Here is a 72,089-nt window from a genome sequence, read left to right on the forward strand (position 1 = left end):
GTTTCACCGTGTTAGCCAGGATGATCTTGATCTCCTGACCTCGTGATCCGCCCGCCTCAGCCTCCCAAAGTGCTGGGATTACAGACGTGAGCCACTGCGCCCAGCCTATTATATATTAAATAATAATTTATATCTGGCACATATATAATTTTATATATAATATAATATATGTAATTTGATATATATATGCCTAAAAATAGTGTCCAAAATCTTTTTAGTAACTTCCAATCTTAAAGTTATGCTAAACTAAGCTAAACAATAAATATCTATAATACATCCAGATTATTTCTAAGTAAGAAAAAATACTGACATAGTTATAAATTTAAGTTTACATATTTTTTACTTTTTTTCTTCCGGAGACTAAGAATATTTGGATCCGTTGATAAGCATGGTCATTTGCAGATGGAAAAAAATTTACTATAAAGAAAAATATATCTTTAAAAGTTGTATGATGGTATATTCATAAAATTTGATTACTACAAAGTGCTGCTATGTGACAAGCAATTGATAATTGTTTATTTCCTAGTTTTCCCTGTAAAATAAATGTTATTAATGGTTAATCATTATAGTCTATGTATGTAAATAAAACTACCAGAAACAATAAGAATGAAGGGAAACTTTTATATGTAAGGTATGCAAGGAATATAGAATGTGCTTTGTTAAGAGAAAAAGAGTAACTTGATTGTATAATAAAATGACTGGTTTTGTGTGGAGAGAGAGAGAGGAAAAAATGTAGGAAAAAACCTGAATGGCTCTAGAAAGCTGTAAAAGGTTTGTGGAGAAGAGAGCTCCTGATCACCATGAGCTCCTCAGGTTAGTTCATCTACAGACAATTGGGTTGCCTCCAAAAATTGGGCAAGAAAGAATCAAGAGAGTGCCTGGGTTCCACATGTGCCTCACCTTGTCTGCACTGTGGGACAGCAGCCTACTTTCTCCTGATTATCGGAGTCGATTTCCCCTCATCAGGAAAGCTTACCCTTTTAATCCTCATTTCTGGAAGCAAGAAATCCAAAATACCTGGGCAAGAGACATAGCTGAAAGTTAAATGTGGGAATCTTCCGTTTCCCTGGTGAAATCTGTCTTGCTTTAGGAACCAGAACTTTTAAACCTGCAAAGCCCAGAACTGTGGGGATGGGGAGCACAAATTTCTCCTGAGTGGGTCACCGAGAATGACGGTGCATGAGGCCATTCTTTAAAAATAATAATAATAATAAATATTATTGTGTATACTCTAGATATGTAACATGATATTATGGGATACATCTAGACAATAAAATGATTAGTGAAGAAAATTAACATATCCATTATCTAACAGTTACTCATTTTTTTTGTTTCTGTGGCAAGAGCAGCTAAAATCTAGTCATTTAGCAGAAATCCCAGATACAGTACATTTTTATTACCTAGAATCTTTACATTAGATCTCTAGACTTAGTTCATCCTATGTATCTGCTATTTTGTATGCTTTGACCTACATCTCCTTATTATTTCCCCTCCACCACCTCGCCCCTAGATACTTCTCTGAGATGCTATCTCAGCTGTGCCCTCAACAGCCATTTGATCACTTCGGCCATTTCTGGAAGATGCAGTATTTGATCACACCAGTAACATAATTCAAACTCAATAGGATATATGAGTAAACAAAAGAAAAGGAAGTATGCCCTGTCTTTACACATCTTACATTCTATGGTGGAAGATAACATCTTTTAACCAGAAACCTGTAAACAATCTAAACTTGAATCTTTCTAACAACACAGCATTACAAATAAAAACAAAACAAAAAACAGTAAGAGAAGTACAAAGAGAAACAGACAAATTTACTATCATAGATCACAGTGGGAGATGTTAATATCCACTACTATCTGAGTAATGGATGGACCTAATAACAGCAGCAGCAACAACAAAACAGTAAAAGTATAGAATATTTCAACAACATAAATAATAGCCTGATATGTAGCCATTATAAAGAACATCACTGTAAACAACTATGGAATATATCATCTTTTCTTGCTAACCCAGAACATTTCTTTATTATTATTATTATTATTATTATTATACTTTAAGTTTTAGCGTACATGTGCACAACGTGCAGGTTTGTTACATATGTATACATGTGCCATGTTGGTGTGCTGCACCCATTAACTCATCATTTAGCATTAGGTATATCTCCTAATGCTGTCCCTACCCCCTCACCCACCCCACAACAGGCCCCAGTGTGTGATGTTCCCCTTCCTGTGTCCATGTGTTCTCACTGTTCAATTCCCACCTATGACTGAGAACATGCGGTGTTTGGTTTTTTGTCCTTGCGATAGTTTGCTGAGAATGATGGTTCCAGCTTCATCCATGTCCCTACAAAGGACATGAACTCATCATTTTTTATCACTGCATCGTATTCCATGGTGTATATGTGCCACATTTTCTTAATCCAGTCTATCATTATTGGACTTTTGGGTTGGTTCCAAGTCTTTGCTATTGTGAATAGTGCCGCAATAAACATATTTGTGCATGTGTCTTTATAGCAGCATGATTTACGATCCTTTGGGTAAATAAATCCCCAGTAATGGGATGGCTGGGCCAAATGGTATTTCTAGTTCTAGATCCCTGAGGAATCGCCACACTGACTTCCACAATCGTTGAACTAGTTTACAGTCCCACCAACAGTGTAAAAGTGTTCCTATTTCTCCACATCCTCTCCAGCACCTGTTGTTTCCTGACTTTTTAATGATTGCCATTGTAACTGGGATGAGATGGTATCTCATTGTGGTTTTGATTTGCATTTCTCTGATGGCCAGTGATGATGAGCATTTTGTCATGTGTTTTTTGGCTGCATAAATGTCTTCTTTTGAGAAGTGTCTGTTCATATCCTTCGCACACTTTTTGATGGAGTTGTTTGTTTTTTTCTTGTAAATTTGTTTGAGTTCATTGTAGATTCTGGATATTAGCCCTTTGTCAAATGAGTAGGTTGCAAAAATTTTCTCCCATTCTGTAGGTTGCCTATTCACTCTGATGGTAGTTTCTTTTGCTGTGCAGAAGCTCTTTAGTTTAATTAGATCCCATTTGTCAATTTTGGCTTTTGTTGCCATTGCTTTTGGTGTTTTAGACATGAAGTCCTTGCCCTTGCCTATGTCCTCAATGGTATTGCCTAGATTTTCTTCTAGGGTTTTTATGGTTTTAGGTCTAACATGTAAGTCTTTAATCCATCTTGAATTGATTTTTGTATAAGGTGTAAGGAAGGGATCCAGTTTCAGCTTTCTACATATGGCTAGCCAGTTTTCCCAGCACCATTTATTAAATAGGGAATCCTTTCCCCATTGCTTGTTTTTGTAAGGTTTGTCAAAGATCAGATAGTTGTAGATATGCGGCATTATTTCTGAGGGCTCTGTTCTGTTCCATTGGTCTGTATCTCTGTTTGGTACCAGTACCATGCTGTTTTGGTTATGGCCTTGTAGTTTAGTTTGAATCAGGTAGCATGGTGCCTCCAGCTTTGTTCTTTTGGCTTAGGATTGACTTGGCAATGCGGGCTCTTTTTTGGTTCCATATGAACTTTAAAGTAGTTTTTTCCAATTCTGTGAAGAAAGTCATTGGTAGCTTGATGGGGATGGCATTGAATCTATAAATTACCTTGGGCAGTATGGCCATTTTCACGATATTGATTCTTCCTACCCATGAGAATGGAATGTTCTTCCATTTGTTTGTATCCTCTTTTGTTGAGCAGTGATTTGTAGTTCTCCTTGAAGAGATCCTTCACATCCCTTGTAAGTTGGATTCCTAGGTATTTTATTCTCTTTGAAGCAATTGTGAATGGGAGTTCACTCATGATTTGGCTCTCTGTTTGTCTGTTATTGATGTATAAGAATGCTTGTGATTTTTGTACATTGATTTTGTATCCTGAGACTTTGCTGAAGTTGCTTATCAGCTTAAGGTGATTTTGGGCTGAGACGATGGGGTTTTCTAGATATAAAATCATGTCATCTGCAAACAGGGACAATTTGACCTCTTCTTTTCCTAATTGAATACCCTTCATTTCCTTCCCTTGCCTGATTGCCCTGACCAGAACTTCCAACACTATGTTGAATAGGAGTGGTGAGAGAGGGCATCCCTGTCTTGTGCCAGTTTTCAAAGGGAATGCTTCCGGTTTTTGTCCATTCAGTATGATATTGGCTGTGGGTTTGTCATAGATAGCTCTTATTATTTTGAGATACGTCCCATCAATACCTAATTTTTTGAGAGTTTTTAGCATGAAGTGTTGTTCAGTTTTGTCAAAGTCCTTTTCTGCATCTATTGGGATAATCATGTGGTTTTTGTCTTTGGTTCTGTTTATATGCTGCATTACATTTATTGATTTTCATATGTTGAACAAGGCTTGCATCCCAGGGATGAAGCCCACTTGATCATGGTGGATAAGGTTTTTGATGTGTTGCTGTATTCGGTTTGCCAGTATTTTATTGAGGATTTTTGCATCAATGTTCATCAAGGATATTGGTCTAAAATTCTCTTTTTTTGTTGTGTCTCTTCCAGGCTTTGGTATCAGGATGATGCTGGCCTCATAAAATGAGTTAGGGAGGATTCCTTTTTTTATTGATTGGAATAGTTTCAGAAGGAATGGTACCAGCTCCTCCTTGTACCTCTGGTAGAATTCGGCTGTGAATGCATCTGGTCCTGGACTTTTTTTGGTTGGTAAGATATTAATTATTGCCTCAATTTCAGAGCCTGTTATTGGTCTATTCAGAGATTCAACTTCTTCCTGGTTTAGTCTTGGGAGGGTGTATGTGTCGAGGAATTTATCCATTTCTTCTAGATTTTCTAGTTTATTTGCATAGAGGTGTTTATAGTATTCTCTGATGGTAGTTTCTATTTCTGTGGGATTGGTGGTGATATCCCCTTTGTCATTTTTTATTGTATCTATTTGATTCTTCTCTCTTTCTTCTTTATTAGTCTTGATAGCAGTCTATCAATTTTGTTGATCTTTTCAAAAAACCAGCTCCTGGATTCATTGATTTTTTAAACTAACCCAGAAGATTTCTAAATATTTTCCACATACTGGCCCATAAAGCTTACCTTAACGAATGTCGAAAGATTGGAATCAAAGGAACTATTCTGTTTCTGCAAATGCAATTATCTCAGAAATCAACATCCAAAGACTGATTAGAAAAATCACATGTGTTTGGAAATTAGACATTCCTGAATAACTGAGGGACCCAAGGAAGAACACAATGAAAATGAGAAAATATACAGAACTGACTGATAATGGCAAGGAAATCACCACTTCCTAAATATACCTGCACTAGCATGTTCATTGCAACATTATTTACAGTAGCCAAGATACAGAAATAAGTGTCTGTCGACGAACAAATGGATATATATATATAATGAAATAGTATTCAGCTTTTTATATATAAACAGTGGAATGGTATATATATATATACACACACACTATATATCCTATAGTGTGTGTGTGTGTATATATATATATATACACACACTACATATCCTATAGTTCATATACATATACACTACATATGCTATAGTGTATATACATATACACCACATATGCTATAGTGCATATACATATACACCACATATGCTATAGTGCATATACATATACACCACATATGCTATAGTGCATATACATATACACCACATATGCTATAGTGCATATACATATACACCACATATGCTATGGTGCATATACATATACACTACATATCCTATGGTGCATATACATATACACTATATATCCTATATATACTATATATAGTGTGTGTGTGTATATATCCTATATATATACATATATACTATAGTATATATATCCTATATATATACATATATACTATAGTATATATATCCTATATATATACATATATACTATAGTGTATATAGGATATATATACTATAGTGTATATAGGATATATATACTATAGTGTATATAGGATATATATACTATAGTGTATATAGGATATATATACTATAGTGTATATAGGATATATATACTATAGGATATATAGGATATATATACTATAGGATATATAGTATATATGTATATAAACAATGGAATCATTTATATATATATACACGGTGGAATATACACATTATATATATATATTGTTTCTCTTTACTTTGTTGTTTTTGTTATATATATAAACAGTGGAATAGTATTCAGCCTTACAAAAGGAGATCTTGCCATGTCTGGACCTGGAGGACATTAAGTTAAATGAAACAGAAGTGTTGCATGATCTCACTTATATGTGGAATCTAAAAAAAAGTTAAATATATAGAGCTAGAAAATAAAACAGTAGTTATCAAGGGCAAAGGGTGGAGGGGAGATCATGAGGAGATATAGGTCAAAGCATACAAAATAGCAGATATGTATGATGAAGAAGTCTAGAGATCTACTGTGAGGATTATAAGTAATAAAATTATACTATATTTGGGATTTCTGCAAAATGACTAGATTTTAGCTGCTCCTGCCATAAAAACTAATGTAACTATGTTAGATGATGAATATGTTAATTTTCTTCATGACAGAAACCATTTTATTATCTAGGTGTATCGCATAATATCATGTTACATACCTGAATATACACAATAACATTTATTATTATTATTTTTCAAAGAACGGCCTCATGCACCATCATTCCCAGTGACTCACTCAGGAGAAATCTGTGCTTCCCATCCCCATAGTTCTGGGCTTTGCAGGTTTAAAAGTCGTGGTTCCCAAAGCCAGACAGATTTCACCAGGGGGAAATAACAAAATTCAAATTAACTTTCAGCTATGCCTCCTGCCCAGGCATTTTGGATTTCTTGTTTCAAGATATTAGAAGATAAAAAGAATAAACTTTCTCAATGAGGGCAATGGACTCTCATAATCAGGAGAAAGTAGACTGCTGTCCCACAGTGCAGGCAACAGATACTCCAGCACTCCCATGGGGTATCTTTTGATTCTTCCTTGCCCAATTTTTGGAAACAATACAGGTGTCTGTGGAGGAACCAACCTGAGAAGGGCATGGTCATCAGGACTTCAGATTCCTCAGAGATGAGGGTCTGGATCACACCACTAGGTAAGCCACCAAGACCAGCAGAAGTGTTAGCTGTGAGTGAGAGGAATCCCAAATCAATAATATAGGGAGAGATGAGTACCAGCTGCAGGGGTAAGGACTTCCTCTTGCAGGTTTTCCCAACAAATAGACCCATCAGAATTCTGGAGGAGTGTTCCAGAATTTTTATATATAAATGTAGACCCAAACAGTGCATAGATGGACTGACTGTAGGAGACACTATGCTGTGCCACCCAACTCCTACCTTCAGGATGAAGGATCTAGTTCCTTTGGTGCTGACAGTGCCTCTGAATGACAGTCCTCAATTTCAGCAGTTTCTAGGAATTGCCCTTGACTGTAGAGAGCTGTCTTCCTCTACATCATGCAGCTTTTCAATTCACATACCTCTTCTCTATAAATTTTACATAGGTCACATTTTATTTTTTCTTCTATTTCTTGCTTATCTTTTACTTGGCAGAGTTTACATCTGAGACTTCTAAAATAGAATATGTAATAATTCTAAAATAGAATATATAATAATAGAATATACTCTCTTTGCCCCTTCAACTTGTTTTAGGGTTTGTATTAGATTTTTTTTTTCACAACACAAATTTAGGGGATTGGTGTTTAGAGCTTACTATCCCGCCAATTATTTAGCTCCAGATGTTAGGATAGGGGCAGGGTCCTGAGCAACTATCATTTGGATGACTATTTTCATTCTATTTTTTTTTCCAAAATGATAAACCAAGTCAGAGTTTGAAAATGTAAAGTTCTTACCCAGTACCTTCACTTCTAGTCATCATGTTATCAAATTTGTGGATATTAGCCAGGTCCACTTTTTAGAATCTTGTCTATGTTTTTCCTTTCCCACTGTACACTACTTTCTCTGGAGGAAAAGTTCCATGTCAGTTTCCCACATCTTTCAGATGTATCTGGAATCCAGACATGTTTTTCAAAATGTTTGTTTGGAATCATGCTATCATGTGCTGGTGTCAGTGTTGATGTAACTTTTTCATTATTGTAATAGGACCAGTCATTGATAAACTAATGTTACTCTTTCAAGCAAATGAACCAAACTTGTTATTCAGAAAATAACTAATAATTGACTGGTTCTTGTGTTTCACTGATGGAATAGAAGAGCTGGGAGTGGAGTTAATCCCTAGTGTGAGCTACTTTTTTTTTCTAGCACTGTTAAATTATGTTCACAGAATTTGTTTAAATTAAGTCCTATTTACAGCATACATATTCCTCTGTTATCTATAGTAATGAAAAACAACATTTAATAAGCAAATAAGTGTGTTGTGTTAGAGTTCTCTGGAGAAATGGAACTAATAAGATATGTAGATAGATAGGTAGGTAGATAGATAGATGATAGATAGATAGATAGATAGATAGATAGATAGATAGATAGATAGACAGATAGACAGACAGATAGATGAGAGGGGATTTATTAGGGAAATTGGCTCATGCAGTTAGAGAAGCTGAGAAATCCCACAATAGGTCATCAGCAAGCTGGATGACTAAGGAGGCTGGTACATGGCTCAGTCCAAGTCTGAAGTCCTCACAACCAGGGAAGCAGAGAAGGCAATGGTATAACTTTTGGTCTGAGGCCAAAAACCTGACAATCCTTGGGAACTCCTAGTGCAAGTCCTGAAGTCCAAAGGCTGGAGAACCTGGAGTTCTGATGTCCAAGGACAGAAGAAGAAGGTGTTCCAGCTCCACCATATGGGGCAAATTCACCCTTCCTCTGCCTTTTTGTTCTATCTGAGCTGTTAGCCCATTAGATGGTATCCACCCACATTGGGAATAGATCTTCCTTACTCAGTCTACTGATTCAAATGTCAGTATCTTCTGGAAACATCCTTACAGATATACCCAGAAATAATGCTTTAATGGGTATCTACACATCCCTTGATCCAGTCACATTGACACCTAAAAATTAACCACTACAGCATATAATGTTATGTCAAGACCAATAAGTAAAGGCATATGGCTTTACATAAATTTGATTTATCTCTTCTAGTAGAGTTTAATTATTTCTGCATATTCTGACATCTGAGTTGAAAATTCTGCTATTTATATTGGTTTTTCTTACTTCTAAAGAAATCCTTGACAAATAGCATATTTCTGAAGCATGATCTAGTGGGATATGGCTACACATTATTTCCAGCATATTTAAATGAAAACCTCTTGACTTTCAAAATAAGATTATGGAGAGGCTACTTCTTAAAACATTTAGTAGGCTGAGTGAGTTTGCAGTGTTAAACACAGTATTGATGGATGGGGGGTTATTTGTAGAAATAATGGGATGTGGTTGTGCACAAGGGGAATAGTTAGAATCAATAAATTTCTGTTTTATTTAGAATATATAATCTTATTTACAACTGAAAAAAAAGTACATAGATTTGTATTCTATACTTTTACTTATGGCATTCAATACTCTAGTATCTTCATTTAATGAAATCCTACCCAGCCTTCAGGGGTAGGAGTTTTACCTAACACTCATTTTTATTGTGCATGCAAAAGAAATGTTAACTTAATTGATAAATAGAAATGTATTAGTTAAAATTAAGTTTAGCTGTGAGTGACTGAAAGCTCAAAATAACCATGTTTTAAACAAGACAAAAGTTGATTATCCCTCCTACAAAAGTCTAGGTACTTGATCAAGAGTCAATATAATATCTTCACAATTATCAGGAATTCTATCTTCTTGTCTATTTTTGCTCTGCTATCCTCAACATGAACCTCCATCTTGTGATCAAAGTTGGTTGCTCTAGCTTTATTCATCATGTCTTAATTATAACCAGCATAAAAGAAAAAGGAGAGATGAAAGAAAGGCCTATTTTCTTTAAGGATACTTTGCAGAAATTGGGTGTACCTTCCTTTATCTCTCACAGAGAGAATAAAAAAAAAACCTTATTGACCATTCCAGCAGCAAATAAATTTGAGAAAGTCACTCCTTATTTTAAATCTTTTCAGCCAAAGGCCAAGAAAGGAGAGAACAAATATTGGGGACAAATAGCATTCTGTGACATAACAAATCATCTTCACAATAACATATCTGTATTAGTTCTCTATTTCTGCTGTAACAAATTACTATAGTTTAGTGGCTTAAAACAAAGGAAACTTATTATCTGACGGTTCTGGAGGCCAGAAGTCCAAAATGGGTTTCACTGGGCAAAAATCAAGGCATTAGCCGGGCCATGTTTCCTCCAGAAGCTTTAGACGAGACTCCATTTCTTTGCCTTTTCTAGCTTCTAGGAGCCATCCATAATACTTAGCTCGTTGCTCCTTCGAGCCAGCAATCACATCACCTAATCTCAGCTTCTGTCATACAGCTCCATTTCTTCTTCTGCTTCCATCTTCACATCACTTTGTCTCTGTCTCTGATGCTCTGCCTCCCTCTTTTAAGAACCCTGGTAATCACATTAGACTCACGTGGATTATTTGGAATAACTTCCTTATCTTAAGATCCTTAATTTTAATTGCATCTGCAAAGTCTCTTTTGCCATTTAGAGTAACATATGCACTGATTGTGGCAATTAGAACGTGGACATCTTTGGAAAGCATTATTTTGTCTACTTGCCACCTATCAAAATTTAGAGAAAACATCAAATGACATTAGTATTGTAAGGTATTTTATAATTTAATGTTTTCACATATTTTCATATCTCATTTTTGAGAATAGTTGGGAGTTAGACAGGACATGCACAAGACTCCCATTTAAAAGAATCATATTGAGATTCAGAGAGGTTAAATGTTTTTGAGAGTCACATAGTTATTAGTGAAGATAGCATTGAATCTAATCCCCTCCTGATAGATCCTGCTGCACAAATCCCATCATCATCTTAAGATTTCTCATCCTGTGATTTATAAGCCATCTTTCCTTCCTAAATTTTCCTCAGAGCACTCCAGTTAAAATTTCCTTGAGGAAGCAATCACATTCTGTCTGGTGGGATAGCTTATTATTATTATTACTGAATTTCCTGAACAAAAAGAAAGAAGCACAACTTATCATCTTTGCCTTCCCCTAAACAAACTACCACATTACAGTGGACAGATTTATATGTCAACTGGGCTATAGTATAGGTTACAGCTTTTCAATTCAAACTAATGTATATACTTTTGTGAAGATATTTTATAGATGTGATTAAAATCCATATCAGTTTACTTTAACTGAGGGAGATTATCCTAGATAACATGAATAGCTCTGATTCAATTGGTGGAAAAACCTTAAGTAAAGAACTGAGGCTTTCCTGAAAAAGACGAAATTTGCAGATAGCAGTTTTGGCTGGCGATTCAGCCCGCTCTTTGGATTTCAGACTTGTCTTGCCAGCCCACACAATCATGTAAGTCATTTCCTTGTAATAAATCTCTTAATGTATATCTCCTACTAAATTTGTTTTTCTCTGTGAACCTGACTGATACATATAGATAACCTACATTTTCTAGGTCCCCTATTCATGTTTGTTGATTCAAAAAGATCTGAGAATTTTGGTACTACTTAGTCCTACATATTAAGACTAAATTGATCAAACAAACCCACATAACGATGAAATGACTATAACAACTTACTATTAGACTCCTTGACATGTTCATAAAGATCTTAAACTTACTTCTTTAATGAAAATTTACATTAAGATCATATTTATTTTGAATATGGGTCAGTGTTTTATCTTCGAAGACAACAATTTTACTTTGTACATGGCTATCGGCATTCCAGGAGTTGCTATAATCATTGCAGTATCTAAGTACTCGTCCATTCATTCGACAAATATGCATTTATTGTTTGTTTTAAAACTATAGAACTACAATAGTGAGAAGACAGGAAAAGATTATCCTCCCTCACTGCTTATGGCAGTAAGAATACAGAAATAAATAGGCAGATATTTTCCCCGTTCTTTCTAAAGTAGCCCAAGAGCCAAGATTTCTTGCTAAATACAACATTCTGCTTTCTTAGAATTCATAGTTGAACACTGAAAGGGCCTTTATGATGTTTTTATTGCCTTTTCCTGATGGGAGGGACTTAAAAGCTGTAAGATAAGTCATTTTCCTTGTTTCTACTTCCACTGTGGAAGAAATGCTCTGTTTTAGCCAAGAAAATACAGGATCAAAAGAAGATGGAAGACCTCTGCATACTAGGTCAGGAAATTCCTGGAATACCAGGCTGTTTCCAATAACAGCAGGTCATTGCTTGTATCAGCCTGTATTGCTGACACGCAGTCAGCACTGATGGCACCGTAAGTACTAAATGGCAAGCAATGCTCATAAATCTTGGTAGGATCGTGGGCCACAGGACTCATGTCTCAGATTTTCTTTTTGCCTTGGTTCTGATTGAAAGGAAAGGTTTTTTGAGCTTGGGACATCTATCTTTAAGAAGACAATCTCTTAATTCTGTACTTGCAGGCTGCCCAGTGGCTTACAGCAGCCATCATCCTTGCCATTGTCTTCCACATTCTATTCATTCCTCCACTTGTACCTGTGTTCAGTTATTAGCCATGCCATGGAAAATTAGCCACTTAATTAGCCATGCCATGGAAAAAATAATAGTCATGCAATGGAAAAATAATAGTTGGAGGCCAGCTTCATCCCTACAGCAGACATTGATTAAGTTATTGACTTTTATTTTAGAAAAGAGAAATTTAAATGACTTTTTGGTTACATTCATAGCAGCAGATCTAGTGTGATACCCAGTGTAGGTCAAAAGAAACAGCTTAGAATAGCCAAACCATCTTGCTGAACAATTTTTTCTCTTCCTATGAATAAAACCAGAAGATAAACTGATCTTCTTAATTCAAATATTAACCTTTCTCCTTTGCATCCAAGAAATATCTTTGCTTCTCCGTGATAGAAATTTTGGCTTACCTATCTGGATATCTATAGAAGAACACTCACAGAGGATTTTTCTATAGACTACTAACTGGTAATGATCTAGAAACAGCTTCTGTCAAGCCAACAAGACTGTGCCTGAGAGAGAAGCAGTGTTACAAAGATAATCATCAAAATGGCAACCATTTCCAGGCACAGACTAAGATACTACTTTGATCCCTTTAGAAATTTGCAGTCTGCAAGGAAGTGGGTTTTTTAACAAGAAAATGCAGATAAACCATGAAAAGTATACTAAATTCTTAACTTTTCAATTATAAAAGTAAATCACGTTTATAATAAATGAAATCTGAACTGCACATAAAGGTATGACGTCAAAAGGAAAAATGCTCTAGTCCCTCACTGCTTTCTCACTTCCCAGAAGTAACCACTGTTGAAGATTATTTGTGTATCTTTCCGCCAATTTTCTCTGCATACATAAGCATAATGTTTATATATTTTTTCCTCAAAGGTATTATATATGTAGAATTCTGTAAGTTACACTTTTCAATTAGCAATAGATTTTGAACATCTTTCCCTGCAAAATTTACAGCTCTCCTATTTTCTTCTCGAGGCTTGCATGATAGTCCATTGTCCCTCTTGAATGAATAATCACACTATCAATAGCGTTAGCAATAATTTTAATTTGTGTAATATTTTTATAGGAGATCTAGTGTGGGTTCGAGAAGGCAGAAAAATACACGAGGGGCAGAAACACAAGACAGCCTGTCATAAAATCTGTAACTAAGGTATATTTTGTACCTGGAAGACAGGCCTATTTTAACAAGGGAATTTGAAGGAAGCCTTAGAAATGAGGTATCATTTGAAACAGATCTTCAATGAGTAAGATGCTGCCATGAAGCAATGTGGGGAAACATTGTTCCAGTGATGAGGAAAAACATAGGGATGAATAATGAAGACAGACTTGATGTAACTGTTTTATAAGAGGTTGTTGAAGAAAGAGTGGGAATAGAGGGTGATTAGTGAGCAAAGTTGTACAAGATAAAGTTACAAATATGGATTTTAAAACATAAAATTAGAAATATAAGTTGAATTCAGATATTAGAAGATTTTAATTTGGGTTTAAGAGTTTGAAAGTTAAGCTTAGAGACTGGTGGTTTTCAGTGGAAAATGACTTTGCCTTTCAGGGGATAAGTGGTGATGTCTGAAAACATTTTGCATTGTAACTGTATGGTTGGTTGCTACTAGTACCTAGTGCATAGAGAACAGGGATGTTGCTAAACATCCTGCTAGGCACAGAAAAACTCCCTTCCCACAGCAGAGACTTACTGGGTCCAAAAATGTCGATACTGCCAAGATTGTGAAACCCAAATGACACCCCAAGTTATTAAACTTTGTACCCCATCAGTAAAGAAACAAACAAAAATATTAAGCACTCATCTGTGTGTGTGTGTGTGTGTGTGTGTGTGTCTGTGTGTAGTTGACCCTTGAGCACGCCGTTTGAACTGTGCAGGTACACTTATAAATGGATTTTTTTTCAAGTAAATGCAGATAGAAAATATAGTATGCATGGGATGGGAAACCTGTGTATACAGAGGGGTGCCTTTTCACACATGGAGACACAATGGTATATGTGCGTGCATATACATGTATTTATATATGTACCTATCATTATATAACATAAATGAAATATTGTAAATACTTTAATGCATATTTCATTTTATTTATTAGTCATAAGACTGATTTTTCTTTGTCCAGAATATTAATTTTTTTTTATAATTAAACTTTTACTATATCATTTAGACTGAGAACAATATGGGTGAATTTGCTTCATTGTTTATGAAAACTCAGTTTAATTCTATGTTATATGGCAACCCAAAATTCTGTTTCTCTGTTAAGTTTACTCTTTTCTTTTTTTTTTTTTTGAGACGGAGTCTTACTCTATCGCCCAGGCTGGAGTGCAGTGGCGCCATCTGGGCTCACTGCAAGCTCCGCCTCCCGGGTTCACGCCATTCTCCTGCCTCAGCCTCCCGAGTAGCTGGGACTACAGGCACCCGCCACCACGCCCGGCTAATTTTTTTGTATTTTTAGTAGAGACGGGGTTTCACGTGTTAGCCAGGATGGTCTCGATCTCCTGCCCTCGTGATCCGTCCGCCTCGGCCTCCCAAAGTGCTGGGATTACAGGCTTGAGCCACTGTGCCCGGCCTAATTTTGCTCTTGTTTAGTTTTATCCACTGTTGAAGATGAAAATAATGTCACAAAGTAACATAGATACAAATGAAACAAATGCACCATTTTCTAGGCTTAATCAATCATAATATTTACTTTTAAATCCTATCCATTCATCTTACAGAGATTTATGTTGAAATTTGAGTAGCAAATTTCCGTCTGTATTAATGTCAACCATTTATTCTCCCCAGTTCATCAGATGGTGTTGAGTTTTTATTCTATTAATAAGTGGCTTATAAACCTAGTAAAATCTTGGACTTGGAAGGTATTTTAACACATTTGAAAATCTCTTTTTCACCTTTTAAAGTTTGCAAATACGAGAGATTTTAACAATAAAATCACATATGGACAGATATAGTTCCAAATATCCATTTTACAAATGCCTTCTACATAGCATAAGTTCTTTTGAATAGGAGTTACTTTCTCACTCATTGCTAATTTATAATCTTTACCTCGAGGTTAGAGATTAAGTGTACTCATTCTTTCAACATCTGCTGAGCAACATATTTCTGAAAACCATTCATCACTGCAGAAAGGAGTAGCATATTTGCAATCTAGTCTTTTTTATAAAAGAAAACTGCATATTTCTTCATTAAATATTATGCTTATTTTAAATATTCTGCCATGAAATAGCTAGCAAACCTCTGTATTATATATGTAATTTGCATAGTCACCTTACTCTCATTATGAAGTGTTTTAAAAATCCTAATCAGTCATTTAAAAGAGAATGACTATATGCTGCATACACTCTTACACTTTGCCATACTAAAGTAAATGAAGGAGTAAGGGGGTCATGCGTATGGACTCTATCACATCATCTCTCAGGATACCAGCAGTGTCTCTGACCATGGGCAGTGTTGGGAATTGTGAGTAATGGAATTTAATATTTGAAATGCCAACTATTTCTAAATGTTTTAGGATAATCATAAACAGACATTTGAATAGTTTCTTGCCGAATCTCAGTAAATTGCTTTATGCACCCTCTTTGGGTACAATAGAAAACTGAAAGTCATCTAAGGCTTCTGAGGAGGAGAGTGGTAAGATTAGTTCGGTATTTTAGGGAGTCAACACAGGTTTGGTTTGTTAGTCACCAAATATTTCTCAAGACCAATGGGATGGATTTTAGGAAAGGCAGATTAAGGTTAGGAGGCATGTAAGATAACACCGTCTGGAGACATTGAGGAACAGAACCAAGACATGGTTTATTTTGAGAGGCCTTACGGATATTGAATCAATAATTATGTAACAATAGGAGTAAAATGAGAATGAGGCTAGAAAGAGGGCTAGAAAGAGAGACAGAGAGAGAACAGAACACCTTGGAGGAAAATAACACTGTCAATGAAAAAGGAAATGAAGGATAAGGACAAGGGTTTTGGTACATTGGGGGCAGAAAAAGATGGTGAACCTGTTAACTATTTTTTTTTTGCCCTTCCCTCCCTCCCTCCCTTCCTCCCTCCCTCCCTTCCCTCCTTCCCTCCTTCCTTCCTTCCTTCCTTCCTTCCTTCCTTCCTTCCTTCCTTCCTTCCTTCCTTCCTTCTTTCTTCCCTCTCTCTCTCCCTTTCTGTCTGTCCTTCTGACAGGATCTGGTTCTATCACCCAAACTGGAGAACAGTGGTGCAATGATAGCTCACCGCAGCCTCAACCTCCTGGACTCAGGCAATCCTCCTGATAGAGGCAGGAGACAGCCAAATGCCTAGGCAGATAGCAGAAGGTCCCCAGAGAACTTCCAACTCACTCAGCTGGTTGTGCACAGGGGACTTGCCTAAACATGCCCACGGTGAAAAATTCCATCCCTTAACACATGCACAGTAAAAGAAATAAGTCATTATGGAGTGGCTCAGACTGAGGGCCCACATGCTCACTGCAAGGACAGGGTGGAGCCACAAGGAATTCACACCTTATGCAGGGGAGAAGCCTGGCCTCTTCAGCTCCTGTGTGGTGGCCCTGGTATACAGTTGTGAGAGGAAAACCTACTTGAAGAACCCCTCTCTTTGCTGAGAGCCTTCCTTTCACTTAATAAATCCCACCCCACCCCCCAAATCACCCTTCAATGAGTCCACGTGCCTAATTTTTCCTGATTGTGAGATAGGAAACTGGATTTAGCTGAACTAAGGAGCAAAAAATACTACACCACTCCCATGTTAGCCTCCTGAGTAGCTAGGACTACAGGCTCGTGCGACCACACATACCTAATTTTTGTATTATTATTATTATTATTTGTAGGGACAAAGTCTTACTATGTTGGCCAGGCTTGTTTCAAATTCCTGGCCTCATGTAATTCTCCTGCTTTAGCCTCCCAAAGTGCTGGGATTATTGGCGTGAGCCACCATGTTTGGCCCCTGTCAACTCTTGACAATGTTATCACTAGTCGTCTTCATTCCTGCAATAGCAAAAAACTTTTCATTTTGATTTGGACTTAAAATTAGAATTGTTTCAGTATTCTTTCCTAGGTTAAAGAAAAAATCAGTACAGTAACAATGTCTACCAATAAATTCTAGTTGCTCTTCCTTAGTCATTATTGTGCAATGTTATAGGTGATGATATTAATTAATTTTGTGGAAAAGCTTCAAGAGTCTTTTGACAAAAGAAAACAAGTATTTTATTCTAATGATGATAGTAATTTGTGACATCTGTATCCTTCTTTGTAATTAAAGGAATAAACATTAACTCTAATTTCTAGCATCCCTCTTTTAATGGATGATTAGTATTGTAAATCTATCCCACACACAAAAAAACATACACTAGAGTTTCTTCATAGCTCAACGTCAATGATACTTTCTGGAAAATAATCACCCATCAGGGCTCCCTCCCCCAAGCATGCTGTAATATAGATTTTTAATAATGCTGTCTTGACCCAGTTTTGAGGCCCTGGCTAGAGGCCAGTCAGTTCATGTTCTTGAGCAGCTGATTGAGGCAACACTCCTAACCTTCTCTTTTACTGGGCTCTCATACTCTGAGTCACTATATACCCACCCTAATTGCCTCAGGACCATAATGGTTAGTTTTAGGTGTCAACTTGACTTGGATAAAGAATTCCCAGAGAGCTAGTAACACACTAAGTCTGGGTGTGTCTGTGAGTGTTTCTGGAAGAGATTGGCAATTGAATAAATGGAATGAGTAAGGAAGATCCACCCCCTCACCAGTGTGGATGGCCATCCTCTAATCCCTTGAAGGGCCAAATAGAAGAAAAAAGAGAGCAGAGGCTAATTTCATCTCTATTCTGGAGCTAGAGTGCTCATCTTCTTCTACCCTCTGACATGAGAATTCTAGATTCTCCAGCCCTTGGATTCTGGGACTTATACAAGCAGCAAACACCATTTCAGTTCTTAGACCTTCAGCCTTGAGTTGAGAATTATACCATCAACTTCCCTGGTTTTCACACTTTGGGTCTGGGACTGAATTACACCCCTGGCTTCTCTGGTTGTCCAAATTACAGATGGCAGATTCCAAGACTTCTCAGCCTCCATAGTTGTGTGAGACAATTTCCATAATAAAGCCCTTCTTATATATCTATACTTATATATACCCTATTGGTTCTGTTTCTTTGGGTAAGGCTGACTAATACACAAGGACAAACTCAATGTCCCAGAGCCCACTGAACATTTAAAAATAAGCCAATTTTGGCCGGGCATAGTGGCTCACGCCTGTAATCCCAGCACTCTGGCAGGCTGAGGCAGGTGGATCACGAGGTCAGGAGATCGAGACCATCCTGGCTAACACGGTGACACCCCATCTCTACTAAAAATACAAAAATAAATTAGCTGGGCATGGTGGCAGTCACCTGTAGTCCCACCTACTCGGGAGGCTGAGGCAGGAGAAAGCGTGAACCCGGGAGGCGGAGCTTGCGGTGAGCCAAGATAGCTCCACTGGACTCCAGCCTGGGCGGCAGAGTGAGACTCCATCTCAAAAAAAAAAAAAAAAAAAAAAAAATAAGCCGATGCTAATCTTGCTTGCCCTCCTTCCCCTTTTGTTCCTGCAGAAACCACAAAAAAATAAAAGGGACTTGCTTACGATTCCCTCCCACTTTCTGCCTGTTGACTAGCTCTGGCTTCAGCATCTCTCATCCAAGGTAATATGATTAAAACACAGCCTAGTCTAGTCTGTGTGGTCCTCCTCAACCTGAGCACCATAGGACACCTCTATCAAAGCACTTGTCATGTCGGCTTGCAATTTTCTGTTCAATTGTATTTTGTTCCACTAGACAGTGAACTCCAGAAAAAAAAGCTTTTCTTTGTCTCTCTAATTCTCATTTCTAGCATTATTCCTGGCATTCTGTTAAGTGCTCAATAAAGGTAATAGAAATCTTTGAAATCAAACCTTGGCCAAGTAAATAGACAATGCTTTAGGTATAAAAGAGTAGCACAAAGCTATTCTCTGATTCTTATGCTATATAGTTCCCCTATTGATAACATTGAACATTATTTTGGGCAAAAAACAAAAGAAAATACCAATCATATTTCTCTTTAAGTCCATAATTTTAAAGTATATAATCCTTAAAGTACTATCTTTGATATGTTTTGGCTGTGTCCCCACCCAAATCTCATCTTGAATTGTAGCTGTCATAATTCCCATGTATTGCAGGAGAGGGACAATTGAATAACGGGGGCAGTTTCCCCCATACTGTTCTCATGGTAGTGAATAAGTCTCACGAGATCTGATGGTTTTATAAGGGGTTTCCCCTTTCACTTGGCTCTCATTCTCTCTTGCCTGCTGCCATGTAAGCTGTGCTTTTTGCCTTCTACCATGATTGTGAGGCTTCCCCAGCCATGTGGAACTGTGAGTCCATTAAAACTTTTTTCTTTATAAATTACCCAGTCTTGGGTATGTCTTTATCAGCAGCATGAAAACAGACTAATAGAAACTTCCTCATTAGCATCAAAATTTGCTTAGAATTATGGCATTTAGAAAATGAAGCAAATTATCCCACCCCTTATTAGTCATTACCTTTCATTGTAATGGATAGGGGATGGATGGTATAGAGCTTTTCCCCTGAAACCCCTCTCACTGGTGAGCGATTCATTCTCTCAGCAGCCTAGAGTGTTGATTATTGACAGGTAGTTCCCAGCTGAGACCCCTTTTGGAACTGACCTTAGCCAAAAGGAACCATCTCTCATAAGGGGATGTCCACTTTTGGGGACAGCCTGCTTCCAGTGACTGTTTAGTGTGGAAACATCTCTTTCTCACCACTCAGTGAGATTGACTGAAGTCTCTGTGGCAACTCCTCACGGTTCAACTTCTTACTCTGCCTAATCCTGCTTCCCTCACTCCTTGGCAGGTATTGTTCCTGACTCCCCCCGCCATGAACTCCTGCATGCACATGTCTGTCTCAGAGTCTTGATATGTTTCCCAGGAAAACCAACTTAAGGCATTCATTTATGAAATACAGAGATGCACAGTTAATTTTAAATGTGAAATTAACATTGAAATAAACTGCTTGCCCCAATGTATTGATTGACTTCACACTTTTGTGGAAAACTAGATTTTGTAATTTGTATTGACAAAGAATAGACAAATCAGGTATTATAAGGAGATTGATTTTTTTTATTTCCCTTTTTCTCACATTACCCCAATTTTGTTGGCATTTCATAAAAGTTATTTAGAATAATTAATATTATTATTAGAATTATTAGAATTATTAGAATTATAGAATTATTAATATTAGAATAATTTTCAAGAGAAAATTTTTTATATTAGTTACTTTATGCAGCATAAGAAACTTTAAAAAATGTGCCATATTTTCTTTTGAAAAAATTCCAAACATTTTTTAATTTATAGAAAACATTCCAAATAATTGAAAATGTATTTTTTTCTCTTTTGAAACAGGCAGAAAAACAAATATCTAATGATGCTTATAAAACGTTTGCAATCTAAGAGTACTGAATGAAAAAAACATTCCCAGAAATATTTTTAGCTCTTAATGAGAGCCCCATATTACTAAATAGTGATTGTAATAGTATTATCTAATGTTGTTCCAGTTTCCCTGTGACTATTTTAATCATGCTTAAGTATACATCATTTCCTAAGGAAATCACATACATACACGGTTTCTTTTTCATCTGTTTCAACTCAACTCATCCTTACTTCTAAAGTTTGCAATGTCAGTGTGATCAGCAACAACAAAAATTGGAGAATTATTTTGAGTAAACTGAAACTCCATTAACATCAAATGGACTTTTACCCCCCCATCTATCTCTGTTCTTATTTAATATGCCCACAAAATTATTGAAAAATGATCAAGAAAAGACAGTGGTAGGAGGTGGAAGAAGTCTCCCCCTCCTTTTTTTTCTAATAATAGGTAATTAGGGAAAGGATATTCTAGAGTATCTGAGATAAACTAAGCAGGTGGAAAGGAAAGAAGATAAGTAAAATGGCATCACCTTATTTTGAGAACTGAAATAGTTCAAATTTACTATTTCTTGCCAGACACATTTTTGTTTGCTTAAGGTAAAGCTAAGCTAGTGTTGTGTCATTTTTGTAGATGACAGAACAGTACAGGTATTAGGTCATCCTAGTTGGAAATCAGATCTCTTTATCTGATTAGAATACATTTTATAAAAAAAGAAGAATAGGCAAAATAACTTATAGGTGATATAATGTCACTCACCTGACTGCAATGTATTAAAGATAATTTTATTTCTGCTTTCTACCTCCTCTGTGCTTTAGGGCTTACAAAATAGATGACATTTTTGAACTTGCTTGTTTCAAGTCTAGTACAAGCAGCCAGCTTTCTGAATTTTGACCAAGAGGTAGAACAAAATGGTCACCATTATAATCAAAGTAGCTATCAGTCATTCTCCTTGAGCTTCATTCTTTGTTGTGTTGGGCCTCTTTAATAATGCCATCTATTCTTTCATGAATCCTGGCACAGGATGGACTGGTGTGTATTCATTCCCTGGTTCTCCTGAGATTTCAGCTAATTTTATTCTAGTGAGGATTTCAGTATATCCATGTAGCATAGTGGTTAACATTTATGGTCCCAGGATTGGATATGGGTTTAAAGGTCAACTCTCTCACTGCAATCTTGGCAAGTGTGTTAATCTATCTAAACTTGAATTTCTTCTTCTCCAACATTGGAATAATTATTGCATCACCCTTATAGTGCTATTGTGAGGAATAAATGAGGATCACGCATAGAGCACACTTGGCCCAGTGTCTGGCATCAGATTCTCAATCTACTTTGACCCCAGCTGGGGAAGACAGGTGTTTTTTAGCACTGGGCTCAGCAACCTCCTATTTGGTGTCTTGGCTGAGAGAATCAAGTATATAAAAAAGGAATAAAGAGAGAGGTCAAAATAGTACCTATATTAATTATAGAAATCAGGCTGGAAGGCATATGTAAAAGTCAAATAAACATTCTTTTATATATATATATATTTTATTATACTTTAAGTTCTAGGGTACATGTGCACAACATGCAGGTTTGTTACCTATGTATACATGTTCCATGTCAACAAGTGGGTGAACAAACACTTCTCAAAAGAAGACATTTATGCAGTCAACAGACACATGAAAAAATGCTGATCATCACTGGCCATCAGAGAAATGCAAATCAAAACCACAATGAGATACCATCTCACAACAGTTAGAATGGTGATCATTAAAAAGTCAGGAAACAACAGGCGCTGGAGAGGATGTGGAGAAATAGGAACACTTTTACACTGTTGGTGGGACTGTAAACTAGTTCAACCATTGTGGAAGACTGCATGGCGATTCCTCAGGGATCCAGAACTAGAAATACCATTTGACCCAGCCATCGCATTACTGAGGACATACCCAAAGGATTATAAATCATGCTGCTATAAAGACAATGCACACATATGTTTACTGCAGCACTATTCACAATAGCAAAGACTTGGAACCAACTCAAATGTCCATCAATGATAGACTGAATTAAGAAAATGTGGCACATATACACCATGGAATACTATGCAGCCATAAAAAAGGATGAGTTCATGTCCTTTGTAGGGACATGGACGAAGCTGGCAACCATCATTCTCAGCAAACTATCACAAGGACAAAAACCAAGCACTGCATGTTCTCACTCATAGGTGAGAATTGAACAACGAGAACACTTGGACACCGGAAGGGCAACATCACACACCAGGGCCTGTTGTGGGGTGGGGGGAGAGGGGAGGGATAGTATTAGGAGATATACCTAATGTAAATGACAAGTTAATGGGTGCAGCACACCAACAAAGTCAAATAAACATTCTAAGGAAACTCCAGAATGAGGCAGATTTATCTATACGGCCTCAGGCTATCCTAGTGGTCTCAGCAGAGTGGTCACTTGCTGTCTACCTGGAGCTCAGACCTCAGAGAAAGAGGGTGGATCTGGGTGTCTCAATGATTCTTTCCAAGTCAGCAATCTCAGAAGTGACTCTCCCTTCCCAGGCATTACATTCATCAGCTCCCTTCACAGAAAGGAAGCATCAGACTTTGGAGGAAGCAACATGGATGAAGCGCTCAATAGATAACTTCTATTATTATGAACTGATGGTGATGTATTTCTCTCTTTACGTGGCCTAAAACATTAACCATCTATGGGAATTACTTGCCCTCCCATCTTTGTTTTTTCTAAAGTGAATATAATTATGTTTAACAGAAGTCAAATGTAAATTTAAAATACACACACAAATATGCATGAGAGAAAAAAATGACTCAGAAAAATTAAACTGTAAAAAATAAATTTACCTTAATATACCCAAAGTACACATAATATAGGATTAAGAATTCCTGGCTGGGCATGGTGGCTCATGCCTGTAATCCCAGCACTTTGGGAGGCCGACGGGTGGATCACAAGGTCAGGAGATCGAGACCATCCTGGCTAACACGGTGAAACCCCATCTCTACTAAAAGTACAGAAAAATTAGCCAGGCATGGTGGCAGGCGCCTGTAGTCCCAGCTACTCAGGAGGCTGAGGCAGGAGAATGGTGTGAACCCGGGAGGCGAAGCTTGCAGTGAGCCGAGATCCTGCCACTGCACTCCAGCCTGGGTGACAGAGCTAGACTGCGTCTCAAAAAAAAGAAAAAAAAAAAAAAGAAGAAGAGTTCCTTATTCTATTATGGTTAAAATAATAAACTGTAGACATGAATAAAGGACAACACAGTTAAAAAGAATACATTTTACATTTTAAATCTCTGATGATGTATCTAGACAGATAAATTAGAACTTGATTTGAAACAAAGACGCTAATATGTGCTATATATTAATTTGAAAATGTAAATTTCATTCATAAATGTGATATTGCTTGATGCTGTAAATATCTCTATTTGATTATCAACATATAGTCTAGGAGATAAACTGTATGCTTATTAGTTTGTGACATTCATGGATATTTTCTTCACTCCTCTCTATGCCCTATATACCATGTTAATACCTTTCTCTTCCTTATTGTCACTATTCATAGATAAGGAGTACATGCTAATGGGAATAGTATTTTAAAGTATTCTAAAATTTTGTTTCTATAACGGAGGAAGTAGCCTCTGGGAGACAAAAACACATGCAAAGCAGAAAAAATTTACCAAATATCAGCTGATGAAAACGTAACGATTTTCTCAAACTAAAGTTTGTTCAAATTTAACTCATTAGAGACTCATGGAATTCAAGAACAGGATATATGAACAATTGATTTTGAGAATTATATGAAAAGAAACTATGAATTATTTCACCAAATTTTTAAAACTGTAGGTAAACAATATCTGTGATACTATATTCTATTAAGTTGTATACATGAGTCTCTCCCATAGATGAAGCCATCTCAAGGACGAGAGACTATCTTTCACTCTTGCATAGTGTCTGCCACATGGTAATTTCACAGATTTTTGTTGAATGCATATTTGCTGGAGATACTAGGTATTGGTTAAATGAATAACCTCAGGTTGAGAACATTTGTGTCAGTAGAGAGACATTTTTTTTCTGATTTATTAATGGTTATTTATCCATTAGACATTATTGATATATAATAATATATATGTTTGAAGACATGTCCTTCAAGCAGTCTTTTAAATACCATTAAAAAAAATCCTACCTAAGTCCTATAGTCCTATGCGTATGGTACATCAGCTTTGATACCTCAGAAAAGTACATTCATTTTTTTTCATTAATTTTCAAGATAGCCCTCTGGATTTCACTCAAATTCAGGTAATTTGAAGGAGGAGAGATTTGAAAAACCTATCAAATATAATGATGGAGTGCAGTAGTCCTCCCAGTAATGGGATTGGTTCAGTGGCTATTTTTGAAATGTGCCTACATTAATGTACAATGCTTGAGTTCTTCAAGTACTTAAAGATATTTGCTTTTTATGAACATTGTTGAAATTTTTGACACGTTTTATATCAGACGAGTACAAAGTTATTGACTAAAAGCCAGAAAGATGTGAGATTCTAATTATGATCCAAAGTCACTCTATATGCATTTAAATGGATGCCGTGACCCTTCCTCTATTGCTTACTACAGTTGTTTTCCCAAGTTCCCCCTGAAAAATAGTGCTGTCGGACCCAAGCTTTGCCAACTTCTCTTGCAAAATGGGAAAAGGCTTCAGTTGCAAATTGTGATTATTTCATGATGTGTTCACTAATGTTTTAGTGTCATATGATGATGATTTCATGATGTTATAACAATATTTCCAGTTCCAACTTAAGTGTTTATTATCTGACACAAATCTCAGGACATACCGTAACACTAATGGCTTTTGCAATGACAACATGGTGTGCACAATAGTCCATATTGGAAGAGGTATTCGAAAATAGCTTTACATTTTTTCTGTTCTTAAATTTCTGACTTTCCCCTTCTCTTCTCTTTTCTTTGTTTTTATGTTGTGTTTGTTGGCCCAAGTTACAGTTATAAGCTTGAAAGGAAGCTTGCTTCCTGATGGGACCACGCCTAATTCATTTAAATGAGAGACCTACTGATACTATTTTTAAATACCCTTCAGATCCTCAGGAGAGAGTTCATAATTATATATTTTTTAATCACAGAAGCTATTTGACATAAGACACATTATCTTCATATGCCTTTCTTTTCATTCCCATATGGCCTGGAAAATTTGATACAGTATGAGAACTTTTAGCTAATATCAGCATGTATTCCTGATAGAATGCTGCTTTTTTCTATATGGAGCTTATAGCTTTTTAAGTTTTGAAACCAACTTCACTTGTGCAAATATTAAGTTATTAGAATTCAGGGAGAATTAGAAGGAAGTTTTAAATTACTCTAGAAACAAAAGAGGTTCTAGAAACAAATAAGCTCAAGTACCCTATTTCATATTTAATGCTATGGTTGAGTCATTAAACATATAGAGAGAAGAAAAAAACTGGAGAATTCTAAAATCAACAATTGTAAGGAAGTTTTGGTGACTTGTCCAAAAGGTTAATGATTTTCACAAGTAGAATATCTCTTAACATAAAAAGGTATAGATTTGAAGGGTAGTGAAATATCTCCTGGGTGAGAATTGCTCTGCAACGCATCCCGATTCTGGAGTTTCTCATGTTACTCAGCCCATGAGATTAAGGCCCTGGTGATTTCTAATAAAACATACATGAGACAGGAAAGGATACATATCAAGTAGTTATGAGTCATTTATACCATTTTCTTTTATTTATTTATCAGATTAGCTAGTCAGTCTGCACAGAAAGAGCAAAACAGGCAATTTTCCGTGAGGAGAGAAAGAATTCACAGCATAGTTGAGTAGTCAGTTCTTAAGCTCTTTCCATTATGCTCTTTCTATCCAACATATTGGTGGGTAATGTTCAAAACCAAACACACTCCTGTGTGCACAACCATGGTTATGTGCAGTTCCTTGTATTTTAGCAGTGACTCCACCTCTTCCTTGAAAATGTGGCACAATATAGCATTTCTGATCCAGTCTCAGGAATTAGATGACTTAGGCTCAAATCTCAGCTCTGCCATTAACTAGCTTTGAGTTCTTGGATAAATCACTAATCTGTGTAGGTTGTAGATTCCTTATGGATAACTAGGCATAGTACTTGCACCTCCCCCATTCATTTATGGAGAGAATTAAATGAGTTAATCCATGTAACACACATAACACAATTCAGTAAGCACTTCACCAGTAGTTGCTATTATTATTATCCTATTCCATGGAAGAATGAAAATTGGAATGTAGGTCAGAGAGATTAATATTATGTTCATGTCATATCAATATAATATGGTGTCAGCTAAAATGCAATTGCTTTGTAAGTAGTAAATGTGGTGCCAGAATTTAGCAGAAGTAAAGTCTAGTGTAAAATCACTTTCATTGCCCTAAGCATCACTGGGTTTTCTATCGGAATTTCTGAATGAGTATTTCTTGCTCCTAAAATTCTCTTGGTTTTAAAATTTTGCTTTTGGGCATAATGTGTTTATATTCATGACATTAAGTCTTTTGAAAAAGAAAAGATCAAGCAACAGGAAAATGTTCTCCTTTCCCCATCCTGCCCTGAAAAGTCAGTCTCTTTAATTCAAGGTACAGGGTTTGAAGAGGCAGGAGATCTGATTTTTTATATTTGCCCAGTTTGGTGAAATTCTATGAAAGAGTGATAGGAGATCTTTAGCCTATATGAATTCTAGTCCCTCAACCTGCACGTCTAAAACCATTTACTCCCAAATTTTCCAAAATAATAACAACATAAAAAAAGAAAGACTGTTCAAACACTGAATTATCTGTGAGACTCAGCCAAGTTTCACCAGCTGCACTGGCTTGGTTCCTACATCTGGGCTCCAAGGCGGGTAACAAAAAAATCTCCATGAACAGTATTTTAAGAATTTTGGCAGAACACAGGACAGGAGAATTAAAAAGAATTCTTTGCTGAAAACAGAATTGGTGAAAAACAATTCTGTTTGCTCACCACAGTTCACCAAGCAGTCTAATGGGCCAGCCCTTAGGATACAAAAAAGTATGTTCAGAGTTCTGTCCAAAGCAACCATGTACCCCTAGTAAAGGCCAGTGGGATCAGTGAGTGAGTCCCAGGAATACAAAGTGGCAGTGAATTTAAAAACTACAAAGTATAAAATTGATTTCTCTTATTACTATTTGTTTTAACCGAATGGGTGTCATTTTCCAACAGCCAGTGTGAAGTAAGATGTACATGTCTCTGTAGGGAAGTTTTGTCTTGTTTCATTCTTAATTTTCTTGTCCATTCCTTTAAATCATTAAGTATAGATGATTAGTTTTCTTTTGTGGTTCTCTATAGACTCTGATTTATTCCTATATTGCTGCATTAATTTGGTAGGAAAAGCCAAAGGAGGACCAATTTAGCAGAGCTACCATGTCTCATGTAGAAAAGACTCCCTTTAGAAAAAGCGTTATAGGACTCAAAATTAATTGGTGAAATTTAAATACTGAAGAGCGGAGAGATTGTAAAACAGTATGAGAAAGACTTCAATATAGTGATTGAATTTTTTAATTAGAAAGGACAGATAGGCATTATTATTCCCAAATAATTATTATTAAAGCATGATTTTAATAGGGTTTCATATCACTCCATTTCAAGAACAAATTTAACAGACTTTGACCTTGCCATCTAGAGGTTTATAATCTAAAATATATCAAATAACAGAAAATAGAAGCGAAGAAACACATTATGTCATTGCTGCATAGATTTAAGACATTTAGAAAACACAAAACAATAAAATTTAGATGTTGGGTGTAAGTCATCTGAGGAGATAATGATTTATGGTTAATTTTATGTAGCTGGAAAAGGCATGTGGGGGAATATGAGAGGGGAGAGGTCTTTCTGACTCAGAAGGACACATGTGTTAAAAGGCCTGTCAAAAGGTACAGTTACTTTCCAGTTGATAAGAGTGCTGGAGTCTTGTCTAGGATGAGCATGGAAACTATCAGAGAAAGATGTGATTGGTTGTGGAGAGATGGCTTTACTGAAGCCTCTATCTAGTCAGCCCAGTGGTGCAATGAGTAGGGAAACTTTAAAGTATCTTTTTTTTTTTTTTTTTTGCATAAGATGATTTATAAGTGTTATATAATTGGATTATGTAACTGTGGCAAAACAAGAAATCATAAATCTGGCATCCAGTCTTGATTCCAGGCAACATAGCTTAAGTAAAACTTGATCATGATAATAATGAAGTTGCTCAAGTATTAACCTTTTCCTCATTTACTGTTCCCCTGATTAAAGGGGAATGAAAAGCAGCAGCCTGCAGTTATGGGCTCCTGTTACCTGGTGCATTCCTTACTTTCTGAAGGGTGCTTATACTAGTAAACTTAAAGTGTACCATCAGAAAGAGGAAGAGAAGCAAGAAAAACTGTGACTTCTACACTACTGTGTTTCATTGATTGCCAAATACCTTTTCTGTTGTTTGTGGACTTTGGTAGCAAAATGAGATGAAAGAACTATTCTGAGATGCTATCCTTGATAGTCTTCAAACTTGGAATTGACCTTTGGGGTATGACCTATCTCAAAATATTAGTCTTGTGGTTAGGCCAGGAATCTGTTTTCTCAATAAAAAGTCATAGAGGCCATTCAAGTAGCTCTTCTAATCTCGTCTTTTCTATAAACATTTTTTTAGGACAGTCAGAAAGTAACTTTTGCTGTTTGAACCTATTTCTTTGCTGGCAGAATAAACGCACTGTTACCTATTCATTATTCATTAACATGTAACAAACCAACTTAAACTTACTGGCATTAAACAATATTTACAGTCATTGATAGTTCTAGGATTTGACTAGGTTCAGCCAGGTTGTTCTCCCTCACAATTCCCCACATGATTGTCATAAGATAGTAGCTGAGGCTTCCTCTCTCGCATGTCTGGAACATCGTCTGGGTACAATTGTGGTTCCTTGGTTATCTCTCTCTCTTTAGGTGCTCTCCATGTGGTCCCTCCATCATGGCAGCTATAGGATAGACATTTCACATCAGTGTTCAAAGTGTGAGTCCTGAGAAAGCACGACGAGAGAGAGAGAGAGAGAGAGAGAGAGAGAGACTGAGCCAGGCAGAAGCCATATTATCTTTTATGATCTAGTCTTGGAAGTCAAGCAGAGATACTGCCTCTGCAATTTACTAATATCAACCCACATTCAAAGGGAAGGGAATTGGACTCCACCTCTTGAGAGAAGAGTGTTAAAGAATTTGTGACCATTTGTTAAAACCTCTCCTGACTTCATCAATCTGCTCTCCTGCTTATTCTTCATGGAAGAATGCTAATTCTTTCTGTAATTCAGAACTAAACCACCATATTTCTTCACCTTTATTATAGACACTTTATTAAACATCTAATAGAGGGGGTAAACATTCTAGGAATGTATAAGACAGATGCACATGGTGCCATGTCTGCCTTTTAGAGGTGTGCCATCTGTGAAGGAAAACACAAGGCACTTGGGGGTAGGGTGTGAAATAAGTATTGATCAGGACCAATATTCAATGTTCAACAAGTATTTATTGAGGATCTGTTATGTGTCAGACACAGTGCTAAGCTCTAGGAATACAGTGATGAGTAAGATTGATGTTCTATATTCTGTGTATCCATGATCTAATCTGTAGGATGACCATAAGGAAGCAGTTTAATTAAGAGGTGTACATCACCCTCACTGAAAACACTTCCACAAACTCTCCAGCAAATACCTCTTGTCCAATCCAATGATATCCAGTGGTCATGTCTGTGCCCTATTCTTCGTCTACCACACAGCCATCAGTATTTGTCACAGTTAACCTTCTTGATGTATTTTGTTCAACTGATTTTTGGGACAACACTTGCCTGATTATCTTTTTACTTTATAACCACCACTTTCTTGTTCTCTACCGCTGCCTTTTTTTTCTCTTAACGTTGTGTCCTAGGGCTCAATTCTAGATCCTCCTCACTTTCCTTTGTAAACTCTCACCTTGTATGATCTTATCTCATTTCATGGCTTTTAACACTATCTATAGGCAAAGGATTCCCAAATTTATCTTTCTAACCCTGAATATCCCATAAGCACGTTAGTCGTTTATCCAACTGCCTACTAGACATACAAGCCTATTTACCTAACAGGTCAAGTTTAGCAGGTACAAAACAGAACTTTTGTTTTCCCAAACACTCAAGCCCACTCCCTTCTGGTGATATTCTACATTTGAAGTAATGATACTGCTAGCTATCCCTCATGCAAAATGTGTAGAGATCATTCTTGATAACTCTCTTCCCTCTTAATCAGCATGTAAAATCCATTAGCAAATTCTACTAGTATTTTAATCAAAATAAGTCATCATCACTACACTGTTTTATTATTATTCCCATAGCTACAACAACCATCTACTTAATATGCACAGTTCCTGGAACATAGTAGATGCTTAGTAAGACTGGTTGAGTAAATGAGTACATGCATGAAATAGTGGTGTAACATAAGGATAGTGATCATTCCTACCATATAAGGACACAGTATTGTGTAGTAGGGAACACCATAGGACAACAGTTCTAGCTAAAGCAGGATTAAGAAAGACATATAGTCTCCTTTGGTCAATACCTGAGACTTTGTGAGGTATATTGTATTTGGGGAGCTGTCTGAATCCCAAAAGGAAACTCTCTCAGTACAAACCTTCAATTTGAAATAGTAGTAAAGAGACATTCTATGAAATAGGTCTTTTCAAAAACTTATAGGAAGATGAGGGAAGTTGATGTTAACAGCTGAAGTTGGTTGTCTTCCCCCTCTTTGACAAATTCAAAATGACAGGAAGATGTAAATTCTTGCCCTACCCCTCCGTATTGTGAATTTCATTTCTTCTGTGAGGGTAAAACTTATTTGCCTTTCTTCTCGGGTTTTTTTGGGAATATCCTTTTTACTCACTTGTCAGAGAAAGTGCATTTTTTTAAAATCCAAAAAATAAGTATAGCTTTTTTGGTTTAAAATATTTCTTTTTAGAAAACTTCCCTGGAAGCATAGTATACTGATATCAAAAAAGCAAATATCTTGTTGTATCTTGTCAATTTCATAGGAAATAATAAAACTCCCCCAATTCTCAGAAGCATGTGACTTTGTGTCCAATATGCAAAATTTTATTTTGGAAGGAAATTGTGTATCCAGGTTATTTTTATTTTCTATGTTGTGCTATAATTAATTTTCAAGTTGCACTGTTAAGAACTTGTTTTTTTTCTCTGTTTATGTTACTTTTATTTATTTATTTGGTATGATGTGTTTAAGCTGCACTTATCTTCGTTCTGATGAACTGGTTAGAGCTTTTAAGAGCTCTTTACAAAGGTGTATTAAAACTAGCTCGAGAGCAAGGATTGCCTTAGTTAAAAAAGGTTTTTTAAAAATGTGTCTCCCCCGAGGAACCTACTCAAATTACTTTAAGAAATAAAAACGTTCGGGGCATGCCTGGCAACTATCTGATGGGAAACAGTTCATCTATGGGAGTGCCTGTTGGGAAGATTAGTCCTAGGGCAGATTGCTCAACCTTTCCTGTGCTGAATAGCTCCTTTGCTTTTTACCTGAAGGATCCAAATTAAAATTGGGGAGGGTTGATTGAGGTGAATACTGGTGGTTTAGAGGCGGCACACACACAAACACACAATGGCATGTTTGAAGCCTCCCGAGAAACAGCATTTTATCCCTGTTCCCCCTACTGTAGATGACATAACAAAAGCAATAATAACAGCATTAACAAAAACGACGATTTATTGAGTGTTTCCTCTCTGCCAGGTACTGAAAACCACTTTCTAAAGTAGTGACTGCTGTATACACTTTCCGCAACTAAAAACTTGAAGTTCAGACTGGGCATGCAATTTAACTAGAAGTAAACCACTAGTAAACAGAAGAGCTGGAGTTTTAATTCTGGTCTATTTGATTCCTAATCCCATAGACATAAATAAGGCCTCTCTTCCTTCCTCTCTCTCTTCCCCTCTTCATCCCTCTTTGTGTTGGCTCCATAGCCAACACCCTGCCCCAATGTTATTTTTTTTTTTCTTTTCGGAAGTCTGTAGGGGCATAGGGCAGGGTCATATTGCTGCTAATGGGTTTAAGTAAGCCATCTAAATACAGAATGTGCTAAGGACAGGCCTGGCTACCCAGTTATAGCCTCCTTTTAGCTTTGGCTAGAAAGAAATCCCCAGAGCAAGTGTTGAACGTGGTCACCCACGCTACTTCCTTTCTTGGCTGAAGGTCAGAGAGAGTGAATTCTGGACCCAGCACAAAGTCTTATTCAGGAAATCATAACTGCCACAACCCAAGCACTCAGAATCTCAGCTTTGAAACTGAGTTTGTGGTCATTGCCCAATTTTATTGGCTTTGATAGTGTGTGGTTCTGGCTTCCAAATAAACATACTCATTTTTTTTTTTGCTGTAATTTTTGACATGCTGCCTTTTGAAACAATAATAGTAACTCTATAAATAAGTAGCTTTTAAATGGAAATATTTCCCAATTTAATCCCCTCTACTAAATATTTAATGAATATGTAATAAATAAACATATCATTCATGGAATAAAATTCTACCATTATCTCTACATGATAATTTTTTTAAAGAGTGAGATTCTCTTCTGGAAAAATCTTTAACAGTAGTTTATTTAGAAACAATATGATTCTGTTAATTTTACTTTCCTTCCTGCAGTCTATTTTGTGGTTGCTTTTATTTCTGCAGTTTTAAAAAGAGATATAAAATTAATTTCTTAAAGAAATTTTGACTCTTGATTCTTCTTAAGCATCCAAAGTATAATCTATGCTATATTGAATGGTTGCAAAAATGAACATGACATAATGTAAATATATTTAATTAGAAAAATAACAAATTTTAAAAAGTAAAATTTAAAAATTGAAAGACCTAATGCTCAAGTTATTTGAAAACGATACATCTTGAGAATTACAACATTCAACTGTTCGCCTATTAACTTCAAGCACCATTAAATGCCTCTGTGCTTGTACATAATTGTGCTGTGAAGGACAAGAGGAATTAACACCCAAAACCAGCTCTACTTCTCTGTGAAACTTGGATGAAACACATGTTGTTTCTTCTCAGTTGGTCTCTTATTCCTAAAAATCATAATTTCCTTGCTTATTTACATGCATGTATTCCTTCTCCATTCCCTAATCCCTAAGAGTATGTCAAATCTCCGTTATTATTTTAGTCCTTAATACCATTACATTTTACAAATTATATGTTTACCTATAATTATGTACTTTTAGAGTCTGATTAATAATGATCTTCTCCACTGTGAGATCCACGTGGCAAGTAGTTTTATGCATTTTATTCATAATATATATCTATATCACTAAAGGCAAGATTGACATAGCATCTGCTCAACAAACTTGTTGAATAAATAAATAAGTCAGTGAAGGAGGGGAAGTTACTATAATCTGTTTAAGTTTTATTATATCCCACTAGACCATGAATATGGTGTATTTCAAAAATTGTTTCACCAAATATAGAACACTCACCATATTTCAGCCACTGTTTAAGGCAATAGAATTAAGCAATGAATACAATCCTATATAGTACCTATCCTCAAGAAGCTAGGAATGAGTGTGAGGTAGGGACACATATATTCAGAGAAACTAGAAATAAATACTATATAGACAGTGGTTGAAGCTATGAAGGGGAAATATAAGGTACCCTGTGAAAGAATATTGGGGGCCTACTTTAGATTGCAGAGTCAGGGTGCCTTTTCTTTGGCACATTTCACATAATTTGGTATTTTTGTCATATTTTTATGCATAGTTTTTATATCTTATTTATCTAACTAGATATAAACACAAGGCATTACACTGTATATCTCCTTGCTTTTTCAAAACTTTAAATTTAATGGTAAACATATAATCACTCATTATGAATTTAGGAATTGGCTGAGGACATATTCTCTTCAAATTACTAAAAATTTAAGGCATAAGCAGAGGCTAGAGAAATTTCTGCTCCCAGATATTGCCAGTAACAGAGGTTAGTCAATAATCCAGCTCAGGGAAGGTCATTTTAAAACTTGACTCTCTTGGGACCTAAGGATAGCTTCACTAGATTTATTTCAAGCCAGCACATTATAGTTTGTCTAAATGAACTGTGTTATTTCCTGTTATTGATACCCATAACTCTTAAAAGCAGTAACTTCTCTTGTAATTTAATTTAGATTGACTCTTGGAAATAGAAACTTTCAAAGAGCATTCTTTAAGAAAGCTGTATTTCCGTTAAGTGCTAACATAAAGAACTAAAAGTAATAATTTATTCTATTTTCTTTCCTGTATCGTCTTTCCATCTGAAATTCACTACTACACCAGTACTGACCGGGACCAATACTAGACTGAAAAATATGAGAACAGAATAAGAGGGGTTGATTGGAAGGTGAGATACTGAGTAGGGAGATCAGAGGCAGGTTTTTCTGTGCAGAAATGGAATTAGAGCTTTTTTGCACCACTCTTTTGAAGAAAAAAATATTTTTACCACTCCTTCAGTCATTTCCAAGATTTAGTTGCCACAGTCCTATCATCTTTTAGTAAACAGCAGCAAAATGTTTCATAGCTCTTTACTTCTCCTTTTTAGTCTGAATGCCTGGAAGCCAAGAAATTTGCATCTCGTTAGCTCGTCAACAAAGACTGAAGGCCACGCAGAGTTTGCACATTCTTCTTGAAATTAAATTTATTATACATTTTTCCTTGTAGAAAGGATTCAGTTGGATAGCAATTTTTAATATTAATTGCTTACAAATATAATAATGTAGGGGCTAGAAAATCCTTTATTCGTTGGTAACACGTAAATTGTTATCAATATATTATCTATTTACTTTCTCCGCTAGGAGGATTAGAGTGAAAATATTTATCTGGGTAATTTGAATGATGTAAGAAGGGGAAAAGTTTCCATCCTCAAGGTTGGGAATAGATGTCAACAATTCCAGATAGGCTTCCAAATCCAGATGACCTAGTTAATTTTATTTCAGGGCAATGAACAGATGGTGTGTGTTCTCAGTCTATCTGGCATTAACGTGCACTCTGTCACCATAAGACTTAACGGTGGCAGATGGCAGTTGCGTTAGCAAACATTCAGTTCTCTCTCTTTGATTCTTCCCTTAGGATTGAGGAAGGCCTGGCCGTGGCTCACAGCTGAGTCACACCTCTCCAGTAAAGCCTGAGGAGAGCATGTCAAACCACCGGAAGACCTCAGTCATGTGGGTTTTCCGGTTCACCCGTGGCAACAGGTACAGCTGGGGCCTGTTCAAAGGCTTGTGGTGGCTATTCTGGTCTCATTGCTAAATCCATCTGGGGTCCAGTGCCACCCCAAGGCCAAGTTAAGCATTTCTATGAGATGGGTGGAGTTTTCTCACCCTCTCGTGGAAAAGTGCCTGGATATATCAGAGCAGCCTTTCATGGCCTCTGTGGACTTTTCTGGATAGAAAAGCAGCCAGCCATATTTAGCAGAGTTTTTTTCCAGCAACATGAATCATTTAATTGTCTTGGTTGATCAATAGAGCATCAAGGCAACAATGTGAGAAAAAAAATGTTTTTCTTTTTAAAGAAGATTCTAGACTTTTCAGGAATCCAGACAAGAATATGTTACAGATGTACTCATGCACTTGCATCTCCATAAAGCGGTCCTTGGCATCCTAATTGCTGTGCACTTCAGATGAGACTAGTGCTTAATTAATGAACTAACTCTAAAATCAACATATAAGAGTCAGCTGGGACTGTGAAGATGCTGTCCTGGGAGATGTTGCAAGTTTCAGAGAATCTAAAAGATAATTTTCATCTTTTAGGAATTACAGAATAAGGGAAATAATGCAAGTGAAAAAATATGGATGGGGGATTTATTAAATCATTTGTCCCTGCTTTATGGGCATGTACTTTTCAATATGCAGGATTTTAAACTCTATACATTTTAAAATTCTCTTTCAATTTTGATGGTTCTTATTCTTGAACTAATCATAGATGTGCAAGGCCCAATAAAGAAAAATGTGATTGATAATTTAAATTGCACATGTTCCATAATGCAGATTTGCTAATCGCCAGAGCTGTGAAACATGCCAGAAAATATATTTTATAATTTATTTCTGGGTTAGCAATTGGAGATAACAAGCAATGTTGGGGGCTTATTACTTATTGCCATCTGAAATATATGCAAGTATAAAATTCCTTTGATCCTGGTCATGGATATTTCACCAGCTGGTATAAAATACTTAATAGTAAGCTGCAATCTCTTTCTGGATTCAAGCCCTGCTTTGCTGAAGAGAGATATAAAACCACTATAGCAGTTCAAATACCACTGGCCTATTGGTTACACTGCACAGGGAACATTATACCCTGCATATTCCCTTTCAGGAACTAACTTACAGCTTCTCTAACTAAATGTGTTGGCAATATATAGAGATAATTTAGAACATTGCAATGTCAATCTTTGAGTTAAAAATATTGGGGTACATTGGATGCATACTTTAAGGCAGGCACTTGTATGAGGTTTTAGATTCATAAATACACTGATTAGAATACAATACATTTTTAACAGTTTATTTATTTTATTTTTTAAATTTTTGTAGAGACAGGGTCTTACTTTGTTGTCCAGGCTGGTCTTGAATTCTTGTCCTCAAGTGATCCTCCTGCCTCAGCCTCCCAAAGTACTAGGATTACAGGCATGAGTCACCATACCTGGCCAAGGGCAGAATACATTTAAAGGAATGATAGAATACAGTCATCTGATCTGATGGATTTATTTCTAGTATTCTTAAATATCTTTCAAAATTTGACTAGTAAATTAACAAGTAGACCTGGATTGCTTTTATACACATTTGACTTGATATTGTCCTATTTCTGTAAGCAAGATTTTGATATAGGATCTCCCCTAAAAACCTGAATTTAAAGGAAAATGCCACTTTGATGATTTCCTAAACATGAGTACAGAACACACTGTAGTTCTAGTGATTTCTAAAGAAGACTATAAATTACATGAATTCTGATACCTTTAGAAATGCAAGCTCTTGTTTTGCTTTATTTTAATTTGCTTTTTAATTATTCATACAATTGCCTCAATACTCTCCTTTGATTTGCTGTAGAGGCCTCAGTTTATAGTAATCTCACAAGAATAGTGCCAAATGTATTTTTTCCTGTTGGCTTTGGAGGTGTTTTCGGGGTTTATAAATATTTTAAAATATATAACCATTGAATTTTAGAGCAGATATAGACTCTGAATTCATTCCAATGTGGGAAGTCTCAGAGAGTTTGGAAGTTAAACAAGGTCACAAAGATAGAATAAAGCTGTCATGAGAACCAACACCTTTAGTTGTCAACGAATGAAGCTATTTTTTCATGGTAATACAACTAAACATTAAGATGAAGTGTCTATAGGATTCCAGTGAATAAAAACCAACAGGAGGAGGCTAAGACTTAGTTACTTAGCTCAAGTGGTTGCTTGTAAGAAAAAAAAAAATCACAAAATTTTTTATAGCAGGATAGCAGGATAAAATCCAGTGGCAAGAAATGTCTACTGCTGGAGTCATAAAGTCTTTCATCAAAAAACTCTATTATAAAATAAATGCTCATACTTTAAGCCATTATTTACCTTATGTAATATATCAAATTTATCTTATATAATATATCAAATATATCTTCTATCATTTAGTAATTATTTTCCACACGAAAGGCAAAGATTCTTGTGTGGATCCCAGAAGGCATCATAGAGGTATCTCTGTCTCAGGCAGGAGTCCTACTTCTTGAAAGACAGGCTACCAAAAGGTAAACTTTACAAACTTCACAGCTTTCCCCAACTCCTAATAGAAGTGAGTAGATGAGTAAAATAAGGTTCTTATGAAGTACATAAAATAATATCTCAAGTACTCTGCTGAATGCTTCTTAAATATTATTTGATTCTTGTGTAACAACACCCTGAAGTAGGAACTGTTACCACTCCTATATTATAAATGGGATAACAGAGGTTTAGAGAGTTAGGGCCTTTTCCTAAGATCACATGACTGATTTACAAAGCTGAAGTTCGAATCCATGTCCATCTGAATCCAAAGATTCTGTTTTTATAACCATCAGCTCTATAATGGCTAGGTTTTGCAGGCAAAAAACACAGGATACTGAAAGGCATGTCATGTAAAGACCTGTTGAGCTTCAGAAGGTCAAGATATTTGGGTTGAGTCCTGCTGAAATGGACTCTCAAGAGCTGATTGTTAAATATTCAGGAATTTTGCAAGTTAGCTGTTAAATTGTTGATAGCTTGAAATGAGCTATCGTGGAAGTATTTACACCACCGAAATTGGCTACAGCTACAAAACAGGGTTTTGTTTCCACAGAGTTGGTTTTCCAGCACAACACTAGGTACTGGAATACTGGAGTTACAAGACAAAATGTATGAAGGAAAAAAAACAATAGAGGAATCTAGAAATGTACATTAAGGTCAGTTTATAAAGGGCCCAGGTAAATGTGGTTACAAAGTTTTTGGAATGCAAATCCAATTATGGCACCCTTCAATCTATAACCCTCCAGTGGCTCCCAAATGAAATAAAGTCTAAGCTTCATTTCCTTACATGAGAAGCCCAGAGAGAATGTGGCCTATGCTTTCCTCTTCAATGTCATTTTGTAATTCTAACCCTCTCACCCTCCCATCAAGCTACAGCCATGCTGGTCACCAGGTCCCTAACAAGCCAAGCTCTTTCCAACTTTAGTCCTTTACATTAGTTTTTCCCTTTGCCTACTATGTTATTCTAGTTTTTGCATAGTTGTGTCCTTTAGATCTCAGCTTAAATATCACCTCCAGAGAAAGGCTTTTCTTGATCTACAAATCTAAAGTAGCTGTCTGGTAAGTCCCTCTCTTTTATATCAGTCCATTTTAACACTCTGCTTGATACTTAATGATGTGGCACGGGGGTTAAATGCCTTGCTTCTGAAGCCAGACTGCTGGGACCCATTATTACTCCACCACGGAGTAGTTGTATGACTTTATCAAAGTTGCTTGTCTCCACTATTCAATTTCCTATTTGTAAATAGGATGTAATTAATTATCTTTCATGAGGTTTCTGCGGGAATTCATATGTGTAAAAGAACACAAACCACATAAGAGAGAGAATGGTGACTGGCTCATTACAGCATTAGAAATATATTAGATATTATTGTCCCTGATATCTGATATTTATTGATTTATTATCCAGTTTTCTCAACTAGAATATATGTTCAATAGAAGCAGGCACCTCATCTTTTCTGATTGCTTTAGATTCTTCCTGCTGCTGATTCCTAGGGCAGTGCCTGGCACATGGCAGCAATGATGTCAGGGAGAGGAGGTATGAGAATGACCTGCTCATCCTTGGTTTCTTTTTGCCTTCCTGACCTCTCTCAGCTTTCTGTGTTGCTGCTCTGTGAGTCTAGAGCAATGGAAACAAGCATAGCTGCGTGCAGCAGTCCTTGCAGGGACGCAATGACAATGACAGCCTCTGCCCTCCTTGTTTAGGAAGCACAAAACTTGTCCTCAGCCCATGATGGCTATTCAGGAATGTGGGTACAATGCTTTCAGATCTGTCTTTTATAAAGAAAAGCCATAAATGTAAACATTTTCTGTATAAAATCACCCAAGTTGCAAATGCTTACAACCAGTTCAAAATTTTAAAAAAGACCTATGACCTATGACCAAACAAATCATGTTTACAGGCTGGACTTGGCCTGGGGTTCACCTGTCTACAATCTGTGCTCTTTACAACCTGTGATCTTGAACTTGAGCTCTTGGTTTTTTCTCTTTTTTTTGAGACAGGATCTCACTTTGTTGTCCAGCCAGAGTGAAGTGGCATGAACACGACTCACTGCAGCCTCAACCTTCCAGGTTCATGTGATCCTCCAGCCTCAGCCCCGCCAAGTAGCTGGGACTACAGGCACATGCCATCACAGCAGCTAATTTTTGTATGTTTTGGTATAGACAGGGTTTCACCATGTTGCCAAGGCTGGTCTTGAACTCCTGAGGTCAAGAGATCCACACACCTTAGCTTCCCAAAGTGTTGGGATTACAGGTGTGAGCCACTGTGCCTGGCCTTGTTTTTCTTTATTTCCTTTTTTTTTTTTTTTTTTTTTTTTGTGACAGAGTCTCACTCTGTTGCCCAGGCTGGAGTGCAATGGCAGCATCTCGGCTCACTGCAACCTCTGCCACCCAGGTTCAAGTAATTCTCCTGCCTCAGCTTCCCGAGTAGCTGGGATTACAGGCATCCACCATCACACCCGGCTAATTTTTGTATTTTTTGTAGAGACAGGGTTTCACCATGTTGGCCAAGCTGGTCTTGAACTCCTGACGTCAGGTGATCTGCCCCAAAGTGCTGGGATTACAGGTGTGAGCCACCATGCCTGGCCCTGGCCTTGTTTTTCAATTTTGAGGTCAGTGTCCTCTGCTCATGGACACCTTTCAGACAAACTACCTGAGGACCACACTCTGCAGCTGCATGTTCCTGAATCTTGCCATTGCATTTTCCTGAGTATATTTGGTCTCTTTGACTCACTACACACACCCTCCCAAGATGGCACCCTTTACCCTGGATCTTGTTCCTGGGTTTAACAGATATTAGATGAGAGTTACCGTGGTTCACACCAAATTAGGTGGGGTATGTCAGAGAGTCGAGGATGAGGAAGGTGGATAGTTTGGGCTCTGGTTTAAAGGTTTATTATTGGAGAAAGATGTCATCTGAAGAAAGGGACTTCCATTTCCCATTTCTCCCTTCCTTCCTTTTTCCTTCCCTCTGCCCTATGGTAACCTTAGTCTAATCTCTGTCCTCAATCAGCAGGTTTGCTGACATTTAGAGGGCTGTTATGGCAGTCATGTCTTTCTGAGGCCTTGCCTTTTTAATGAACATTTGGCTGGGGAAAGGGGGCAATCTAGAACAGCTGTGTCCAAACTTTTTAGATTGCATGTCTTCTTACCAATAAAAAATTAAGCATTCTTCCCTATATGTATATTTACTTATTATTTGATATGCAATCTAGTGTTCCAGTGTATTATGCACATTTTCAAACACACGTAAAATATTGATTTAAAATAATGTGATGAAATATAAACATATTTGGGAGGCTGAGGCGGGAGGATCATGAAGTCAGGAGATTGAGATCATCCTGGCTAACATGGTGAAACCCCGTCTCTACTAAAAATAAAAAAAATTAGCCGGGCATGGTGGCGGGCGCCTGTAGTCCCAGCTACTTGGGAGGCTGAGGCAGGAGAATGGCGTGAACCTGGGAGGCGGAACTTGCAGTGAGCTCAGATCTCGCCACTGCACTCCAGCCTGGGCGACAGAGCAAGACTCCATCTCAAAATAAATAAATAAATAAATAAAAATTAAAAAATATAAACATAAGCTTCATTCTCTCTTTCCAGTCCGTGGGGAATTGTCAGGTACACTTCATGGGGTGGAGATACCCAGGTCTAGAGACACATCAGACTCTAGGGTGGATGCTTTACCAGATGGGCTGTGTGAGTGCCTGCCTTACCTGATTTTTTGGTCAATTTTGCACTGGAGTGCTGTCCAGGATGTAAGTGCCCTGACAAATATGCAAGCCTAGAGCCTCATCCTCAGGACGACTGCTGGGAATCTCTGCAGGGCCCTTGGGGTTGAACAGCTGCTTGCTGAGCCTTTGACCTGAGAACCAGAGACTTATGTGTCTCTTCACTCATATTTTCTTTCTTCATTGTTTAAGAGTTGTGCAGATCACCAAAAACATAATAAAAATAATGGGAGCTGTGTACAAGCCTCACTTGGGCAGAAAAGTTGGATATCAATCCCAAAATACAGATCTGCTTGCTGCATGGAATCTGAAGATTTAATGTGCTCATGTCCCATCTAACCACAGCACCCTTCTCAGGGTGATCTCACTCCTTATGGAAATAATGGAGTTGGATTGGTTTTTTTCAAGATTATTAGGGTGTGTTTATCATATTCTCTGGATTACTGAGTTTATAACCTCTGTTCCATGATGCCAGAAACAAAGTCAGAAGCTTCAGTGTGCAAGGCCTCATCATCCTCCCTAAACCTGGAGGGCAGATTTATTTTAACAGCTGTACATTACCTGATTGGAATAACGAGACTTGTGAAAAGGTCAAGGAGAAAGAGCTAAACAGCACATCTGTTCCAATCACAGAACCATATTTCTAGGAAGCTGGAAAAGCAAACATTCTAACATTCTATTTGTAGAAAATCCCAACAGTCATTTTAAGCATAATTTCACTGTGACTGTAAAAGAAAGTATTTGTCTTCTTCCTTCTTAATATTCCTTTTTCAAGAGATGGAGTTACATAGTGAAGTATTGCATCTGTCAGATGTTCTTTTGAACCCTGACAAAAAGTTTATGTGACTTTTTATTTTACCAAGCATTATTTTTTCTTCCACTAGTCCTATGTTTATCCTCAAAAACTTTATTGCAATCCTGGGCGTTCTGATTGAAAAGGAGTCACCAAGAATTCTGAATGTTTTCCTGGTGTGCTGTCACTCAAGATATCTTCTATAGTTCTTTTATCCACAACTCTTTTCAAATTAAATTTTATTAACTGAAATCATCCTCTTTCTAAAATAGGAAGGCATCCTGACTTGGACAAAGCTAAACTGTGCATTCCTTTTACTAAACTGTCAAGATTAATCCTTACTGTCCCTGCTGTTACAGTCTTAATTCTTCACTGACAACTGTGAGCACATGTGCTATGAGAAGAGACAGCTGGTTGAAGTGTCTCATTTTGACAAACATTATCTGTGGTTCAGTGTCAACCTGGGGAGATACAGCAAATGGCATTCCATTGAGATTGCTTCTTGGGCAGTGAACATTTTAACCAGTGACTTAGATCCTGGAGTAAAAAATATGCTTAGAATGTCTGTGATAGGGACTAAAGTTTGTAATGGGAGCAGATCTACTCCCTGACCTACTCTTCTCTACTTTAAAAACTCACTATGGCTTGGAGAAGTTATGGATGATTTTATATAAAGAAGTAGAAATCCCAGTAACAATTACATGTGCCACCTCTTTTGAATAAACTGTTATAAGGCAGGCAAAGACTTTCTACTGGGCTCTACCTTCATCCTAGACTGACTCCTTTATCTTTTCTTTGCTTCCATGAAGCTGAAGATTGTTTACTCTAATTCCTGTTTGCCACTGCCTGAGACCCAGCCTGGGTTTTCATCATCTCCACCGCTGTATTTTCTGGAAGAAAGAACCCTATTGGGGGTTGTTAAGGGTTTAGCTGCACACATACAAGGAAATAGATTTTTCTAAAATTCCAAATAATAAGGATGATGAAAATCTACAAAAACTTTTTAAAATAATACTAATAATAGGTTTTCTGGTCAAAAATACAAATAGAGGAAAGTCTAAGAATTCCTATCTTGATTCATTCACTTTGTTTCAGTCTAAAAGTGAGACATGCCAAATCCATTCAAATTCTGCTAAAACCAAGCTCTTCAGATTCTAAACTCGTAGATTCCCACTGGTCCAATGGGATTGCTTATGCTTTTCGGATTAGGCTTCCTGGTCTTCTCAGTGTATCTTCTATATTTTTCTCTCTGGATCTCAGGCTTATTACCAGTGTTCCAGAATTACTCATGGCTCTCTTGGGTCCTTTCCTTCCTCCTGGCAACTTGAAAGAGAATGACTATCAAAGAAGCCTCTTCTGATCCTCAAGTAATCCTGTACTGACATAAAAATTATCTATTTTTGCCCTTTGGAATTCCTACCTTCTCCTCTCTCATTATTTGGTTTGTCTGAATAGCAATGAGTCATGAAGGCTCACTCCTTCAGCATGTTCTGCTCTCAACTTGTGACCAAGGCTTAATTCTTTATTGGGCATGTGGCCTCAATAGAGTGCTCCCTCTAGACATTAACTTCTCTATGGTCTCACTAGTTTTCTGAAAGCACAATCTCACCTACTTTGTTTTTAAAAATCTTACCTTTCATAGGTTCAATCATTAATTTTTTTTTCTGAAATTGAGGAAAATCTCATATGTGCAGTAACTGCACTTTATGAAGTAATTGAAACACCCTCATTTCAAACTACTTTTTTTCTTTTCTTCCTTTTTTTTCAGACAAGATAACATTTTGATTTATTAAATGTAGACTGATTCAGAGACCTAATTTATTTTTAGCATTCGAAGATGCAAATTCCTTTTCTATTTGCAAATTATATTTTTTCATAGGATTTTTTTGTGAAACTATGGTTTTATTCCTACTTTTTTATTCCTACTTTTATTCCTCCATGGCACACATTTACCTATGTAACAAACCTGTACTTCCTGCATATGTACTCCTGAGCTTAAAAATTAAAAACAAACCTGTGTCTCCCCAGGTTGACACAGAACCACAGATAATGTTTGTCAAAATGGAACACTTCAACCAGCTGTCTCTTCTCATGGCTGTCTCTTCTCCTACTTTGTTTTCTAAAATTTTCATACGTAAGGAGGTAATTGAATCCTTACCACAAAAGAACAGCTCAGCTTCACGGTTCCCACCCCAACCATGGGCTCAACTGTGGCACAGAGCAAAGGGCTCCAGTGCTGTGCATCTCATTATGTCTGGAAATGTCTGCTTTACCTCCCAAATCTATCTTCCTTAATATCTAGTCTCCATCTTCTGTTTACACTTAATGTTTCCACTCTACTTTCTTTCCACAGTCTCATCTGGGACCTGGATATCAATCCCACTTTGTTCTTTGATCAAACGTTTGTTTCCCTCCCACCTTTCCACACTCAATCTCAGATGCTAGAATTGCAGCCCAGGCTCACATATTCCTAGGAAAAGGGGTCAGCAATAAGAGGTCAGACAAAAAAGTATGATTCTCATGTGTGTAGTAACAGAAATTGTTTTTGTCTGTGATTTTAGGAAATCTATCTTATTCGTTCATACTTTTTTTCCACGATTTTAATTATTTCTGTGCTCACTAGTTAGTGTACTTCTTAAGGATGTTGTAATCTATAAACGTATAACTGTTTTGATATTCCAATGGTGAGATATGAAAAGATGTAGAAGGGTCAAGCTACAAAATGCCCTGTAAAGAATAACTTTTTTTTTTTTTAATCCAGATAGGTCAGGGAGGCACAGCTGAAAAGAGAATCTTGGTTTTTACCTAAATCCTGTGACTTCATTTGTCTTAGCAGCTGCATTCTGAAGATTGTGAATTATCGAGGAGGTAATTCTCAGTATTATCTGAGCTGAGTTTTTCAAGGTAGTACTTCAACAGTAGAACTATAAATGTCTTATAGACACCTATAACACTGTCTAGTTTATTCAAACTTCTCCATAATTCCTATGAACAAAAGGGACACTTCCTATAAAATGTAGTTCAATATTTTTTACACATCCATTTCAATCAGTATAATTTTGCTGAATTGAATTATTTCTCTCTCATGTTCAGAGCTCACATGATTATGGCTGCCTATATTACCATAGGAGGAAAATAATACATTTAGATAATAAATAATAAGTAATTTCTCCAAATACATAATGACTTGTTCTCTCACCTTTCCTACCTCAAGTATTCCAAGTCCCCCTTTGAAAGAAAAATGAAAAACCAAAAACCAAGACTTGGCCCCTTTGTTATGTGCCACAGTTGGGCCCATGAGTAGGGTGGAAACCATAAAGCTGGGCTGTTCTTGTAGCTCTAGCTATTTGACTGACTCCTTAGATATGAAAGTTTTAGAAAAGGAAGTAGATTAAAACCATAGTTTAACAGGAAACAGTCCTATGAAAGGGAATCTAATTTGCAAAGAAAAAAGTAATTTGCACTGTTGGATGCCAAATTTCGAGGCTATTATTTTATTATTTCTTTGTTATTATTATTAATCCTTGATCCTTTACAATCCTTTATAATGATGACTTCTAGCAGAGCCTCCTGATGAATTCCAAAGGTTTAATCAGTTTCATGGCTTAATTCATAGCTCTTTTACATTAAAGAACTTCTTCAATTAGGGAATAATTATTTCATGAAGTACAAAAGGTTGAAAGTGATGAAGTTAAAAAAGTGGCATACACATGCATGTGTCTTTAAAATAGAATGATTTATGTTCCTTTGGGTATATATCCAGTAATGGAATTGCTGGGTCAAATGGTATTTTGGTCTTTAGGTCTTTGAGGAATCGCCAAATTGCCTTCCACAGTGGTTGAACTAATTTACACTCCCACCAACAGTGTATGAGCATTCCTTTGTCTCTACAATCTTGCCAGCATCTGTTATTTTTTTATTTTAATAATAGTCATTCTGACTGGTATGAGATGGTATCTCATTGTGATTTTGATATGCAGTTCTCTAATGATCAGTGATGTTGAGCTATTTTTCACATGCTTGTTGGCTGCATGTATGTCTTCTTCTGAGAATTATCTGTTCATAGTATTTGCCTAAAAACTTCCTAATAAGGATTTTTTTTTCTTGTAAGTTTGCTTAAGTACCTTATAGATGCTGGATAGACCTTTGTCAGATACATAGTTTGCAAAAATTTTCTCCCATACTGTAAGTTGTCTGTGATAGACCGGATTAAAAAAATGTGGTACTCACACACCATGGAAAACCATGCAGCCATAAAAAAGAATGAGATCATGTCCTTTGCAGGGACATGGATGGAACTGGAGGCCATTATACTTAGCAAACTAATGCAGGAACAGAAAACCAAATACCACATGTTCTCACTTATAAGTGGGAGCTAAATGATGAGAACACATGGACACATAGAGGGGAACAACACACACTGGGGCTTTTTGAGGGTGGAGCGTGGGAGGAGGAAGAGAATTAGAAAAAATAACTAGTGTACTAGGCTTAATACCTGGGTGATGAAATAATCTGTACAACAAACCTCCATGGCACACATTTACCTATGTAACAAACCTGTACTTCCTGCATGTGTATCCCTGAACTTAAAATAAAAGTAAAAAAAAAGATAAAAATATTGGGCCAAAAGAAAAAAAAAGCAACATACCACATCTAGATTTTGCTGCACATATAAAGTTTGTTTGGATTGGAAAAGGGATGTCTTCCCTTCTTGATCTCTATCTATCTTTTCTCTCTTTTATTCCTGTCATTTTCTTTTCCAGCCCTTTTTTTCTATCCCCTGTGAGCTACTTCACTGGCATGATCTATTCACTCTGGGAAGGCAGTGTTATCTCCTTGGTATGGTTTGAAATAATAATGCGTGTATGTTTTTAATATAGCACATAAAGTTGGGACTGCAGGATTCATGCAATTGCTTGGTATTGAGACCAAGGATATTAAAAGTTAAAACTAAATTTTGAAAGGAGAGGAAAAATTTAAAACCATCTTTCAATAGTACTGTCAATGAGTTATCTTTATGTATTCTCTCTTTCTTTTACATACGTATTGGTATAACAAAGCAGGACTATATTTCTGTTTTGGTTACTCAGATGACTTTTTTCTTTTAAAATAATTGAGATACTCCGCATAATGGATTTCCAGAAAACAAGAAGCTATACCCATGTCCTTGAAGCTGTTGGCATATCTCAGTGAGATGATATAGATTTATGTACTACTCTAAACAATTTTGCACACTTAGGGAATCCCCCATGTTCACTTTTCTCCCTACCCAATATTGAAGGTGTCTTTTTTTCCTGGTGAAGACCTGTACATAAAATTTAATTAAGAATGACATCTGACACTATGAAATAGACTATATGTACTTTGTTAAATAATTCAGAGGTATAACAACAACAATTAAAAAACAAATGTGGAAGCAAAAAACATGTCTATCTGTTTTATTTTTGTATTGTCAACACCCAACACATTGTTTGGAATATGTCAAACACTGAGTAGATATTTATGAATTTAGAAATTAATTGATAAGGGATGATTGACATATGAGATGGCTCTGGTTTAACTTCCAGTTTCTGCTCACTGGATTCCATCATTCAAATTTGTCCTAAGATGATGAAGGAAATGACTGCAATTGACCTCAGGGTTACCATCTCTTTTGTTTTTCTGGTTCTGTATTGCCATACTGGTTCTTTCTAGTCCATTCTTCTACTTCTGCATTCATTTCTGGTCCCTGGCACAGCTTGAGCTTGAGCTTGGCAAAGCTGTATCTTTCTAGATGAGATATTTTCATATATCGACCCAGCTCTACTAACTGCAGAAAGAAAGCTGTCTTTTTGTATGTTACGATAGTTCAGTCTCTGGTCCTGCATTCAATTTTTCCTTATCAAAGCCAGTGGAGAGAGGAGAAAAATACATGAGAGACAAGAATACCTCTATAAGAGAAGGAATACATCTCATGAGAGAAAGAATACATCTTTCTCCACTGGCTTTTCTTCCACCAACATATATTTGATATTTAGACATACTCAAGAAATACTAATTTTAAGAATGAACAAATGAAGTACATAGACTTCCTTGACATCCTCATGTTTTTATGTAGAATTCCTTCCTTTCTTTCTTGGAAAGTTTACTTGAAATACAAGTCCATCTGGAATATTTCTATTTCCTCTCCTCCCACTCTCTCATTAATTCATAGTAATCTCTCTTCTACCTGTAACATTTCACAGAAGTATATTTCATAAGGCCATGATTCTTAAGCTGATTCACGATGATATGGAAAGAAAATGCTGTAATTTCTAAATACATTTTCACTGGTATTTATATTCTCATTGACACTGGAACCTCACTTGGTCCATATGTCAGAAGTTTGCATGTTAAGTCACATGATGATTCCTATGGGAAGAGTGAGATCCATAAAAAGATGATGTTCCTGTTTTCGTTGAGCTTATTGCTGTACATTGTGGTCTTCAGTTATATATATTCCTGTTTGTGCTCATAATCAGGCCTATTATGAGTTAAAAACACTAACAGTCTAATAGGATCTAACAAGAAATAGGCTGAAAAAGTTGAATTTAAGATCTACTAAAAGATACATATTTACATCAACTACCATCATGATGAACTTTACCCTAAGTGTACACTGCCCTTTGAAATAATAGTTAATAATATTAGCAAAACATTAATGATAGCTATTTATATTAGCAAGACCTTTAAAATATGTTTTTGTTAATTTCTGTTTTTTCTTTTTTTAACAGCTTTATTGAGGTGTAATCAATATAGGAAAACTGCACATATTTAATGTATACAAGTTGATAAATTTGGACATATATGCATATACCCATGAAACTATCACCACAAGAAGGTAATATATACATCCATCACTTCCAAGAGTTTTTGTGTGCTCCCCTTTTCCCCCTGTGGTAAGAACACTAAACATGGGATGTACCCTGTTAGCAATTTTTTAAGTGCACAAGACTGTATTGTTAACTATAGGTACTATGTTTTACATCAAATCTCTAGAACTTATTCATCTTGTGTAACTGAAATTTCATACCCATTGAACAACAACTCCACATTTTCTTGTCCCTCCAACCTTGGCAACTATTCACTTTGGTTTTGTTTATCTTTTCATTTTGGTTTAGGTTCTGGCAGCACAACTCTTAACATTTTGTGGAATACGGTTTCACAGATTACTAATCAGATACCAATATGGGACCTGCTGATTGCTGATTTTGAATAATGTTTACGATGCATTGTTAAGAGAGGAAAGAATATTGCAAGACAAAATGAATAATATACTCTTACTTTTAAAAACTTATGTGTACATCTAGGCTTAAATATATACAAAGATGTAAGAAAAAAACTTGGTGATGAATTTACTGGTGATTCTTATCTACATTTTTCTATTTTGATTTGCATAGTAATGTTTAGATCCTGGCTCTTCCCTTCACTCTATAAGAACCTTTGGGCAAATTACATAAACTCTGTGCTTTAGTTTGCTCACCTATAAAATGTCAGTTTTAAATGTTTTCGTCAGAGTAACTTATCTGTATTAATATTTTTCATACTTGTGGAACATATGCATATTTAGTGTGCATCTACTGTGAACTACAGAAAATAAACTAGGCTGGTTTATGTTATTTAGAACATCAAAAGCCCTTTCACAATTTGTATGTGTCAAAAGTTGAAATGAAACTGACCACACAATTCAGAACCACGATATTTTTCAGTCTAACAATGTCCCTCAACTGGCCCACAATGGGTTAGGCAGCAGCAGGGTGAAAGTGCTGTCTGTGGTTCTTGTTAACATCAAAGGTCAAAAACATGGCCCGAATGTCTGTTTTTCATTAATAACCCATTATTCATAATCATAATCTACTTTTTCCCCCTTTAATCTTGTTTTAATTTCTTTATCTACTGTTTAATTTTGGTAAACCGTATTCAAAGCTATTTATATTTTTCCTTTGTACCACCTCTTAATTTTTATTTATTCCAACTATGTCTTACTCAAGCTTTACTCTGTGAGCACCCAAGAGGACTAGTGGTCAGGGATTTTGCTGCTGTATTCACAAAGTGACATATCAGTTGAAGGGCCCTAGAGCATCCTTTAGGTGTAATCCATGGAAAAGTCAGTCTCAGGAGAATCTTTTTGGAACTATTTCAAATCAGATTTGTCAGAATTGGCTTCTATAGTGGTCTGTACTCTCAAGTGACTGACAGACTAGTTTGCCTTGAAAGCCTGCATACTGTGGGATGATGTCGAGTAACATGAGAAAAGGGGAATAAAAATGCAATGAAGCCTTTAATTTGCTTTATAAAATTTTTAAACATACACTTTCACTATCATAAGCACTAAATCCAAAATCCCTAAGTAAAAGAATAAAAAGAGAGAAAAAATCCCCATTAGTTTAGAAACATGTTTTCCAGTCTGGTTTCTTACTCTGTAGCTAACTATATTAAAGAGAATGGGGTTCACCTATGAACTCATCCTTGGTTCATCCTTTTAATCAGGGTTTTTCAATCTTAATACTACTGATATTTGGGACTGTATAATTCTTTGCTGTGGGGGAGCTGTCCTGAATTTAGCAGCATCCCTGGCCTCTACCGACTCAATGTCAATAGTGATACCCCCCTCCCCAATTGTCCAAAACCAACAACCAAATGTCTCCTGATGTCATGCATCTCTTGGGGGATAGAACCATCCACAGTGAAGGAGCACTGCTTTCAATAGTGACATTTTTATTTCTACTGATAGGTTTGGAGAAACACCAGATTGAACACTTGATGTTTAGTAGGAGTCTCTGAAGGAAGCATATTTTTTTTTCCTCTGTTGGAGCTGTTTTAGAAAGGATTTTTTAAAAATTTTGATGTAATTGTGTAAATCTAATCCTGAAGGCCTGAGAAGGGGTTGAGGTCAGGTTAAGGTAAAATGTTTCTTTATCTAAGACGTCATACCAGATGTGACCACAGGTATCAGAAGACAGATGTCTTTAATTCCTTTATTATTTGTATGATGACTGGCCCAAGCCAGCCCACACATGTGGATTTTACTGTTTGGCTTTGATCACATTGTGCCTTGGATCAAGTGATTTCTGAACTGTCAATATGTGTATAACTTTTCCATATTATCTAAGAGCATTTTTATATGAAAAACTTCAAATACTAATGTTGCCTATCAGAACCCTTGAAAAAACTAAGAAAGGAAAGTAAAAATGAAAGTAAAGAATAAAAAGTAAAAGTGTTAAAGGTAAGACCAACACTCAAAGTATAAAATTAGGGTTCACCAAAGACTTCACTATATGTTGATAGAATCAAAATATACATAAAAATTTAGCTTTCTCAGTGTAGCAGAGGAAAATCAATATCTTTCTCTTACTTACTACTAGGTTCACAGCTGAGGCCACTGTACAAAAAGACAGATTAAGAATGGAAACACGTACATATTTATTTTACATAGGTTTTACAGGATATGAGAGCCTTTGAAAATGAAGACCCAAAGAAATCGGTAAACTCGTGCATTTTTATCTTTAGGTTTGATAAAGAGTGAACAGTTGTCGAGAAATATGATTGGAGGACAAAAAGATATGATCTAATACCTTTCTATTAGGGGGAACTTGACAAGGGCCTATTTTTTTTAAGTGTTTCTGGTGTTTCTGTGTCTTTGCTAATAAGAATATTTCTTTCCTCTAAGTAAAGGAAGAGTTCTTTTTGACTGAGAGTCCTGTGAGTTCTTTTTGACTGAGAGTCCTATGAGTTCTTTTTGACTGAGAGTCCTATGATGTGCTTAAGGAAAGAAGAGCATAGGAAGGTCCTTCCTAGGTTTTATGACCTGCTTCAGGGGAAAAATGCAAGGGGAAGATATAAGGGACCTTCCTTCTCCTGCTGCTTTTTCAAATGCCAAGATGCCACCTTTTAGAATAGAGTGTCTTCTATCCTCTCATCAAAAGTTTTTTAAAAAGCAACTTAAAATTTCTTTAAATACCACTCTTTCTAGGTAAATGTAACTGGCTATTTTTCCATCACAGACAAATAATTTCAATTAGATATATTAGCAATATATTAGAGGAGAATATGAAATAGAAAAGTGGCATCAGATCTATGGCTTATTTTTTTAAAAATAGTAATTTTAGTGATTCATTGGCAACTTCAAGGCACGGTCCACTTGTATAAGCCCCACAAGACACAAATCCCCCAATCTAAATTCAAAATTATAGAGTGAAAATATGTAAATTTGCCTTCTCTAAAAGTCATATTAAAGATATTTCTAATCAATCTTGTGTTTTTCTTCTGGAGCAATTTCAATCTTATTGACATTTGGGCTGAATAAATCTTTGTTGTGGCGGCTGTCCTATACAATATAGATTGTTTAGCAGCATCTCTGGCCTCTACCCACTAGCTAGTAGCAAATCTCCCCATCCATGCACAGTTGTGAAAACCAAAAATGTCTTCAAACCTTGTCAAATATCCCCTAAGAAGCAAAATGTCCCAGTTGAGAACACTTGCTTTGGAAGAATAAAGTTAAACTGTACCCATGAACCCTCACAAAAAGAAAAAAAAAGGGGAAAAAGTAATGCAGAAAAAGATAAAGAAAAAACCAACAACCTTTTGAGCTTCTTGATGTTTTCTTGACACCTTTTAATATTGCAGAAAAACCCATTTAGAGATAATAGGGATTTAAAAGAACAGCAGACAAAATTGCATCATTTCAGTGTAATTGAGGAGAACCTGAACCCTTGCAATAGTCTCAGTAGGATGGATAACAATTGAAAAGTGTATCTTTAGCAATTTATGTGTTCTTGAATGCATGAAAAAAAAATCCTTATCATTCTGCCTGCTACTTATATGACTTCTGCGCAGTTGGAGAATCTATTTTGGGCAACTATAAATTTGATTTAAATGCAAACTATATTATGAGCCAAATGCATTCACTAGGGCTTGGACCAATCTATTTCTATTTGATGCTCTAGAAGGAATAGCTAGGATACATACTAAAATAACCCCATCACTCCAGTACAATAGAAACCAAATGAGTCAACCTGTTTTCTTTGTTGTTCAACATAGCAGCTCCAATTAAAGTTGGAGCTCGTGCACTCTGCTGTTTGCTAGCTATACCTTTTTATCTTTTTTCTGAGTTACTGTGATGTCAAGCCTCCCACCTGGAGCACTGTGAATATCTACAGATATTATTATTTTATCTCAGCTCAAGCAATATCAGGTCAGTGTTTCTGAGATAAAAGGCAGGAACAAAGACAGTGCCATTGACAACAAGCCTGTGGGGGGACTAGGCTAACAATGAAAGACCTAGGCATGGCATCCACTGAAGGCCAGGCTCCTGACTCCTCTAAGAGGGCTAACCTAAATAGGACAGAACCCTTATGTGAAATTCCAAGGAATCTATGCAGGAAAAATGATACCAAATTCCTTCATCTTGTTCCTGAGTGGTATTTTCTTTACATTTAAGTGTTTCAACAGAAGGAATCTTCATCTAGCTAGAAATATCAATTGGGTAATTATAAATTTAGGAGAAGGATGTTTTCCTTAATAGACATAAGTGAACCCAGAACATCTACCTCTACTCATGTAAATTCATGGTCTTAGAGCATCTACCTCTACTCATGTAAATTCAATTAGGACGATATTGGCTGGATCCTTCTAGATAGCAGAGGCTTTCCAGCATACCTGGACCTGGGTTTACTCTCAAAAGGAGACACAGTTATTCAGTTTTTTAACTGTAAGCAATAACTAACTGATCTGTTAGAGGCAATAGAGTCTTTCACCAGGGCTACAGGCTGTTTGTACATTTTGTCACATGAACTGTATACCACTAATTATAGTTTATAGTTTTAGGGCACTGTTTGGAAACTGCTATAGTATGTAATCTTGTTTAATTGATTTTTATAAGCACAGATATTGTTAATCAATACACTATAAATAATATATATTTGTGGGATTGCTTTGTTGCGATGCATACTGTCATTCTTGGGGCCCATGTAAAAGAAAGCACTGCAACTGCAAGCTAAAAATGCACCATATCATTGAAGCAGGAAGAAGAGGAAGCATTGATCCATGTGCCCAGGGATAAAAAGGAAAAGAGCTAGTCTAGTGTAAACTAGGAAGTAATACTATATAAAATACAAAAACGAACAAAAGAGCCAAAACAATCTACTGATAAAATTGTTAAAACTAGTAAGTGTTCTGTAACTACGTATGTAAAAAATGCAACAAACTAATACATTTTCTATATATGAACAAAAATACATTAGAAAATAAATAAAAAGTAATATCTTATAATTGATACTTTCATAAATTCATGTATGATCTGTTAAAAAAGCAACCAAAAATTACTCATGCACACACAATATGAAATAAGTAAATGTGGAGATATTCCATATTCCAGTGAGGAGCAACAATTAATGCACAAATCTAACCTAATTCCAGTCAAAATATCGTTGAAGCTTTCATTTTTAATTGTGACAAGATGATTTTGAAATTCAACTACATGAAAAAGTGAAAAATAGCTAAGAACAATGAAAAAAGTTCTTTAGAAAGATTAGATCTCCCAGATTCTAAAACATGTTCTGAAACTATAATTATGAAATCAGTACAGAATTGTGAAGAATTAGTCTGACTATAAATAAATTTTATTATATAATTTAATATATAATAAAGTAGAAACATTAATCAGTAAGGTAAGGTCAATTTTTCATTAGAAAGCTGGGACAACTGGTTAGGTGTTGAGAATTTTTTTTTTTTTTGGAGACACTTAGGTCTTAAATAATACAATAAAATTTGTTGTAGAGTATTTAAAGATTCTAGTGTAAAAATTCAGACTAAAGAGAGGCAGAAGAAACTACTTTGTCAACAGAGAAATTATAGGTGATGTGCAGACAATCAAAATGATAAATAGAAAAGTTTTGCAGTGTTCCAGTTCCTGGGTACACCCTAGCCTGAAGCCCAATGGCATCGCCATCCATGGAGTTCATGTCACACTTCTGTGATTATATCACAGTGAGATCTCCTTCTTTAATACAAGATAGTTCAAATGTGTTTCTATTCCTCATAACCAAAAATATTTTAATACAGTAATTCTATTTCTAGGAATCTATCCTAAAGAAACAACTGAAAATCTAGAGGGAAAACAATTAGAAGCTATAATGCACTAGACTCTTAATCCGTTGGTATAATTGGTTCATTAAAAAGGCTAAGAAGTTTCAGCCTCTTGGGTATATATCCTGAGATAGTATTATTTCTTCTAGTCTCTGATTTAAATTGTAGCATGTTAAATCCCCCTTTCACTATCCTTCAACAAAATTTTGAGCAGAATTAATGAACTTCTGAATACTTTTTACTTATGGAAACATAGTAAGTACTATATAGATTCAGATTTCATATTTTTTATCTGACTCAAAGCCTGCCCCCTTCTCAGCAAAACTAGACTGTTGAATCAAAGAGATTTGAGGTGAGGCAGAAAGGCAGCTGTGGCTCTGGGCACACTTCCCCTTCAAAATCTATCCCCTGTGGGCAGGACAAGGGAGAGACTAGAAGAGAATAGATTGTACTATGAAAATGGCCTGTGTCCCAATGTGTGTCCCAAGAAGGTGTCTCTAGGTGGTGTCCTTGTTCTCTCTCTGATTTGATCTGATTCTATTTCCTCCTGGTCTCCTGCTGTTGTGTTGGTCTCTGAATTGACGGTGAGCATAGTTTCTTGGGGAGTGTTTAGTTTTATTGTATCCCCAACTATGGATGAAGACTCCTAATTTCCCTGCAGCCCTCCCAGTGGGGAAGGTTTTTTTTTTGTTTTTGTTTTTGTTTTTGTTTTCCAGATCTACCTTGGTAGCTCTCCTTTTCCCCTAACCTTTCTAACACTTCACTTAGATCTGCAGACCGTACTAGGTCATCTTCTACACTTCTTGAGAGCTAAGAACAACTGGCATGGAACATTCTTCACCAAGTTCCCTTCAGGTCTTGTTGGCACAGGTTTCTCCAGCAGTCTCTTCTCTCTTCAGAAATCTCTAGCCCTGTTTTTCCTGTTGACATACATCTGCAAACAGGGAATACATGTAAGTACTCCTCACAGGTACCTCACCACGACTGATTCCACTCTGCTGGGGGCACTGCAGAGGTCTATAGGGATGCAGGGTAGCAAGCCACTAGAAGAATGATGCCACTCTCCCCTCCTTTCAGGCCTCACTGTCTCTGCGAGTGTCTCAGAGCTGCCACCTTTCTTGGCTTAGGGTATGAATGAAGCAACTCTCTCAAGCTCTCTAGGGAGAGGAGAATGACTAACCTGCTTCCCCAGATGCTTGTCTCTAGGCATAGCCTATGTCTCTTGACTGCTGCCTTCTTTTTTTCCTGCCCTGTCTTTGTATTTGAGAGATTACATATGTGAGTATGAGGCTTAGGTAGCAGAAGCTCTGTCACTTGTATTAGGGTTCCTCAAAAAAACAAAGCCAACAAGAGATATAAATAGATAAGTAAAGAATCAATTTACATGATTATGGAAGCTGACAAGTCCCAATTTCTTCTTCTAGCAAGCAAGCTGGACACCCAGGAGAGGCAATGATGTAGTTCCAGTCTGAAGGCCAGCAGGTTCAAGACCCATGAAGAGGTGATGCTTCAATCTGAGGCCAAAAGCTGGAAAAACATATATCCCAGCTCAAATGCAGTCATCTAGGATGAATTCTCCTTATTTATGGAAGAGTCTGGTTCTTTTGTTTATTCTATTCAGGCCTCCAACTCATTGTAGGAGGCCTATCCACGTTATGGAGGGCAATCTACTTTACTTAGTCTATCAATTTGTTAATCTCATCCAAACACCCTCCCAGAAATATTTAGAATAACATTTGACAAACTCTGTGGGCACTCACGGCCCAATCAAGTTGACACATAAGATTTGCCATCACACACCTCCTATAAGCTTTGAGAGTGACATCTGTTTCCCTTTGTTGACTGCTCACCAGTGATTCCCTTTCAAATATGAAATAATTAGTAATTATTGTCCCCAGGCTTTGACATTAGACACAATTCTAGGACAGCAGAAAATAGTTCACTTATTATGTCATAATTTCTATAATAAATAAAAGAAAAATACAGGTACCTAGTGTTAATGGAATTATTTTTTAAACTACTATAATATTCTACAAGGTAGAATATTAGAGATGTGTTCTAGAAAGCAAGGACCAGCCACACAGAGAGCTAGTTATGCTAGCTACACCAAATACCACTCATGTTTCTGTCACCTGTTGCAACTTTCCTCTGTATTTTGACTACAAGAGGGGAGCCTGAATAACTACAACCTGCAATTCTGCCCTTTTTTCTCCATCTTACTTCTTCCTTTATTAGGGCTCTGTTCCTACCTTGGTTCTTTCTTATGTCATATCCTCCATCCTCCATAAACTATAGTTAATAGGAAAAACTATAGTCAGAGATTCACATTTTGTTTGCTATATCTTAAGGAAGATATTTATTGTTTAATAGTTTATTTTTGTTTACAACAAAGCATTACTATAAACTCTTTTCTCATAAGACTTGCCAAAATTTAATTTTAGACGTGAAGCTAAGCAGTACTTTTTTAAAAAATGCTGTGTGGTGTTTTCTCTCTCTCTGAAGTGATGTCACTGATTCAATGTGTAGGGAGAATCAGAAATGTATGATTAAGAAAAAGAGTAAAAAATACGTTGTTTAATAGTTTTGAAAATTGTATCCCTAATGCATTACGTGTAAAATATAAATATAAAACTCTGGTTTTAAAATATTGAAGTAGACAGACAGTTTAAAGTCTTTCTCTTCTTGGAAATTATCCTCAAGCAATAAAGAGAAAGGAAAGGAAAATATGTTATCTTCCTTTTGGATAAAACTAAAAGTCATATGAATATCAACTATAATGTGAAAGAATGGGTTGTCAAATACCATAAAAATTAAACAGAGGTGGCCAGACATGGTGGCTCACATCTGTAATCCCAGCACTTTGGGAAACCGAGGTGGGTGGATCACCTGAGGTCAGGAGTTTGAGACCAGCCTGGCCAACATGGCGGAACCCCATCTCTACTAAAAGTACAAAAAGTAGCCGGGCATGGTGGCAGGCACCTATAATCCCAGCTACTCAGGAGGCTGAGGCAGGAGAATTGCTTGAACCCGGGAGGTGGATATTGCAGTGAGCCGAGATCGTACCACTGCACTCCAGCCTAGATGACAAGGGCAAGACTCCGTCTCAAAAAAAAAAAAAAAAAAAAAAAAAGAAAAAGAAAAAAAAAAATTAAACAGAGGTGCAGATCTAAGGAGAGACCTACAGGACATTGCAGTGCAAAGTAGATAACAATTATTAGAAGAGAAAACCAACATTTCTTATTTTCAACAATAGAAACATGGTGCGTCTATTGGCAGGAGATCCCCTAGACTTAGTTGGAGTTTAAGAAGGAAGAGAAGAGCTGCCAAATATAGAAGCACAAGACACACCTATGTTCAGGAAACAAATGGAGGGAAATGAGCAATATTTCAGCTATCAATCACTTTTGTCCAGAAAAACATCAAGTCATTCATTCCTACAACTTTGTGCTTTATAAGGAACTTTACGTGAACCAGGAAAAGTTCTTTCTGACTTGAAATATAGCTCAGATTTTCTTTAACGCCTCATTCGAAGATTAACAATAATAATAATAAATGAAATACGTTCTATAAAATAATGTTATAAAGAGGAGAAAAAGAAGAGGAAAAACTTCTTTAGAGTAGAATCACCAGAAAAATACAGATATAGAACTGAATCAATTGGTCACCAGCTGTATCACCATGAATTAAAGAAAGTTATTGCAGGAATATTAATATGAATAAAATCTTGAAGCAAAAATGAGAACTCAGGAAAAAATGGTGAAAGATAATAAAAGGACATAAAATAGGAGCATGTCAACAAAGGGAGGAGAAAAATAGACTATCAAAGAAATGAAGTGCATATTGGTAATATGGAGGACAAACCCCAAAGAAATTGCAAGCGTAATTGATTTCCAATTGAAGCATGTGTCATACAAGATATTGTGAAAAGCCCTTCAGCTAAAATTTACCTTGATGCTGAATAATCTTAACAAATATACTTGTAACATATTCTGGAGTTCTGCATCAGATAGGACCCTTGGGAAACAGACATTGAGACAGAATTAAGGGTGACAACAACTTATTGGGTTATACATACTGTAAAAGATAAAATGATGAATAAGAAAAATTGAGTGGAAAGCCTTTAGATCTAATATATGTAAAAAGGAAGTGGAGAGGAAGCAGGAGTGGGGCAGAGAGAGACCCAGACTATACAATGCATAGAAATAAGTCTCTGCCAAGTAGAAGGAGAACTTTGAAGCAAAGATCCCTTTTTAGAGGAGTCCTCTGTTAGGCAGAAATGATTAGACATAGTACTTCCTCCATGCTTATTCTTGGCTGATTTGCTCAGGAAATTCATAGCCTCAACCTGAAAGCTGAGACAGATCCTGAAGGTGCTGAAGGTGGGAGTGGTCCTCCTAACTGCACTTCTTGCAGCAGAACAGTAGCAAATTGTTTTATGGAAGACCTGTGTAGGGAATTCAATGGCTGCTGCAGTCCACCACTTCCTTATACAGATACCATATGCTTTTGGGAAGCCTCACGTGTTTTGATGGGTCTTTCTTCTTTGGGGAATATTTAGGAGGGAGTTTAGTGGGATGAGCTACAGCCTCAATGATGCAGCTATATTCAGGATTACAACTGGCACTTATTTTACACCTTCACTTTTTATTCTAAATTTCTTTTGCCCTCAGCTGTCACCTCCTGCCAATCTTGGTGGCTCACTAAAGGCTGTGGCCCACAATATTTCCTGAGATAACTGAGTTTCTGCTAACCATACTATTCTCAGGAGAGAGTTCTGTATTTGTGCAGTCGCAGTCCCAAGTAATCAAGAGAGTACCAAGAGATGTCCAAACTGATTACCTGAGTTCCACATGTATGTCTAGGGTCAATTACCACTTCCAATATGGTGACACTTCTTCTTGCCTGCTGGTCTCTATAAAAAATAAGTCCTGAGTGCTCACATGGCAGCCATAGCTTGTAGTTCCAATGAGATCTTTATTTTGTCCCTTGGATAAATTGCCTCCTTTGGGACCAGGCCCTCTAATTCTGCAGGTAAGGTTGTATAAAATTCCTTTGTGTGTCATTGGAAATGATGATAAGTGGCACTGCCTTCTTTTCCAACCTTTGATACCTAGACAGATGGTTTCCACCAAAGAATAGCATCAAACAGAAGTGTCTGATATCGCATGTGCAAATGTTGCATGATAGATGGTAGCATCCCATTCTTGCAGAGTATTCCCTGGGAGCATCACTTTCTGTGTGCTTTTATCAGTCTGTTCTAATGCTTTATCGGAGTGGCAACTTCTATACAGCAGAGATGGAATGCTAACAGTGCATTCTGTTGTCATAGTCCCATTCCTATACCTGCTTAGCTATAAAATGGGTCCCATGTCAGATTAGATTCCATTTCTGTGGGATCAGGTACTCTGTAAGCCCCTCAGTGCTGACTGAGGCTCTGTGGGCAAGAAAGGCAACACATACTCAGAATAAGTTGCTGAGCCTTCCAAGGTAGAAATGGTCCAATATAATCAATTTGCTACCAAATATTCCCTTGGTATATATCATATGAGGAGCTTAGCATTGTTCTCTGTTGCTGGGAAGTTGAATATTCAGAGGCAGCCATTGCTAGACGGCCTTGGTAAGTGGGAGTTCATGCTGTTAAGCCCATGCATAGCCTCCATGTAGCCAATCAGAAAAGACTCTAACATCAATTGACCAGTTTATTTTGTCTGATTGATTTTTCTGTTCCTCTTCCATGGTGAGTGTTTTCTGATGAGTATTAGTATGCTCCTCCCCATCATATGTTAATCTACCCTTCACATAACTCTCTCCTGGAGCTTCTTATCTTCACTTGTATATTACTTTCCCTTTCAGAACCCAGAAAAATCAGCAAAGTCAGTGGTTGCTGCCCTTGAGTCTATATATATTCTCACCTCAGCCAACTTTTTCTTCCATATAAAAAAGATGACCTGGTACACCATGTAAAGTTCTGCCTACTGGGAGATTATTTTTGAGCTACTGTATTTCAAGGTTACTACTGTATTTCAACCATGTACTAAGCTGACCTCTTTCCTCCTTTTTCAGCGAGTCATAGCTGCATATGGCTATAGATGTGAAATGACAGGGGAGTGCTGAAGAAACTATTGTGAGTCACATGGGGGCCTATCTGCTCATAAAACTTAACTCATCATCTCTACTACTTACTGCTCATGTTTTATCCTGATTGTACCATTTCTACTTTATAATGGATGCAGCTAGATTTCCTCAATTTAATGACTTGGTAGGTCATTATGATACCTCCTCTATGGCTTGGGATAAATTCTACACTGCATCTTTTCTACCACTGATGACAATAGCACCATCAGGTCTTTCAGACTACCTGACCTAATTGTGTGATTGATTATATTACATTCTGGATCTGCTGCAGAGCCCTTTTGTACTCAAGGTTCTGCATAAAATTGGCAGCTTTTTATGTCACCCAGTCTGTGAGCCAGAGGAGTATTCCTAGATGTGTTGTCATGAGAACCCAAAGAGACCTACTTGGCACCAGGCTTTGTTCTTGCAATAGAAGATGCATGATATGGTTTGACTGTGTTCCCACCCAAATCTCATCTTGAATTGTGGTTCCCATAATTCCCACATGTGGTGGGAGAGACTCCTGTGGGAGGTAATTGAGTCATGGAGGTGGTTTCCCCCATGCTATTCTCATGACAGTGAGTAATTTCTCACAAGATCTGATGGTTTTATAAGGGGCTTCCCCCTTCACTTGGCTCTCATTCTTCTCCTTCCTGTCACCATGTGAAAGATATGCTTGTTTCCTCTTCTGCCGTGATTGTAAGTTTCCTGAGACCTCTCAAGCCATGCTGAACTGTGAGTCAATTAAACCTCTTCCCTTTATGAATTACCCAGTCTCAGGTATGTTTTTATTAGCAGTGTGAGAATGGACTAATAAAGTATATTGGTATCAAGAGTGTGGTGCTGCTGTAAAGATATCCAAAGATGTGGAAGCAAATTTGGAACTGGGTAGCAGGCAGAGGTTGTAACAGTTTGGAGGGCTCAGAAAAACACAGGAAAATGTGGAAATTTGGAACTTCCTAGAGACTTGTTGAATGGCTTTTACCAAAATGCTGATAGTGAGATGAACAGTAAAGTCCAGGCTGATATGGTCACAGATGGAGATGAGGAACTTGTTGGGAACTGTAATATGATAACTCTTACTATGCAAAGAGATGGGATGCATTTTGTCTCTGCCCCAGAGATCTTTGGAATGTTGAACTTGAGAGAGATGATTCAGGGTATCTGACAGAAGAAATTTCTAAGTGGCAAAGCATTCAAGAGGAAGCAGACCATAAAAGTTTGGAAAATTTGCAGCCTGATGATGCAATAGAAAAGAAAAACCCGTTTTCTGGAGAGTTCAAGCCAGTGCAGAAATTTGCATAAGTAACAAGGAGCTGAATGTTAATCACCAAGACAATGGGGAAAATGTCTTCAGGGGATGCCAGATACTTTTACAGCAGCCCTCCAATCACAGGCCTGGAGGACTAGGAGGGAAAAATGATTTTGCAGGCTTGGCCCAGGGCCCAGCTGCTCTATGCAGCCTTGTAACATAGTGCCCTGCATCCCAGCTGCTTCAGATCCAGCTGTGGTTAAAAGGGGTCAACATGCACCTCAGGCCAATGCTTCAAAGGATGCAAGCCCCAAGCCTTGGCAGCTTCCATGTGGCATTGGGCCTGTGTGTGCACAGAAGTCAAGAATTAAGGTTTGGGGACCTGCATCCAGATTTCAGAAAATGTATGGAAATGCCAGGATATCCAGGCAGAAGTTTGCTGCAGGGGCAGAGCCCTCATGGAGAACCTTTGTTAGGGCAGTGCAGAAGGGAAATGTAGAGTCAGAGCCCCCAAACAGAGTCCCCAGTTAGGGACTAGTGAAGCTGTGAGAAGAGGGCCATTGTTCTCCAAACCCCAGAATGGTAGCTCCATTGACAGCTTGCACCATGTGCCTGGAAAAGTGGCAGACACTCAATGCCAGCCCATGAAAGCAGGCAGGAGGGGGCTGTACTCTGCAAAGCCACAGAGGTGGAGCTTCCTAAGGCCATGGAAACCCACCTCTTGCATCAGTGTGATCTGGATGTGAGACATAGATTCAAAGGAGGTTATTTTAGAGCTTTAAGATTTAATTACTGCCTCGCTGGATTTTGGACTTGCATGGGGTCTGTAGCCCCTTTGTTTTGTCCAATTTTCCCATTTGGAATGGGTGTATTTACCCAATGCCTGCACCTCCATTATATCTAATGGAGTTAGTTATCTAAAAGTAAGTTAGTTAACTTGCTTTTGATTTTACAGGCTTATAAACAGAAGGGACTTGCCTTGTCTCAGATGAGACTTTGGACTTAGACTTTTGGGTAATGCTGCAATGAGCTAAGACCTGCGCTGATGGAAAGGTATGCTTGTCTTATTGAAATGTGAGAACATGAGATTTTGGAGGGGCCAGGGGCAGGATAATATGGTTTGGCTGTGTTCCCCCGCAAATCTCATTTTGAATTGTACTTCCCTTAATTCCCACATGTGGTGGGAGGGACCTGGTGGGAGGTAATTGAGTCATGGGGGCTGATTCCACCATGGTATTCTTGTGGTAGTGAGTAAGTTCTCACAAGATCTGATGGTTTAATAAGGGGTTTCCTCCTTCACTCAACTGTCATTCTTCTCTTTCCTGCCACCATATGAAGAAGGATGTGTTTGCTTCCCCTTCTGCCATGATTGTAAGTTTCCTGAGGCCTCTCTAGCCATGCTGAATTGGGAGTCAATTAAACATCTTTCCTTTATAAATTATCCCATCTCAATATGTTTATTAGCAGTGTGAGAACAGACTAATACAGTGCAAGAGGCGGCAATTTTTCTTTTACTCAGGAGGAGATGTTCTTACATACACTTGACCTCTGAACCTTTAAATCCTTTACTGGTGTTGCAGGCCCCAGAATCTTCACAAGGTATATCTCTCACTATCTGTCCTACAGATAGACACACTATTTGTGTGCCTTTCCAAATCCTTTAACTTACTAGCTACAACTTTCTAATGTTGTCTAATCAGTATGATGTTATTGATATCAATGTGAAGTTCTGCTGGATGTCCAAATCTCTGTGGATTTTATTATGACAAAAACTAGGAGAGTTAACAAAGCCCAAAAGCAAAATTATGAATGATTATTGTTGTCCCTTACATTTAAATGTAAGCTGTTTATAACACTCTTTTTAAATTGGGATAGAGTAGAGCATAGTCACCACTGATTAAAGGACTACATACTGTGTATTAATTTGTTAGGTTTGCTAGGCTGCTGTAGCAAAGACCACAGACTGGGTGGTTCAAACAATAGAAATGTATTTTCTCACAGTTCTGGAGGCTAGAAGTCCAAGATCAAGATCCCAGAAAGGTTGTTTCTCCAGAGGCCTCTTGCCTTGGTTTGCAGATGGCCATCTTTCCCCTCTGTCTTCACGTGGAATTCCTCTGTGTGTTCTTATAAAGACACTAGCTATATTGGATTAGGGCCCACCTATATGATCTCATTTCACATTAATCACCGTTTTAAAGGTTCTATCTCCAATACAGTCACATTCTGAGGTAGTAAGAGAAAAGACTTCAACGTATGAATTTTGTGAAGACCATAATTGAGCCATATACCATGTGTCTAAGGTCATATTATTCTGCTGTAAGAAAAATCCCATATCTTGCATGGAAACTGTGATCAGGGATATTATTTAGTTCAACTTGCTACGGACTAAAATTATTCTTCAAGGTCCATTCAATTTCTGTAGAAAATATGATGGAGTAAATATCCCCCATCCTCTGAAGCACAATTATTTTTAAATTACTAATTATTTTTAATTTACTATCGTGATTGGAGTGAAGTGTAGTTTCAGAGGTTTTCATGTGGCTCCTTACCTGCTGAGTTTTAACTCACAGACCAAAGACTCAATGTAGGGATCAATCCAAATTTCAAGTATGTTGATCCCAATTATAGATTCAGGACCTGCACAATTGAGTCTTGGGTATGTCAGTGGACCCAGTGGGCTCATTACCAGCCAGATTTTGACCACGGCTTCATTCACTACTGCCATTTATTTGCCCCCACTCTAAAAGTGGGGCCCTGATGATGCTTCAGTTCTCCAGATATAAATGTCAACTCTAGTCCTTAGACCAATAATCCTTGAACTGTCGGAGAATTCCCTTTTCTTCAGTGCACAGTCATCTATGTAAATAGTCACTGTGGCTACGTGGTATCAAAATTGCTGAATATATAGGGAACATAATGTTTCTTAAGCAATATAAATAGAATAAATAAGTATCTAGGCTCATCAAAGTGAAACTGAAAAACACCCAAAATAAAGAAAGTATTTTAATAGCAACTCGAGAGGAAAGTAGATTACCTACAAAGGAACAAAAACTAGGTTGGCAACAGAATTCTCCAAAGGAACAATAGACAGTAGGATGTGTAGGATTCAGAGCTGTGTGGTTAAAAAAAAAAAAAAAAAAAAGAAAGAAAGAAAGAAAAACTTGTCAACTTAATTTTTGTATTTATCCAGATTCTCTTTAGAGAATGAGGGTGAAATACATATATTTCTGTAATAAAGGGATAAACAATAGATCTGCAATAAATAAGGTGTTAAAGTGGTATTTCAATGAAAGGGGAAGTGATCCAAGGGGCAGGTTGTGGGATTTAAAAAGAAATATAGAGCAAAGAAATTAGTAAATGTCTAAGCATTTCAAAGCAATTTTGACTATATTAAGCAAAATAAATTGCGTCTAATATGTAAAGCTAAAAACAAAGAAGATAAAACTAAAATCTTATATAACTTAAAAGTTGAAAATGTGATAACCAGAGTTTAAACAGACTCCAATTTCGTTATTCATATTGTCTGTAACATTCTGTCTTTTCTAGGTCATATAAACAAAAAATGTTTTTAATGGGGTTTAAATAATGTAAGTAATACAGCAATTTAACATATTTATTTACTATTTTGTACTGTGCAGAGAATGAGCTTTCATTTAAAGCATCCAAAGAACAAAAGAGTCATCAATAGCCAAAAGTACATTTCTCATATCTCCATATTAAAATAATACGAAAACAGTATCAATGTTTAAAACTTCAAATTAATAGCAAAGTATTTTTTAACACATATGTTTTTCTGAATAACTAATGTGTTAGAGAGAGAGGCAAAAATGAGAACAAAGAAAAGCTGAAATTAAGATGGTCCTACTATACAGTATCTATAAATTTTTTTCTTTTTTTTCTAAATTTTTCCTTTGTGAGACAGTTTGCATATTATCTTTTAAAACACATCTTTATTGAGATATAATTAATATAACATTTATCAACTTAAAATGTATATTTCAATTATTTTTAGTGTATTTATAAACTTGTGCAACCATCACCACAATCTAAGTTTAAAACATTTTGCAACCAAAAAGAAACCTTCTACCCATTATCAGTAATTAATTCCCTTCCACTCCCAGCTCTAGGCAACTTCTAATCAACCCTGTATCTATAGAGTTACTGTTTCTGGCCATTTTATGTGCAGAACATTCCTTAAGTGTATTGTACTCCATACAATATGTAGTAGAAATAGCAATTCAAATATTTTGCCCATTTTAAAATTGGGTCACTTGGGTGTTGTCGTTATTGTTGATTTGTAACTTTATTTATATTTTGAATACAAGTCTTTATCAGATAAGTGATTTACAAATACTTTTTGCCATTCTTTGACATCTCTCTACAATTTCTTCATGGTGTCTTAAGAAGCACAAAAGTTCTTAATTTTGATGAAGTGAAATTAATCTATTTTTCTTTTATAGCTTTTGTTTCTGTTGTCATTTAAATAAGCATGCCTAATCTAAGGCTGTGAATACTTAATTGTATGTTGCCCCCTAAGAGTTTAATAATTTTCATCTTCCATTTAGGTCTGTGATCAATTTTGAGTTAATTTTTGTATATGGTGAGAGGTAGAGGTCCAACTTTATTGTTTCACATGTGAATATCCAGAAGTCTCAGCACCATATGATAAAAAGACGCTTATTTCCCGCATTGATTTGTCCTGGCTCCCTTGTAGACTATGATTTGACCATAAATTTGTGGGTTTATTTCTAACTCTCAAACCTACAAATATTGACCAGATTGTCTACTCTCATATCGGTACTCCACTTTCCTGCTTAGCTTTGTATTAAGTTTTGAAATTGGGAAGTATGTCTCCTCCAACTTTATTCTTTCCTTTTAACATTTTTGTTTAGAATTATTATGTGTTCTTGGATAATTGATTAATTTATCATTATGTAATGCTCCTTTTTATATCTAAAAATTTTGCTTGTTCTGACATCAGCTTTTTAGAATTAATACAGCTGTTCCATTTTTTTTGGGGGGGTGGGGTTAAAGTTAGTTTGACATAGATCTTCATTCTTTACTTTTAACCTATCTGCATCTTTACATTTAAATCTGGTTTCTTATAGACCACATATGTTTAGGTCTTGTTTTTATCCACTCTGAAAATCTCTGTTTTTTAACTGATGTATTTATACGATTCACATTCAAATTGATTATTAATATAATTGGATGAGTATCTACCATGTTTGTAACTATTTTCTACTCATTAAATTTGTTTTGTTTCTCCTCCACTCTGATTTTTCTGCCTTATCTAGTTCTGATTAATTATGTGATTCAACTTTATTTCTTCTGTTAGCATATCATTTATATAAAATTTCTTTATATTTTTATTAGTTTTCCCAAATTTTTCAGTATGTCTTTTTAAATAATCTATGTTTCCCATCAAATAATACCATACGTCTTCACAGTTAGTACACATTTCTTCTAATAGTCTTACCAATTCCTCGCAGCCATCATTTATGGCATTACCAACATTCATTTTACTTACACGTATGTTATTAATTCCCCAATACCTTTTCACTATTGTTACTTAAATGAGATCTTTCAGATCAATTAAAATTAAGAAAAATAAATTTTTTATTTTACCTTCATATACTCTTTCTCCAATGCTTTCTTTCTCTATGTAAATCTAAGTTTATGACTTTTATCATTTTTCTTACCCTGAAGAACTTTTAAAATTTTTTGCAGGATGGGTCAGTTTATGGCTGATGGCTTCTGTTTCAAGTAACATTTTAAAGTTTAAATTTTAATATCAAATATTTAAAAATAATTTTTAAAGTCTTTCATTTTTCAACTTTTTCTTGCAAAAACATATATCAAAAATTTCAACCTCTTTACATGTTAGAGCTAAAACCAGAATGCCTTACAATAACTTTTTAAGTAAGATAAGAGAATAAAGGAGAATGAAAATGTAATTAGATCATCTTTTGTGATTATGTACCTAATGATTTTTATTGACATTCTTTGTTTATTTGTGCACAGAATTAAATTATTGTCTTGTGTTACTTGATTTCAACCTGAAGAAATTATTTTAATATTCCCCGTAAGGCAGGTCTATTAAGAACACATATTAAGATATTTTACTAGCCTTGGAATGTCTTTATTTCACCTTAATTTTTGAAAGATACTTTTGCCTAATGTAAAATTCTTGGTTGACAGCTATTTCACTCTCAGCACTTTAAATATGATATCCCACTGCTTTCTGCTTTCATTGTTTCTGATGAGAAGTCAGCTGTTAATTATCCTAGGGTTGTGATGAGTCACTTTTCCTCTTACTGCTTTCAGGATTTTCTTTTTAATTTTCAAAGTTTCGACTATAGTAGCAATCTGGTATCATTTACTGCTTTTATCCTACTTGGTATCTGTTGAGCTTTTTAGATGTATGTATTAATATTTTGCAACATATTTGTGAAGTTTGTCAACCATTATTTTTTCAAATATTTTTTCTGCCCCCTTTTCATTTTCACTTCTTCTATTACTTTTGTTTTTGTGGGTGCTTTAACTGGTATCTCACATTTCTCTGTGGCACTGTTTTTTTTTTTTCATTATTTTCTCTCTCTCTTTTTCAGATTGTCTGATTTGTATCTATTTATGTTGAAATTCACTGATTATTTTCTCTGTTTGTTTATATTTACTATTGAACCCTCCAATAATTTTTCATTTTATTGATTACAGTTTTCAATGTTAGAATTTTTATTTTGTTCTTTTTAAAGTAATTTCTATTTCTTTGTTTATATTTTTATTTAGTGGAAAATGTTTATTATATTTTCTTTAATTGTTTAGACAGGGCTTTCTTTGCTCTCCGAAACCCATTTCTGTTATATCTAATACTTGTCTCAGCTCAAAAGAACTTTCATTTATTTACTACATATGGGTTATAATTTCTGTGTCTTTGCATGTCTTGTGATATTTTTTGTTCAAAAGTGGACATTTTAGATAATATATTGTAGCAACACTGGTACTGATCCCATTGGAAATATTATTAATATTATTATTGTTTTTGTTTGGTCTTTGTTTATTTGTTTAATGAGTTGAAAGAACTAATTCTATGAAGTCTATTTCCTTCCTTAATGTACAGCTTCTGATAACCTTGTTCAGATTTTTTCTCTTGGTTTTATTGTTTAGCAGCTATCATTCCTGTGTTACCATAGGCTGTTTATGGGTCACAGGTTGTGTTTTAGTCATCTTAGTCAGTTAGATCTTTATCCTTTACCACTGAATTTGTATGCCTGGCTTGAAGGTTGCTGTCACAGTTCCGAGTTTACCTTTTTTCCCATATATATAATCAGTAGTTTGTATGTTCCCTCTCTGATCACTCTTGAGAGGAAACATACTTGGACATGACTTTACAGCATGAAATTCTTGATTTACTGTTCTGACAAGATCGGGCACATTCAGGGTGGTATGGCCTTAGGCTTGATTTACTGTTCTAAAGAAAGTCTGTCCTCTTATAGCCTATCTCTTCCACTGGGCAGAAACTCTGTGCCACTGTACAGGAACTGAGGGTTGAAACTGAGATCCACTTCTCCCGGAGTGTGAACACTGGGTACAAGGGTAGCCCCTGCTTTACTGTCTTGTTCATCAAGCTTTGAAAATCTATCCTACAAGTGAGCTTGCATAGGGGTAGTCAAGACCCAAGTAGTCTTGGGCTACTGTGTATGAAGTACAGCTTCTTCCCTGTAAGTACGTGCTAGGTGTGGAAAGAGTTTCAGATTTTTTGGCCTTATTCACCTAAAATATACTTTTGCTATACAGTGCTAAGAGGTATGAGAAATACCAGTGAAACTATAGCTTTAGACTTAAAATTGAGTGTAGAGGGAGTGTCTGACTTCTTGGTTGCATGTGCCAGGAGTAGGGTTTCCGTAAGTCTGAGCAGGTGTGGGGTGTAAGGAAGGGAACAAGTAATGGTGCAATTGCCACAGATTCTGACTGTTCTTACTGAGATTAGTAGATTTTCTTTAAGAGAGTTTCTCCATATTCTGTATGTCCTTAGGACTCTATCCAGAGACTTTATTGATGTTTTTTGTTTTTGTTTTTAAATAATTTTATCCATTTTAATAGCTGTTTTTTGGGGGGAAAGGTCTGTTGATCTCACTCTGCCATTACAAATTTAGATGTTTACAAATTACTGTTTTTTCAGTTTACTAATCTGTTGTTCTGCTGTATTTCGTATGATATGACACCCACTTATGGCTTTCTTAATTTCAATTATTATAATTTCTATTTCTAGAACATTGTTGTCTAATAAAACTTTCTAGGATTATAGAAATGTCCTGTATCCTTCACTATTTAACATGGTAACCACCAACCATATCTAACTGCTGAGCAGTTAAAATGC

The 72,089-nt window shown here is 36.5% G+C and overlaps 1 long non-coding RNA gene across 1 annotated transcript, besides 1 other annotated feature; it reads left to right on the plus strand.

Moving 5' to 3' along the window:
* The first annotated feature begins 36,028 nt into the window (after positions 1 to 36,028).
* Positions 36,029 to 46,098, plus strand: LOC105369892 (uncharacterized). The gene is made up of 3 exons (XR_945183.1): positions 36,029 to 36,184; positions 38,596 to 38,708; positions 46,001 to 46,098. It is a non-coding gene; the product is annotated as an uncharacterized LOC105369892 (long non-coding RNA).
* Positions 62,878 to 63,147: an enhancer, noted in NCBI's record as "active region_6715". NCBI's record gives its function as "activates an Ori minimal core promoter by ATAC-STARR-seq in GM12878 lymphoblastoid cells {active_cell/tissue: GM12878}" and the evidence as "EXISTENCE:reporter gene assay evidence [ECO:0000049][PMID:35858748]".

Source organism: Homo sapiens, chromosome 12 (genome assembly GCF_000001405.40).
Source record: "Homo sapiens chromosome 12, GRCh38.p14 Primary Assembly".
Taxonomy (NCBI): domain Eukaryota; kingdom Metazoa; phylum Chordata; class Mammalia; order Primates; family Hominidae; genus Homo; species Homo sapiens.